At 39.4% G+C, this 72,089-nt stretch overlaps 1 long non-coding RNA gene across 2 annotated transcripts; it reads right to left on the minus strand.

Annotated features, from left to right (window-relative positions):
* Positions 1-2,903: 2,903 nt before the first annotated feature.
* On the minus strand, positions 2,904-51,538 carry LOC130146742 (uncharacterized). 2 transcript variants are annotated; one of them, XR_008820992.1, is made up of 8 exons: positions 46,836-51,538; positions 46,344-46,389; positions 23,997-24,078; positions 23,814-23,917; positions 21,386-21,571; positions 8,632-8,688; positions 6,990-7,139; positions 2,904-6,251 (listed from the first exon to the last, which is right to left on the minus strand). It is a non-coding gene; the product is annotated as an uncharacterized LOC130146742 (long non-coding RNA). The 2 variants fall into 2 exon arrangements; XR_008820991.1 differs by lacking the exons at positions 2,904-6,251; positions 6,990-7,139; positions 8,632-8,688; positions 23,814-23,917 and adding an exon at positions 19,378-19,514 and having other exon boundaries at positions 46,836-51,533.
* Positions 51,539-72,089: the final 20,551 nt, after the last annotated feature.

Genomic DNA, 72,089 nt, shown 5'->3' on the forward strand with positions numbered 1-72,089 from the left:
TGAAATTATGACTAATACAAGATACCAACTTAATAAGATGAAAAAGACATAGCAAGTCTATTTTAATTCTACAACAGTTCAGTATTTGTTACAGATAAAGCTATGTGAAGGAATAAGTAATATATTTATTTGCTAATACTGCCGGGGGAAAAGAGTGTTGACTTAAAGAATAAAGTCACTAATAATGGTCATTCCTTTTTCCTAGGCAATGCCAGAATTTCAAACCTTTAGTACTGTATGAAGCATAGGAAGCAACCCAGTTCCTAAAATCATGTATTCAAAATGGAAAAGTGTTCCAATACAGGCAAATCTCAAAAATGGAAAATTTCTCAATAAAATAATCTGACATGTTAAAAGATTCTTTTTTAATGTATTGAAATAAACATTCATTTTGTTGCAAAAATGCAAAACAAAATAAGGTCTGCTTTATATTTTCCAAGCTAGAAAATTACAAAGAAAATACAAACACATATCTGTGAAAGGTTGATGTGTTTCACATTTACTAGTTCAATTTAAGACAAACCCTTTACACAAAGCTCTGTCTCCCAGCTTATTCTTTAAGTTTTTACCCTCATATTTAAACTAATTTCCTTGGTCTTACTGGTTAAGTCCTGTCCGGTTTCCTAAGGAAGTGGGGATCTGGATCCTTACTTCTGTGTAAACTTCCTAACCAATAAATGAAGAATCAAGTTGGTAGTAACTCATTACCTGAGTTAATCCCACAGTTTACAGAAATGTAATAAAGAACTTTATAGATTATATTCCCATGTAAATTAAAGCATATCATCCTATTTTTAATGTTTCTCAGCTGACACTGAGAAACACGAGCATGAACCCTTTGGTTTGGGACCACACAGTTCCAGCGTTCATACAGGACTAAATGTTCTTCACAGCTCCCTAAAAGGATTTAATCTGAGAGGCATGCACAGCACACACTTCCCACAGATTTCTAGAATTAGGCATTTTAAAACATTACTGCCACAAATATTGCTGCTGTTCAGTTGCTGGAGTACTGCTTTTATCCAATAGCTCAGTGGCTAAATCACTTGTTTGGGAAAGCACTATGCAACGTAGCCTCTTCTGCCTGAGAAGGTTGAAATCTATATATTTTCTCGCAGAAAGAACATCCTCAGCATACACAGGCTGTCTGGTCTGAGATAATTTACCTTCCTGTTGAAGCTATGCCACTTCATACACTGTGATTCATGATTTGCTGGACCAGGAAGAGGACTGACTCACTGTGTGAGTATGACCCTCTCCTCTGGGAATAAAGATGTTTTCTTGGGAGAATACCTCAGCCCCTTCACCCAGACTATCTGCAGAATCTCAATCAATTGAAAAAACATATGATGGTCTGCTGGCAACTGATACTTGACCTTACTTTGGCCTCTATGACACCAAGAACTAGCTAAGCTTGACCTTACTAGCCAAAATATAAGCTGAGTCGGTGATGCTACAGCTAATAATACAGTTATGAGAAAGAAAAATGCAGGAAGTAATTCATAAGGTGATACTGCTCACTGAGCATTAAATGTAAAAGAATCCTCACTAGTGTCATTCTCATTCCAAAACCACAGTGCTTGTGGCAGATTCACCCCAGCTGGCAGGTAAGCCTCCACTCAGTCACTCACGCTCACATACACATACACCCAGCAGGACGAAGGAGAGAACTGGAAAGGCAAAAAATGAGTAAACTCGTGGGTCAAGATAATGACAGTTTGAGAAGTGATGAAAAAGCAAGAAAAAAAGTAATCACTCACCACCAGCAGACCAATACCCATCCAGTCCCTAAGCAACAGCTACCCAGTTTTTACTGCATTATATGCTGTGGGATATCCATTTGGCAAGTTTGGGTCAGCTGTCCTGGCTGTGCCCCCCGCCAGCCTTTTTCTTACCCCCAATCTACTCTCTGAGGGGGAAAAGAGAAGCAAAGAAAGCCTCAATGCTGTCCAAGGACTGCTCAGCAATAGCTAAAACATCAGTGTGTTAGCAGTGTTGTCTTGGTCACGAGTCTAAACCACAGCACTGTATGGGCTGTTATGAAGGAAAATTAGCCAAATTTTCCACCCGCAGCCAAACCCAGTACATGCTGAATCAGCTCAGACCACTTTCACAGTCCTCTTGATTCCCATGCCTCTACATCTGTCTTCTTTCACAGAACCAGACGCATAAACACTCAGAACCTTCAAGCTTAGGAACTTCAGCTCATGAACTTGAGATCTTAGTAACCAGAGCTCTACTGCTGCAAAACACTACACAATCATTATTTGATTACAAAATGACTGACAGCAGTTGCAGCCTAAGAATGGCGGCACAAAGCAATCAGTGCAGGCTCCAGACAAAATTCTCGCCCCAGTCCAGTTCCTTTAGTGGCATTTGCTTGTTGGCCCTGGGCAAGCTACATCTGGATTAGGCCTACAAGTGTTCTCTGACTTCATAAATAATAAGCTCACTTTCAGCTCTTGCCAAACAAAAGAACCAGGAAGACTGAAGTTAACATTAATTCTGGCATGGATCTGCAGAAGGAACTTGACCTTTCAACTTAGCAAACTTGCCTGCATTCCAGTACCTTTTTATAGATGTAACACAGCCTGAATCCCATCTGATGCTACTCTCCTGTTCAAGCCAATTTGAATTTTTCAAGTAGGATTTCCTGCTACATGCTGCCATATATTTCAAGATATATTGAGGATGTTCTCATCATTCATTGTGCACTGTCATCAGTAAAACCAAATCTTTCTAGGCAAACAATTGTTGTCTATATTATAGTACATATTGATGAAATACATTATTTAGAAAATTAAATGGGCAATGAAACAATAAATAGATCTTTTCCAGAATGAGATATTTTCTATAGGCAAGATTATTCTATCTTTATTTAACTCAGCAACAAATCTCCAAGACAAAAATTTGCAATTTTATTTGATTACTATATCTTATAATACCTCAGTGAAGACTTTTTTCTGCATTACTTATAGGATGTGGCTATAGACATAAGGTATGATGCAAAAAACACCCTCTGTGAGATGATATGCTCCTAGCCAGGTGAAGTTTAGTTGAAGTATATTGCTTTTTTCTGACTACAGAAGCAAGCTTAAACAAGCTTTCCTGAGCATGGCTACATACTAAGCCTTGACCCACTCCCCTGCCCCTCTGGTTGCATTTCCATACCAGGTGGCCAGTTCTCTCCTGTGTTGTACCCTTTTCAAAGTGAATACCAGATGAGATACATCCAGTCATGACAGCGCCCAGCTTGCAGAGGTGTTCATGAGAAGAGCATATAGTTCCTTCTACACTTCTCATCCTGAAGCATGACACAGAGCTGACCATGCAGCCACCCTGCCTAGGGCCCAATTCTCCACTCCATGTGTCATGGTTGTGCAATGGGAATCAATGAAGTCACACAGCCAGAAAATTGGTGAAACAGACTGATCCTCCCTTCCTGAGGGGCTTCAGTTCACTGGTGGGAGAAACAATCCTTTGTCAATGTGGCTCCACTTATGCCAATTAAAAGTATTGCTTTTGACTTCGAGGGAGTCTAGTCATGTTTGTGTACTGTTCGGAACATGCTCTGAAGACTCTTCAAAAGAAAGGCAGAGGTAGAGGTAAAAAACCTGTACACACTAATGATGTAAGGTATTTAAACAAAGTTAGTAATATTCTTTCAATTTTATGACAAAAGGTATTCAAACGTTCTAATGCAAAGCAGCAAGTTTATGATCAATAAAAATTTGTAAATGGCTATAGTTAATCCTCTACACCTGACAGAAATAAGAAGATCCTTCATGGATGTAAATTTAATCTAGGGTTGACAATTTACACAAGGTAAACTAAGTTGTGTGCAAATTTACACACTTTTTTAGAAAACTCCATTTTTTAAATTTTAGAAAAATTCACCTGAAACAGAAGATGACGTGCAGTGAACTGCAGTTTACCAGCAGATAGTGGGTCACAGTGAGATGATGGCTAGTGATTTACACAGGAAACTTCACTTACAGTCTCACCGAACAGTCATTATTGATGTCTGCTAAATAAAGGACAGGTTAATAACATGATACACTCTAGGCAAGATGGTAACCTCTCCCTCCAGTCAAAGTTGTTTTCAAGGTTTTCACACTGATGTAATCAAAAAGTTAATAAACTGTGGGCTAATATTTTCATGTAAAATAGGAAATGCCATAATAACATGAATAAAGAAATGGATTATAAATATTGCTTTTTGCCCTCTTGCCTTAAAATAGAGAAGATATGTGACATTATCAGGCATGTAAATCTAAACTAGGGGCTCAGTTAACTGAGGAACACAGCATAGGAGTAACATTAAAAATACACAGCGTGTTTCACCCTTAAAAAAAGAAAAGTGAATTCCAATATTTTGCAACAAAAATAAAAACGAGAAGAGAGGTGGATGTAGAATGAGATTAAGCTTTGGATTATGAAAGTGTGTAAGAAACTAGACAATAGATAAGGCACATACTGCTTTTTTATAGCGAATAAAGGAGAGAATTAAGGGGGAAAAAAAGCAGTGTTTTTCATTATGTCATTATTTCAGATTCTGAAATAGTCCTGCTAAAAGAAAGATAGTGGGTTGTTGGGGGTTTTTTTCTTCTAAAAAAAAAAAAAAACGTTACAGTAATATTGTAACCCTTTCAAGCATGGAAATGCGCTAATAAGTATGTGTGCTAACTCTGCCAAGAAAACTTTCTGTGATTTCCAAGAACAATTTCACTAGCAGTTTTTAAATGAACCTGGGTGCTACAGCATTCTTGTTCTGAAGAGGAATCCTTCTTCATTAGGCTCCACTCTAACTTTACAAAGTATTAGTGTATACTTTTGTACTTTTTCTGTGTATTAAACAAGATTTTAAAGTTTTAAGAGTATAAAGAACACTGTGTGTGTTTTTTTACAGACACCTCATTCAAAAAATGTTATCTAAAAAGATCTCTCCTGGCTGAAATCATCAGACTATCATTTTTCAAAGGTACCTAAGGTTGGGAAGATTACTTCAATAGAAACTGATTGTTCAGATGCTTGCCTGCCTAAGTTTTATCCCCTATGAGCCGTGTCCAGCCTGAAGCAAAGTTAAGCCTAAGATAAAAATTTTGACAAATTAAAATTGCTTTTGAACAGGAGGTGATTTTTTTTTTAAGTGTATATATATTTTGCAAGCACTCAACATATTGCAGAAATGATCAGAAACAAACATTTAGCAGCTATAATCATTAACCACAGCAATTTGTTCACACTTTTCAGGAGAACAGAGCACAGAGTATCTGCTGAGCAATACAAGTAGTTTACAACAAGCATGCTGAAAATACACTAGAGAGCAATACTCGTGGAGAGCAGCCACATCCACTTACGCAAACCAGCATGTACTACTGCTAGATTATATTTTTTTCTTTGTAGGACACTGGTGTGCATGGCAGCATATATTCATTGGGGTACCAAATGCCCTCTGCCTCCCCTGACCTGAACACCAGTGGCACCCAGTCCCCATCCTGGAGGAGAGTTCAGTGCCAGTCTGAGTGCCTAGTGAATTACTGGCTTCATCTAACGAAGCACAGCCGCCTCACATTCTGTTTATAGATGCATCATGGTGATGCATACACCTTGCCAAAGGGAGAATTATACAGTAACACTCTTTACGGTTAAAGAAACTTAGCAGAATATATAGGTCTTACAGCAAGTTGGGCTGCTATTTCCTTGTGATTCTTCCACTAACTGATTTAACTAAAAATAATGGGGTTTTACTAAAAATAAGGTGTTATTAAATCAGATATAGTGTGGCTCTTTAAATACTTCTTTATGCATCTCTCTCTATTCAGCTCCAAAAATGAAAGAATAGATTTTGAATAATTTTAAGAAATACAGTTACATAAGAGAGCTTTTCAAGTCTGTCACGCAGGAAGGATTACAAACAGGCTGTGGATGAGCTTGCTCGGTAACCTCTCACCCTTGTGCACCACCCCAGGGAGCCAGTCATCATTATAACTGCTGTCCTCCTTTGAGCATGCAGGCAGATCAGGGCTAGCACACCACAGGGAGTATTCTGTGACCGTTGAACTCAAAATGTTTTGGTCAGACATGAAAGAGGTGAAATGGATGAAAACCAGTCTGATCTCCTCAGCATCCACAGGGAGACCAAGGAGCTGCATACTGTCGATGAACAGGCAATACAGATGCTGTCGTGAAACTGCACAGGTGTCAGCACAATCTCAACTTGATTTTTTTTATGCGTCCATCAACCGTATCTGGAAAAGAAAAAGCAGAGATGCGATGAGCTAATTAAGTCATATTTGCCTTCACATTTTGTCAGAGCAAAGAGGACAGTCCACTTTCACTCTTGATCCTACCCAATTAACTGAGAGGGTGACAGGCTGCGTAGGATTCAGTGTCAGTTTTGACAAGGCCAAAAGGATTCAAATTTCTCTTCATTGGCACTGAGCACAAGTTGGCTCAGTGGTTGTCATTCCTAACAAGTTGTTAGGAATGCTGAAAAAGTACCAAAAACCTGATGAAGCCCATTGTTCCTGCACAGAAATGGACCCTTGTCAAAGCTGGAGCTTTTTCACGAGTGCAGATTCCAACCAAGTTCATGGGAAGAGAATCACCGTGCACTGACTCTTAAACACATTAAAATCTAAACTTTCCAATACAATCCACAGAACTCCTGAAAGCCCTTTCTAACTCCACTGTGGAACAAAAACAGATTTAAAACCTATGGAAGCGTTCAGAGCATGAACTGTTGCAAATCTGCCCAACACTTTAAACTCCGTGCAGTGGTTCCAGCTTTTGGAAAAGTATATTCATCCCAACTTCCTTCCACTACAGTAACTTTTATTTCAAAGATTTTCACAGAACATCCCTCTTTATTTCCCTTTACACAAAGCATTTCTATTCAAAACACTGATTAACACTGTCCTTTTAAACAATAAAGCACCACTCTACCTTGAAGCAGTTGCGCTTTATCTTGTAGACCAGTCACCCACCTCGTTCTTTGAGTTTCTTTGCTCTGAGGCAGTTTCAGGCTGAAGTACTTGGATAAAAGACTGCCCGAGTATAATGATGCTACCGCAATAAATGGTAGGCAGGCATTATCATCACCTGAGCACTAGCACTGCAGCAAGCACCATGCAACACTGTAAGGGGGAGACCAGGGTGCAGGAGACTATTGCATGAACTGAAGTTTTGAATGTTTACTATGGCATTCCTATGTATGTGTTTCCACATGGCAACACGTGGCAGTGTTTCCAAGAGTAGACACACTTTATTAATGTGCTGTTACATGCATTTTTTTACTCTCTTTCTCCCCAAGCATCCTCACAATCAGTTATCACTTGCACCATCCTAGGGGCATAGCCTAGTGCTGACTCAGCAGGAATTAGTCTTGATTGCCCCACTGTACATCACCTAGGTTAGTTTTCCCTTAAAAGGCTCCCACTTAGATCCTGCTGTTTTCTAGTTCAGCTTAGATCCTGCTGGTTTATAACTCAAATGCAGCACACAGAAGGGTCTGGTTTTACTTCAGGATGTGTTTTACAGAACCGTACTTAAAACCAGCATTCACTTTTATTGAAGTCATTCACGCTGTAAGTTACAGTCTGCCTGAGTGAAAAAGAGCACATCTTTACAGTGCTGAAATACAAAATCTTTTTCAATGCAGTAACAAAAAGAAGTGTTGTTCCACAATAAAGACTTAGTATTTAAATGTTTGGGGGGTTGGAGGGTTGTTTATATTTACATTGAGAGGGAAAAAAAGAGAGTACATCACTTTTCTAAGGTTCAGTACACATGGGGTATTTCGTACAACTTACGTATTACTCCAGCATTCTGCACACAAAAGAATGTTAACCAACAGTACACATGAGGAAGAATCCTTCACTTGGAGAGCGGAAGATTTGCTTTGCTCAAATTCTTTTTACAGGCACTAGGCACTGGTATCTAGTTTCAAGGATTGCCTTCACTAAAGGGAGTTAGAAGCTGTGAAAAAATCCAGTGGGCTATTATCACATTTCATCTTGTGCTCTTCACATTTAGCGTTTTAGCCAACCTGTTCAAGATCTTAGACATGCAGGTCAGCTCAACGTTTACCAAGGCCTGCAAAAGCAAGGTACTGGCTCTGCCTTGCTGGTCATCCAGGCATGGCTGGTCCACAAAGCTGAGTTACAGCTGGCCCTGGGAAACCCACTGCATCTTGCTGTGCTTCTAATGCCATCTAATTCTCTGCCAAGAAAAAGCCAGCTGAGGGAAATCTAAATGCCTTCTGCTATTTCTGGCACAGGGAAGGACTGCAAGGCATTGTTGCACCCATCTGCATTTTCAGTATTGAACAGCGTGTTATTTATTCTGTGTCAAGCATCAGATTTCCCCATGTGAAAGGCAGAAATATGTGCATAGCCACAGAGGCCGTTTTAGATTAAGGAAGGTAAAACAAAATCACAGTAAGAACTCCGAGAGGAATCATTGTAGGTCACATCTCTTACAGTTGTCTACAATGAGCTGATCACAGAGTGGCTGCCTGTCTGCTGACAGCACGATAGTTACCATGGAAAATTTTATAAAAATGAAGACACAAAACAGTTACAGTAACACTGATAAACCATCAGTCCCTTACCTATACATTATACCTACCTATGGCACACTGAAGTACTTGATAAAGGCACTGCCACAGCCAGAAAGATTTTCTACCTGAAATAAAGTATGAATTAATAGAATTCATGAGATGTGATGCAAGCATCAAGGTGCATCTAGCATTGACATTGCTTTTGCTAACTCATATCAATTCATCAAATTCTTGACTGTATTTCAGCTCCCAGTAATTTCTGAGTGACTGGGTGGGTATAAGCTTCTCAGTTTTATAACCTTAACATATTTTGCAAAACTTTTTTTTCCAAAATCCTAAACCTCTATCCGAAGCATTGATACAGGGGCACTTACATTAAATTAGTCTTCCTAGTCTCCAGTTAGTAGATCATACTCTGTGGGTTTCAAATTAAACATGCAATATCTATTCTACATTCCTGTCTAGGAAACTAGAAAGAAATCCTTGGAGACTTTAAATACCCAATATCCTACTTGAATCCAAAGGAGCTGATACTTGACACCTCTACATGTCTAGAGATCATATACGTGCAATGCATGTTTTATGCATATGCATGTGTGCACATACTGAACAAATGTATGCAGTAAATAAGTCAGCTAAATGCACAACCTATATAAAGAAGTATATTTTGTTGCTCCTTTCCACTTATTAAGCCATATTCATGAAACTCCAGAGCCTAAAAAGAGCTAGTCTGGCCCTCATGCAGAGACGGATGAGCCAAAATCCATTCAACCACTTCAACCTTCTGTCACTTCTCCCTTCATTGGCACTGACACATAAACAGGGAGGATGCATCCAAGAAAAAGTGGCTTATTACTAATTGCACCATCTTCATTAATACTGAATTATCAAGAACCAACAATGCAAAAGACATCAAGAGCTCATCAGAATGTGCATATAAGTATTTGGTCCAATATTCAACTTGACTATACTAGCAGACTCTGCTTCAACAGCACAAACTGAAGAAAGAGTCGTTTATCAGCTGTTAACCAGGAACAAAAGGGAAATAGCCTTAATTTCCCAAACACTCAGAGCTAGTTACATCACTCCTGTGCCCTTCAGTTATTTAGGCATCACTCCAGAATGAGAAATCCTCACCACGGTACAAAGATATCTGGCTGTAAACAGAATCATCTATGGCACTTACGTTTGTAGAAAGGTCCTAACAACAAAAAGACAGATAAGGAGAGGTTTTTATCAGAGGCATCCAGGACTTAGGGGAAATCTCTCTGTAAGGACCACAGGTACTTCAAACTCAGGAGAAAGAAATCTAGACACGAAATACCAAAACAAATTGGAAGGCACCTTTTTGCTCAAGCTTCATTTGTAACTATTTATAAATGTCTAAATAGAAATTTGACCTCAGTTAGAGTTACATAGTGAAGTTACATTAAAGAGCCCACAACCCAACATGGATTTAAGCAAAACCAACAGTTGTGGATTGTTTTCACAGGGGCAACAGATCAGGATAAAACAAGGTGGTATTCCAGCGACTGCCATGGCCTACCACCTCTGAGGTGGGTTCCCATGCAGCAACTGATGTGCACAGAGAGCGCTTCAGAGTCTGCAAAGGATCACTTTTTCTGTGAGGCAGGGCTTGCTTCAGGAAGGGCAAACTGCCAAGCTCCTCACCCATGTACTGATTGGGAAGACAAATGCCATAACAAACATCCCTGTGTTCTGCCCATTTCTCTGAGCTTTTATTTCTGAGCATAGCATTTCTGAGTGGCTAACACTCTCCATCTCTGAGCAAAGCTTTATGTTTTTAGCAATGCATTTCTGCAAACAGAACAAATTTGTTGAGAACATCCTGAATCTCTTTTGTACTTTCCACCTTTTCCAGCTTCTCCAGGAGACCAGGGAAGTCAGCGCTGGAGCTCTGGCAGAACATACATTATTAGAAGTAGCATGTACAACTGTGACCAGTCACAATGAACCAGATGAGTAAACATCCAATTAAACACACTATTCTTCATCCAAGTTTAATTCTACAACTGTATCAAAACAGAATCAGCTGCTCCTGAAACAGAAATTAAAAGCTTTCCCAGAGTCATGAACAGATTTTTGGCTTTCAGACCTTTTGACCTTTCTTCCACATTTACTGAACAATATATTTTAATGCCACTGAGTGAGAAGCCTCACTGAGCACTTCTTGCATGGAAATGAGATCCCAGATGGTATCCTGCTGTTCTTTGGGTAATACTTTTGTCTGAGCTACCATCAGTAATAATTAGAAATTAATAGGCAAAGGCACATATTGTCCTGAGAAACCTATCACCCTATTTTTAATCTTGTAATTAAAGGTCGAACACTTTCCATCATGAAAAAGCATATGCTTTCTAGGAAATATTCCAGTCATTAATGTATCTTTTCATTCATTTATGGCCAGCAGTATACTAATTAAAGTCAGCATGGAATTGGGAGATGACCTAGTAGATTTCTTTCTTCTTTTCACTTACTTAATCTCTGATGGTGATATTTTGTACTGTTAAGATGTAAATACAGATACATTAATAAAACCATTTCCTAAAATCTCTTTTTACTGGGTCTGCCTGGGATGGAGTTAACCTTCTTCACAGCAGTCTGCAGAGTGCTCTGCTTTACCTTTGTGGCTAAAGCAGTGTTGGTAACAGACCAGTTTTCACTGTTGCTGAGCAGTTCTCACACAGCACCGAGGCTTTCCCTCCAACCTCACACACACGGAGGCTGGCTGGCTGGGGGTGGGCAAGAGGCTTGGGGGGGACGCAGCTGGGATGGCTGACTCCAGCTGACCAAAGGGATATTCCATACCATAAGACACTATGCTCAGAAATAAAAGCTCAGAGAAATGGGCAGAACACAGGGATGTTTGTTATGGCATTTGTCTTCCCAAGAAATCATTACGCATATTTGAGAGGGGAATGAGGGAGAGGTAGGGCAGGTGTTTTGGTGCTGTCTGGGGTCAACCCACCACACTGCTCTTTGTAAGTATTTTCTGTAGTCGACTATCTCCCTTGCTTCCTGTGCATTTCATTCACTGATCTAGCAAGAACAATTCCCTGCATAGCTTCTCCAGTTGAAAACAGGCCACCTCCAATTCCAAGCTGATCTTGGTAACAAAGGTAACTTACCAAAACCTCAGAACAAAACCCAAGCAAATAATCTGAAACAAGGAGTTAATTTGATTTGATACATACATATAGATAAAATGCTTTCCAAATATTGAGCTTTGAGGGTTTATTTTACAACAAATAATAATGAGAAAAATAATTTATTTCTATTGAGGGCACCAATATCACCCTCCAGTTTTGGTGCAAGCTGATCAACTTCTCTTACTGATTATAAACTGATCAATATTTAGAATAGTATAAAGAACTACTGTACAGTTTCAGGAAACTGTTCTTTTATATAGACAAGGCTTTTGCAGTACAACTGCTTAATATTCCAGAAGACCCATGCAGCAATAATTCTGTTTAAACAATTACATAAATGAGGCCCCAGCTCCAACAGACCCCACTACACTGGGAAACAAAGCTTCTCTGGTGATAAGTCTGCTTCTGCCCTACATCCCCATGGCCAGGGACACCACCCTTCTTTACTGATAAGGCACCAAGGTAACTAGGTGAGATCTTGAGTCCCAGTGGCCACCTTACTCTTCTGACCCTGCAAATTTGATAGGCAGAGTGTAAGGAAGGAGTCACCGATTTCCATGCATATACAAGCAAACACAGAGGGAAGAGAACACTCTGCCCATACCTAAGCAGAATGCACCAACTATTGAGTTAACACTAATTGAAGGCAAGTCTTAAAATGCTTTGAAATCCCAGGCCTTCCACCTTTATACCTGCAAGTAACCTGTTATCTCCCAGTTCCACACACCAACCTTAAAACCAGTTAAAAACTAATACCTGTATTTCAATAGCTAAAGATCCTTACAGGAAGAGATAGGCATTATTGCAAAGTGCTCATGGAAAAGAAATAAGTGGGTTTGAAACTATTTAAACAGCAAACATGCAACTATTGTTGAGAAAAACTGATGACATGAGCAATGTTAATTTGAAAGTGATGTTCCTTTAAAGTGAGGTATCAGAAAAGGAGTTGCGGGGAAAAAAATAAAATAAAAAATAATAAAAAAAAAAAGGCAAGATCATTCTCATTTGGTCAGTCTCTGCCATCATGTCTCAGTTTTCCTGCTTTATACCTCAAGTCTCAAGGCCTAAACCAAAATTAACAAAACCTATTTAATGTGTCCCTATCAAAGACTGTAGAACAGCTACAGAAATACTTGTGAATAGCATTGCACTTTATTGTTGACTATTGGTATGTAGCATGCCATGCTAAATCCAACACGTATGAACAATAAAGTGAATTCAATTTCCATGCAAAAAAGCTATTAATTATGCTGACTACAAACTGGGGGGGGGGGGGGGGGGGGGGGGGCGTAGCAAGGAATGAGAATCAATTAAAAGCATGGTTACTTGATTATATGCACAGGTTTAACTGCAGACACAAACAAAAGTACTCTTCAAAGTCAGGAGTACAAAAGGCTTCCATGAATACTTTGGACCCTTTCTTTTAGTGGCCAGTAACAATGAAAAGCAACACTAACTGCCTGGGTACATATACAATATAAAGTAACAACTATGGACATTAATATTTCAAGAGCAAAGAAAAAGTTTCCACTATCTCTTTACAAGCAAAGAACGCAGAAAATTAAAGTGACAAAGATCTTCACATAACTGGACTGTATTGCATTTGATGGCAACAACTTCCACCTTTACTATATCGTCACCACTTCTCAGAAGCAAAGAGAACAGTGGCACCCTAACACGCTATATATGGGACATAGACAAATAACATACACTTGTCTTTTACATCCATTTATTGCTGCAGTAATGTGAGGGAGGACACCACAAAAAATAATGCTGCAAGATCTCCAGGAAAAAATGAATAATGGCATAAGAAAGGTCATTCACAGCGTATCATTTATATAACAGCATATAATAAAAAACAGAGGTATTCCTAGAGCCTCCAAACACCACCAGTTCAGGCATTGCAGAAGTGCATAGCTAGACTGGTTCAGCTGGTAAATGGTGGAAAGGGAATATTAGCACCTATATGGCCTCTTCCCAATCAAAGAGCTTCTCCATCCTAAAAAAAAATATTGGAAAAATAGTCCCTCTTTTCCAGCATATCTACTCCTGCTTAGATAGAGAAAAGAGTTTCAAACAGAAATGTCTGCAGTCTAAATGGCATCTCTTGCCTTCAGTCTTAGTCTTACAAGGGCAACCTCAGCAGAGAGGTGAAGACAACAAACCAGGAGAATGCAGACAAAAAAACCCCAAACTGTGCTTTTATCAAGTATCACCCATGCTTTTCCTATTTCTTTCAAATGTAGAATACTTGAAAGCTCACACTAATAAAAGAGTAAATATTTGATTAAAGGTAAGGGGCTGAGGGGACAAATACAGCCTCACCTTACTCCTAACATCTGCCTCCCAAACAGTAACAGAAACTCCTTACTAAAGAAGCAGTCATTGTTTTGCAGACAGAGACAAAGACATTGAAAAGGTTATTTTTGAGGCTGGTGCCTCTTGGAAGAACAAAGCCATTATCTGACAAGAAAACTCACCATTTCATTTTTATTTTGTAATGCTTTGTATCTAATACTGCAATAGCTTCCATCCCATTGAAACCTGAATAAAACCACATTAAGCAAACCAGCTGTGGAAATATTTTCACACTGGCTTCAGGTCAGCAGAAACATTTAGAAAGTGAAAAGTCATGCAGAATAGTATAAATGGAAAAGTATCCAGTTATTAATATCTCAGTGGTTTTAGTTTGGGGGTGTTCCTAGACAAGCAACTGAGAAGAACTGACAAATGCCTTGGTCAAACCAACAGGACTTCTAGTCTAAGCTGGTTCTGGTCTTAAAGCCCTGATTACAGCCTTGCTCCTTAGCAACCTTGGGTCTAATACTTTGCACACTGTGTCTTTATTGGCTCAGATTTGCTAGCAGTTTGCTGCTTTGTTCTCGTTTTAAAAGACTCTGAGGCTGGAATGAGAGCTAATTACGTTTCCAGTGAAACAGGTCAAAGTTTTCACCAGGAAGATATCCAAGATGCAGTGGGATCAGTTTCCAGCTAAAGTAGCTGAAATTAAAATCTTGGCCTTTCTGAACTGAAAATGCACAACTTCTGTGCAATTTTGTTGTGCAGTATCATCAAAACAGTCCAGTTTTGTTCTAAGGTGGAAAAAAAGCCAAAGCCTGAAACCTCCAAACACCAATGAGACACAGAACTATTTTCTCTGGTCACCTTATAAAATACTCCAGATACTCAGCACCCTGTAGTGTATGAAATTGAGCTGCTTGTTATCATGATTCGTGGGGAGTAAAATGAAGGAACCTACTAAATTATTACCTTGCCACTTATTTTTCACTACAAGTATAGAAATTGAAAGTTGCTTTCAATAGCTCTTAAATTCTAAAACCTTAGATAACATTTTGAAGTAGAACCTCCAGGCCTACATTACATGATCTCATCTGAAAGTATGACACCAGCATGTTCCAAAGATGTAGAAGTAGATGGGCTCACACTGGCACACAGATGCTCTTATGCCAGAGGCATCACCAGATTCATGTGCTGTGACAAAACAAGGATGAAAGGAAGTATTAATTTCTTCCTGCTTTACCAAGATATCCTCCTTTATAATTTGCATAAAACTCATTATGGGCTTTTTGAAATAAAAGGTTTTGAATCTGTTTTTTTGGGCTTTGCCATGTATCTATTTCACCAGACTAAGCCTAGCTCCACATTAGTTCAGTCACCACTTAAACATCATTACCTAATGATCTACAAGAGTATCAGCTATATGCAATAAATGCACAACCATTAGAAATATTATGTAATTCTAAACAAAAATCAAATGCCAGCAATAAGTCCCCATAGTACTGAAAGTGTATGTGTAAGAAAAGAATGACACATTCCTTTAAAATTACTGTCTTCATTTATTAAATCCTCCAGACCTATTTCACAGACCTTGTCTATCTCTAATCACCTCCTTTTATGTTCCTCAATGTATCATTGTCAGATAGTCAAAGCTTCCTCCACAGCTTACAGTAGGGACACTTGAGTGCCTTTGTACCTAACGTACCAAACCACGTTCCCATCAGAGATTCCCAAATCCTATGGAGGCACTTACATTTGAAAACCAAACTCAGAGTCTCGAGATCAAAATAAGCAATGAGCACATATGACAGTGTCTTTGCCACATTCAGTGATTTTATCACGTTCTGTGATTTTAAAAAAAGGACTATGTACACTGACACTGCAGGTATTTTACAACACATGACAAGCAGTAAATGGTCTACAGAGCTGCGCTTGGAAAAACCCCACAGATTTCACAACTTTTTTTAACTGATGCTGCTTCTGGAATTTCTTTATTTTAGGCTGAATCTGTACATATAGCTAATACCATATACACGGATGGGAACGGGTTATGACATCGAACCACTTTATTCAGATAATAGGGTGCAACAGCCACACAGTCCGGCAGGTTGCTTGCCTACACTACGCAGCCTTGCACAGAACAGCCACAAAGAATTTGCTCAAACCTTGCAATGTACTTGAAACTTGCAATACAAGGGCCAAAGACACAACCGCAATTTGACACAGCAAGAAGAAGAAAAATCCTTAGCATTGCCAATACCTAAGCCCCACGGGACTGCAAAGGACTCATTACTTGGGCTCCCCAGGTGCTCCCAAGCAGCTAACCATGCTGTACATTACAACACAAACCAAACTTCCCCATGGACTCTGCCAGACTTGGCAAATAGAACAGGTAAGGAAAAAGGACCTTCCCTTCTGATCCCCAGATCTGGTACAACAGGTTAACACACCAACACACGCGAGTCAGCCTCCCAAGCAAACCCATCTCTACTAAGAAGCCTGAAGCTTCACAAAAAGATTAACACTATCTTCACTACCATCGCTATGCCTGAAGGCAAGGGACCCTCACTCTGGCTGGATACAGCATTAGGACCCATACCATGACACCTTTATTCCATGATGAACACGTAGACACATCGGAGTTAAGGTGGGATTTCACACTGCTTCTGACCTCTCATTTCCCTTGCTTGCCTCACCTTCTCAGAATATTGTCACTGCTGGCAAGACCCTCTTGTTTTGCAGTTTCTACTACACATACTTCATTAAATGTTTGTATATCCTCAGACCTTTATTCTCCTTTTTGCACTTACTGATTTCAATCCCACTCCATTATTATTGTCTTTCCACAACCGAGTTATTGGTGGGAAGTATTTTAAACTCGTGTGTGTGAAAGACAGCCACAGACAAAGAAAACTGCATTGCTTTAAAGGTTTCTTTTAACAGTTCAAATATAGTCACAAATTAATTTTCTGCAAAATAAAATACGAAAACCTCCACTATAAATTAAGTTTCTGTGAAAAGTTGTCTTATTCCACTGAAAATCCCATATTCAAAAGTTAAAAATAAAGAGTCAAGAAAAATAGTATAAGTGGGTATAAAACTTCCCCCGCTCCTTCGTATTCACAAAGTTTAAACTTTTCTCTGTAGGTTTAAATCTCTTCCCACCTCCTCTTTTCTTCTTCAGCCAGAAAACCAACAGCACTGAGGTCCCAGTGATGAGGCATGACTCACCCACAAGTGCTGAGTCACAATCACACCGAATACACTCTTACATCTTGATGGAGCATCAAATTCAATAGCTTTGCTTAGTCATTTGAGCTTACCATAATTCCTATGATTCACTCAATTCCAAAACTTTGATTTCTGATTTCTTATTTTTGCTTACAATATATATTCAGTTGTATAACTCTTATACAACTCTCTAGGCTGAATTTTTGCAAGACACCACTAATCCTAAGTCAGAACCCAAACTTCAGACACAAGGCATGTCATTTGCCAAACCCAAGAGGCCAATATGCCACAGTGCGCGTCGGTCTGATTTGGAACTGCTGATCTCCCACTCCTTGAACATCTACAGAGAATGCCAGCTGACACTGAAGGTACAGGCATTAGGACTTCATCCCACCCTGACTCATGCCAGCAACAACCTACCATTGCCTCAAAAGCCTGACCTTTCTCTAGGAGGGCTGCTCAGCCTGACAAGGTCAGGCACAAGAAGCAAGTGTTCAGCAGTTTATGCAGAGCATGAGGTATTTGACCATGGTAAAAAAAAGTAAATGCTGGAGCAACAGTTTTCCAATTCCTTAGCCATTTCAGCTTGTTACCTTTTGTCCTATCTGGAGAAAGGTAAAGGGAAATTACCCAACTGTTTATCTGTTCATCCAGTTATTTACATACAGAAGAAGATATATTTGGCCAGAACTCAACTAAGCTAATTAATAAATGTATTTCTTTCCACAGGAATTTACAGCAATGTTTTATCAAATTACTCTTAACATTTCAGCTACAATCCTCAGAACTTCTCTAAAAGGTTGCAGGCAGTATGGAGGCATGAAGGAAACTCATCACTGACAGAGGGAAAGACAGACAGAGCAAATAAGTTTCTGATGACTACCACAATGCAAGACCTACAGGAGGTAATTACCACCATATTGTTATTTATTCTTCTGTCTTCAGGCACAGTTTTCGTGTTTCCTCACTGTCCATTTCTGCAGCAGCTGCACTTACAATTTTTATGCTGGCTTAGTGGTTAATAAGTCTGTTGTGTTGAAGGCACCCAGTCAGCTGAGTACATCTGAAAAAATTTCCCTTACAAAAAGATACTGCGAGGAAGGCAGGGGTCAGCTCTATGGATTTCTAGGCATAAAACAAACTGCACATACTCAGATATAGTTCACATAAATCCTACAATAATGGCTGAATGTCTTCACCCTTGATAAGGGATAACTACAGCTTTGAAGCTGCTTTGGCCAGCTAATCTGTCCTTAGCAATATTCAATAAAAGCATGAAAAAACAAAAGGCCAACTGAAAAAGTAAATATTTGGCCTTTGGTCATGAGAAATTCAGCTGCAAGCCATACATTCTCCATAGGCTGCAGTCCCTTCCAGGCATTCACACAATGATTTTTATTTTTTTTTTAATCCTAGCCAATTTTAGTTATAAGCCATTTCCTATAGAGCTTTGTCCTTCTCTGTTACACATATGTAGTGTAAGTAAATTAAAGACATATCCTGATCCCAGTGAAAAGCCTAAAGCACTCTGCAAGAATTGCTTTTCCTACAGGCTTGAGATTCAGCAAGCGATCCTGACACTACTGTTCTAGACATCCAAGACCTACTCCTAAAACATGAAACAAAACCAGCCACGAGGCAACTAATTCTACTTCTTCATTCCTGCCTCCACCCAGGCTCAGTTACTGAATGTGCATATCACTGTGAGCATGAAGTAAAATGCTTCGAGAGAACAAAGAGATCTACCTTCAAACATTTCTTATATTAGTGTCCTAACACTCACCTTGTTCAGGTGACTGATCTGATGCAGGTAGAAGATTAACTTAAGTCCAAGCCTAACACTATGGTGGAGGGAATACTGCACTGCAGCGGGCATAGTAAAAGCCACTTTGGCACCTGAACCTCCTTTTTAACCCAGAAATTCCAGTTTACTCAAGAGCTGAAAAAGCTCAGCACAACACACAGCTATCACAAAGCTTTAGACAGAGAGGAGTCCATTTTTTACATACTGATTTTGTTTCTGGTAAGAATAACACTTCACCAGGAAAGTAACAACCACCTTTATCCAAAACTACCACCTCCTTTGAATAAAAAGACAAAACACCAGCCCGCCCAAAAGATAGACACTTGTATTTTTAATTATCAGTGCCAAAAACTGTGGGGCAACTGCCGTCTTCCTTCTCTTCAGAGCTTTTATGTGACAAATGTCGGAAGGCTGCTACTGATATCAAAAGTGATCAGCAGGACCACAGCTGGAGAGGAAAAAAACAGGTAGATCAGGACACAAGTAGCAAATACTATACCTACAGCATATTTTTATAAGGCTTCTGGCTTATTTATTCAAACTGTAAAAAGACACCTTTTAAAATACTCAAATCCTGTTTTTAACAGGGCTGTGTGCTCATGCAGCTCAGTGACCTTGGTACACAGTAAAAGCCAATACAGTTACTGAAGACTGATTTCAATAACTTTCTGGAAAGGGTCCAAAGCAGCTTTTCATTCTGCAGTGTCTGCATCAAAGACAACATCCTAATAGAAAAAAAGAGGACAAACTGTAGCTGCTCTTGAACCTGGTGTAAGAGATGTGTGGTTTTCTGCTATTACCACAAACTTCATTACAACATATTTTCTATGGGCAGCATCAAATGACAACACCCTACCTACTACTAATCACAGCTACACACCAGGGCTAGCAATGAACTACCACATTTCTATTCCTGAATCAAATATTGCAATGCTTGCTTAAATACAACTTTTATTTCTATCACTGGACCCATCAAAACAAAACAACAACAACAACAACAAAAAAAAAAAACCAAAACAAACAACCCAACCAACACTGATAATCTCTGCAGTAGCCAAGTGTACCGTGATATTAGTCTATACATACAAATGAGGATCTCCTTATTCAGAATACAAATCTCTGCAATCCTTAAGTGCTCCATCAGGAGTCTTGGACTGCACCTCTCTGCACACGATTTAAGCTGCTTTCTACAGGATGGCAAGCAAATACATTCACAGGGACAGAACATTACTGAAACAAATATCAGGACATGAACAAAAACAATCTTTAACCAATAATTGAACAGAGCCGGTTCAGTCTCTCTTCAGTGATAGCACTGCTCATGATTTCTTTTCACATCTCATTGGAAACTATTTAAACAATGGTTTAATCTTTATATCTTTTCATATCTTTATTCACACAGATCTTTCTGTGAAATATTTATTCATGGCCAAGTGGACTATATTGTTTATTCGTGACTGGTCAAGTAGCACTTTTTTGTTCATTGGATGTGCAGTTGCAATGAAGCTTGAAGTAAGGAAGCCTGCCAAAACTCTAGAGAATAAAGCTTGGAAAGATCAAGGTTCACCAGCCTGTTAGCAGATGGAGGCGGGGGTGGGGGGGTGGAAATACCAAACAAAAAAACCCCACACATATTCTTTTAAGTTTTTAGCTCTGGTTTCAGAGCAAACTCCTTCAGGAAGATACCTAAGTGCACCCTCAGGTCCCTTAAATGACCCTGCAAGATTTAAGAACAGGTCTAATAGAAGTGACGAATCAAGAGCTTGTTATGATGCTGCTCGCAGGCCCCTCATCAGATGTGTCCATCTGAGGAGAAAAGCCACCTACATAGTCACAGGTAAGGTCTAAATTCTACACTGAACTCTCTTAAAAACTGCCAGAACTGGAAGTACTCATCATTAATCCCAAGACTTTTTGTACTGCATTTATTTTTAAAAAAAGCAAAAGCAAACAGCAAAAACAAAACCCCAAAAAAACCCAAAAACAAACAAACAAGTTTAAGCAGTAACTTTTTTTCCGAAACAAAGCACAAGTTTAAAGGCTGTATAAAGGCACCCATTTCTATCTGCATGGCCTCTTTATGAGTTATCAAGTTCAGACTTTTTGTCATTGCGTTTCCTTTTCAAGCTCTCATAGGGCACAGAGAAAAAAAGACATTTCTCAAGCAGAGACAGAACAACGTCTGTGTCAACTGACTGGCAGAATTCTGACAGGTGTCTCATACAGATTAGCACATACATCAAAATTAGGAGCGGGGGGGGGGGGGGAGTCAAGATGTTCTTATTCAAGCACACTGCAGCCAAAACTAACATTCATTACCTGTCAGTGTATCACCTCCATTAAGTTTCCTGTCAAGAGAGACTTTGCTGCACATAGTTTGGCCTTCTTTAAGTTATGTGGGGAGTAAGTGCCACAGTCGAGGGACATCATGGAAAAACAGTTAGACAAGATGTCTCGACTCTCTTATTCCTGAAGCTGTATCTTGACTATCTCCTTTCTCTTGACCTGTTAGTATGAGAAAGAGAAGAGTAATCTGCGAAGTAGGTAAACTTTGCTGCAAAAATCAGGTCTTCTCAGAAAAGTTAGTGTAACTGCATTGCTGATTAGACAAGTGCTTTATCAATTCCAAGTCCATAGCTTCTCTTCTCACCCATTCCCCACCCCCCAGTGCTTTTCAAATAATAATGAATACTACTTAACTATAAATTGCTACAAATCTTGCTCAACCACTGAAGCAGACAAAGTATGTAAGTCTTAAAGATACACTTAATGGCATGCTGTAAGCACAAAGTAGTCAAGGCAAATACCTTCTTCATCATGCTATTATGCAAGTATAATATCAGGTATATCCTTCATCATGTTTGCTTATGCATGCTCATCTCTCCCAACACAAGCATCTTTGAGATCAGCATTTAGCTCCTCAGACATTACTACATCTTCCATCAAGGACTGCATTGTTTCAGCTTCCAATAACATCAAAACAACATCCTGCCATCCTTCTTTAGGATCAAAAATAAGGCAGTAGCGCTCCTATTTTTTGCTACAATTGTCAAACCTTACTTTGATTCTGTGCTTGTTCCTTTTTACGCTCCAGATAACTCATTAAAACTTAACACGTTCTAAACCCCATTATAAACCTAATAGTCCAACTTTTCTTCTTTTCCTGCCTTCAGTACAGATTAAAATATTATGCAGTTAAACTCCTGAATACACTCTAGGCACCACCTAACTCATTTTTACAACAGTGCCAATGAATACTCCAAGTGCAACGAGACTCAGAATCCTTCTAATCCAGCAAATAAAAAGGTGATTTTCCTCAAACAGCTCTAGACGGGAGGCAAAGGACCCCAAAACTTGTGTCTCTACCATCATGAAATTATTTATTTTCAGCACCAGCTTAAGATGCTCAAGAAATATCTAGTGGGGATTGTAGATTAAAAATATTAAAATTGCTTATAAATAATTAAAATTATTTGCTGAGAGGGAAAGAAAGAAAATCAAGTCCTCTATTACTAAGAAAAAAAAAAAAAACACAAAACCAAAAAAACAGCAAAAGTGAGTATCTTTTGTAATGGAAAAAAGTCCCAGATATATCTGAGCAGTACTCCAGTACTTTTTCCAGTGCCAAAGACTCAACAACAACAACAAAAAAAACCAAACAAAAAAATCCCACTAAAAAAAATACAACAAAAACAGAAACTCACTATTTTACAGGCCTTGAGGTAGTTTGTTTGCATGAAACATCCACCACATGCACATCTTTGTGCATCTTAAAGAACTAGATATTTAAATAAATCATAAAAACATAGAATGGTTTGGGTTGGAAGAGACCTTAAAGATCACCTAGTTCTAGTGGGACACCTTCCACTAGACCCACTTTGCTCAAAGACCCATCCAGCCTGGCCCTGAATACTTCCAGGGATGGGGCATCCACAGCTTCTCTGGGCAACCTGTTCCAGTGTCTCACCAACCTCACAGTAAAGAATTTCTTCCTCATAGCTCATCTAAATCTACCCTCTTTCAGTTTGAAGCCATTGCTCCTTGTCCTATCACTACATGCCCTTGTAAATACTACCTCTCCAGCCTTCTTGCAAGGCCCCCTTTAGGTACAGGGAGGCAGCTATAAGATCTCCCCAGAGCCTTCACTTCTCCAGGCTGAAGAACCCCAACTCTCTCAGGCTGTCTTCACAGCAGAGGTGCTCCAGCCCTCTGATCATCTTTGTGGCCCTCCTCTGGACTCTCTCCTGTAACAGGTCCAGGCCCTTCCTATTTTGGGGCCCCCAGAGCTGAATGCAGTGCTCCAGGTGGGGTCTCACGAGAGCAGAGTAGAGGGGCAGAATCACCCTCCTTGACCTGCTTGTCACATACATTGTTGGGCCATTTTGATCTTCTTGTCCACCAACACCCTCAAGTCTTTCTCCTCAGGGCTGCTCTCAATACCAAATTATGTGATAAATTCTAAGCATAGTCAATTATGCTCTCAGTAATGAAATATAATGAAAATAATGAAAATAAATCTGATAAAACTGTTTATGGTCTAATCTCAAGTTTTCCTAACATCCTAGAAGGAGCCATTGCTGTATATGTCACCGCATTACTGTTCACAGCGCAAACAACAAGAACCCTTCCAGCCACCACCTAGAGCTGTGGTGGACACCATTTATAAGTAAGCAGGACAAAAGCTGCTGTACAGTTTAAAAGTGCTAACATGTCACAAAACATATTTGCACAATCTTATTTTCAGAACCATCACAATATGCAGAGCCTTTACCGCTGGAAAACTTCAGTTGAGCAGTATTGTACCACCATGACAATGGGTCCAACCATCTATTCTCACAGCTGCTTTGCAACCTGGAAGAAGAGGATTAATGTTGACAATTCTGCTGACAAGGAGACACTGCTGGCAGGAAGAAATGTGCCATCATGTTACCTTCCAGCTGGGCTCCACAGACAGTGATGCTCCTGTACTTTGTCATGTGTACAACGTGCCATTAACTTCTTTGATCCAACTGCTCAACTTGAATAAAAAATTGATGGAGGATTTCAGCTTTTCTGTTATCCAGTTTGTTATTGAAGCATCTTTTGTGCTATCACTGTTTCTTTCCTCCTAGATATAACTGTTAGTTTGATAAATCTGTGCTGTAATTACTAACAAGTGGCTTAGTTACAAAAGCTCCTACCTTATTGTAGTCAGATGGGGGCAGAAAATGGCATCTTTATATAGATATCACTGTAAACACACCAGTACCGCATATAAGAAAAATATATTTAAGACCTTTTTAGATAAAGATATACATTGCCCTTACAGTATTTTCACCTCCATCTTTCCCACTGAATTCTTATTTTTTTCTGCAAATCATCCCTCAGCCAGTTACAGCACACAGCAAAAGTCTTTCATCTTCCATGGACAAGGTAACATAGCAGGAGCAAGGAAGTTTAGGGCAGAAGTAACTGTTGTCAAAAACAAGCTTTCATTTTTTTCAAAGGGAAAACTTGTCAGCCACATTGGGTAAACAAAAACTTGTCACTGTCTCATCATGCCCATAACAGAATCAAAGTGCCAGAAATGTTTCCAGAGATCATCTATTCTGTCCCAAAGCCAGATTATTTATACCTAAAGCTGTATGTATGGCTAATTCAACCTACTTATTATGAGTAATCATTTCACACAATTCAGAATTTAGTCATACCATGTAAGTAATACCAAGAGGAGGCAGGAAAGCCCCAACAGAAACAGGGGCTTGATATTGTAATTCTGGGACAAGACTGATGCTTGCATTTCTGAAGGCTGAACAAGAGAGCTTCTAGAGATGAGAGGTATTTTTCATTCCAAAATAGCCCCCAATTTTTTCCCCCTCCAGTGCTGGTTTGTTTTGTGTTTTGTTTTTTTTTTCTCTACCTAGTCCTTGAAAAACAGAATTTGCCTTTATGAGATGATTAAGAGGTGCGGTCTGACCACTAAGGACACTTCAGTCACTCCAGTCTCCTCTTAGCTTTTATCTAGAGTGGGAGGAGCAGCTTGGGATGGTAATAAGGCAACCAGGGTAGCTATCTGGGTATAAAAATATTAAAAGTTCTGTTAAAACACAGACATCTATGCACAAACCTTGCTTTATTTTTGTAGAAATGAAAATTCTCAAGGAAAACCAGAAAATCTATTTACACTAGACCCCAAAGTCTTTTCATTTTTCATTTATAATAAACAGTCTACTATATATATAATGCAAAGATTTTTGTAACATATACAGGGCTGAAAGCTAAAAGTTTTCTCTCATAAAGCTGGTAGGGAAAGGCACCAAGTAAAAGAGGCAGAAGGAAAAGGTTTCCTCTCCTTACAAGATTTCCCTTAATTTTTTCTCATCCCAGTTAAAAACTCTACAGCCAGCAAAGCCACCTGGATTCAGATCAGTTCTAACACTGCTACATGCAACCACGTAAGAGGCTTGGTTCACATGAGCTTAGAGTACACATTAAGCCACCACAGCTTTCTTCAGTAGCATATAGCTATCACACCGTTCATCGCAGCATAAATGGAAAGCGGGACTGGTTTTGGAGAAGAATCAAACCATCGGGAACATTCCTACAGAGATGGGGTCCTGCACATGAACCCAATTTTGTCAGCACCGTGAAAGAGGCATTCTCTTGACTGCTAAAGAGGATGGATCCCTCCTCATTTTGTGTTACAGAAGAACCACCTGCTGAAACTCAGCCTATGCCAGTCCAGCCTGTCTGTTCAACACTCACTGCAGAAATATGGAGAGGTAAAATCAGGGGATCCATGCAGGTCATCCCTGAAGAACAGAGGGTAAGATAAAGACTTTTGTATGTCTTTAAGCCATAAAGCAAGTCAGAATTCACTTTAATCCTTTACTTATCACTACTGTCATACAGGTCATTATGTTCTTTGAGAGATTTTGCTGTCCACACATCCCCAGACAGAGCAAATCCTCAACAAATGGCACTTGTTATCCGAGGTCCCGACAGCATCTAAGCTTGGAATAGAACACAGCAAGTGCAAACAGCTTTGTCTGCATTTGCTTTCCCAAGACTATACGTACCTCTCACTAGGATCAGCAGGGTCCTTCATTCACTTTAAGTACTATCTGTGGAAATCCACTCAGAGCTCTGGGACCCGAGTGGCCTTAAACCTTGGTTCCTCCTTCGGGCTCCGGCCACCATTCAGCAAGTCCCCTGAGGTATCCAGTGAACATCCCCACAGAGGTGACCCCATTCTCAGAGAACTCTGAGGAGCCAGCTGGGTCCGCAGGACGACAGTCCAACCTTTCCTCTAGAAAGGTGACATTGAGTATGCTTCCCCAGTAAGACAAACCCCAACGGCTTTCCTGGGAAATGATGTTCCTGAAGACGCTACTTCACACAACAGTGAATGAATTTGCACAAGGTGTCATGCAGGGGGTCCAGAAGTTTAGTTTGCAGATGAATGCACTGCTATAAAAGCATAACCAGGTCTCCTGTAAACACACATTGAATTAACTTTCCCATTGCCAGGCAGCTCAGTCTAATAGCTCCTAAAGAAATAGGAATTAATTCCACCTTTTGGTTTAGCTTGTCTTTGAAGCTACAAACTAGCCAAGCTACTTTAGACGTTTGTGGAAACAACACATTGCTCCTGTAACTGAGCACTTTTAAAGTTCATTTGAAATTAGTCTGAGTCTTTGCAAAACTGCACAGTACCAGTACCAGAGCTTCCTTTCTTTTTCTCTCATGCCTCTCTTCTCTCAGAAATGTTGGGAGGTTTTTTTTAAAATGTTACTTCTAAAACATAAAAAACATTTTGTAAGCCAAAACCAATATCTTTTCCTCTCCTCACCCCCAGTGAATTTAGCCTCTATCAGATAAAGAAGGCTCTCTGAAGAATCCTATCTTCTAGCCTGAGCAATTAATCATCTTAGTAACAGCAGACTGTGGAAAAAGTCAAAGAATGCACTTCATAAAAGCAAATCCTATATTTTACTGTTTCTCTCCTTAGGAAAAAAAAAAAAGCTTAAAAAACAAAAAAAAACAAAAAAGAAACACCAAACTGGAACTCTGAAACAATGCATCTTCAAAGCCTTTCCCAACTGGCAAAACACACTGGATGATCAATAAATGTGTTTGGTAAATAGAAGGATTAACTGCTAATGGCAAGTCACAGTTTGTGCACAAATTCCTTTAAAAGCCACGTTGAGTAAAGACATTTTTTTGACCCAATACACTTGCATAGATACCACTATTTCTTGAACTGATACTGAATACTGAAAAGCATTTTTTTGAAAGTAAAAATAATCAAGAACTCCAACCAGCAACCAAAAACCCCCTCACCCTATGACATTACAGTTGCACTATGCAAGCTAACTGAAATAAGCTGTTTGCTAAAAGGCTGTTCAGAGAAAACCATCATCAGTACTTAACAGCTGACAACGGACCATTGAGTAGGCAAAGCATCTATGTTCTGCAGAGTGAAAACTACTTACCTGGGACAGATCTATTAGGCTGTGCAGCTTCATTGATAGGAATAGAATTATAGACATGACAATACCACTGAGGATTTTAGATCATAAAGGAATGAGACAAAGATTACTGTAGTAACTGATGGACTGTTAAGGCCTGGCAAGTCTATTATTTTTTTCCACTCCTGATTTCTTAGCATTGTCATTCCACTGCTAATTATCTAATTAAAGGAGCTGTGTGATATTAACAGCACATCTACTTCTTGTGGAGAGCTGAGAAGACTGAAGATTAAGAATGTATGGTCTCTTGCCACCTTTGGAATAATGACAGAAGCAACATTAGCAAAAGAAGTAACATGTTTTTGTTTAAAAGTCCCAAGTTCTCCAACAACATCAAGTTCCTAACCTGCTGACAAAAAGAGCACCCATGAATTACCTGCAGCCTCAGAACATCAAGCAAATGCCACCTACAGTGAAAGGCAAAGTTTACAATCCCAGAGTAAGATGAGAGGAGCTAACATTTCATGGGGAAACAGGCAATTCATCTGTCATTTTAGATATTGCATGCCATGATTCAGAGTGTCAGCATACAGATGCAAGCTTTACTTAGCAGCTTGTAAACTACTGTCAGGGAAGTCTTGGGAAATCTTAATTTGCTGATAGGCTTGGGGTGCAGGCAGTGCTTTCAACAGGCAGCAGAGGCCAAGAAACCTAGCAGCAAGATTAGTTCGCAAATAGAAAATGACAGCAGAACTTGGTGCACTGCTTCGACTTTAAACACAGCATTTATTAACTGGAGAGCTGTGTACGAAAATGCCATGCAGAGGAAGTGTGAAAAGTTTTCTGGTTTGAACTTCTAGCAGTGTAAGTGGATCAAAAAGTGGGATGACTCTTCTAAAGTAGCTCAACTTTCTAAAAAATAAGACAGGGATCAGCAGTTTTATAAGTACTATACTCCTATCCACTTTGTGACAAAATTATGAATACCAGTTTACTTCTCAAACTTGGCCTAATTCACCATATTCTACTAGTGATATTGAATGGCTTAATTTTTGGATGTTCAGTTAGCAGCATCTTAAAAGAACAGATTGCTTTTGAAAGGCAAAGCAGTAACTGAGCATTTCTAGAGAGCAGAGTGCAATAGAGGTGCCTTGGTGCACAAAACTTACACGTGCACCTGGTCTAATTGCTTTTGAAAGTTCTGGCCTCAGTGTTGAGCAAAATAAGCAACCGATCAGGACAATTGCACATGTTCTTTTAGCCAAACTTAAAAAAATTCCCCTCATTTTACCTCCTACTATTCCCAATTTCTTCTCATCTGGTCTGCAGCCCTTCCAAAATATATAGTCAACACTACCCACAGAGAATTCAAACAAACAAAACCACAGTAGTGGGACAGCTATCGATCCCATCTCTATAATTTTTAGATTGTGCTCAAGAACCGAAAAATAGATTTTACTTTGATTGCTCCATGGCCAATAGCACGCTTCACAAGCTAAAGAACTGATGCAGGTCATGATAAAACATTTCTTTGAATTTCTGAAATACTGTGACTTTTTTTAAATTGTGTTATCACAAAGTCATTAATCTAAGTACATACCTGTTTGAATAAACGATCAATTCATACCCAGGAACTACACTGTCGGTTTTATACAGACTCAGAGGTATACATTCTTCCTTTACTTCTTTCAACTTAAAACTTTAAAAAGAATCCTTCCAACTTCAATTTAATAATGTTCATTACCATTAATGACAAGCTCAGATTCTGGAATACTGAAAGAGTTTTAGCTCTTCATAGTGCCCCCTAATATTTTTGAAATACATTGCAGAAACTGATCCTTCACACCAAGCATTTCCAAGCATAGCCTCTAGAAGCTGCATTTAAAATTTGTAGCTTATCAATTTGGCCATGCTGAAGAATGTTTTTATAACAATTTTTCCTAGTATCTCCAAGGAACATAAAATTTGTCAGAAAACATTCAAATTAACCATAGTCTATTAAATCTTTACAATACGGGAACCTCCAATTTAAGAGACAACCAAGCTGCAGCATATTGCTGTCTCAAAAAGGTCCAGCTGCAGGCGACCTTAGAAAGCTCAAAAATGTTTTGTCCAAGCATGAAAGACGAGGTCTGTCATAGTATTAGTCTGCACTACATAGGGTAGAGAAGATTTTGCCTAACAGCATATTCAACTATTGAGCAGAATAACTGCAAAATTACTTCCAAACTCACCACTTTGAGTACTGTAGCTGTTATAGTTTCCTCTAAAATCTATATTGAAATTACTAGGTTGCAACATTTGCTGTAACAGAAGAAAATACTAAATCAAACCAACTAGTTAATGTGCCTCATAAGCCAAAGACCTTGTTAGAAGTCACAAATCCCAAAATGTGTTCATGCGTGCTAAGGTCTCCACAGTATATTTTTACTAACTGCACCATCTACTGACAGAATCTTAGAACTGCTTTCAGACGATTCCCTCTGCACACAAATTTTGATATTTCAGGGATTCTCAATCATCTAACAACCCCTGAAATTTCACAGGCAATTTCTGTGAAGCTTATAAAAGGCAAAAATAAATGCAAATTCACTTTAAGACTTACATTAACTTTTAGTGTGCTTTCATCTCAACTGGATAAAGGGTACCTAAATCAAAGAAAACTGAAATCACTCTTAGTTCAAATATTAAAACAGTAGCACTTCTTATCCCTAGCCACACGTCAACTTCCCCCAAAAAAGAAAGCAGAACAAATTAAAAAAAAAAAAAAGGATCCATTAGACACCTAAATATCTCCACAGATATCTCTATAGATGTGGTTAGTGTACTATGTCGGGTGGACACATGGCACAGACCCCCCCCCCCAAAAAAAAAAGAAAAAAAAAGGAGCAGAGTAACTAAACACTGAAAGAGAACTGTATGAAAAAACACATCTAGATGGTGTGCATGGTAACTGGGATAGCCAAGAAAAGTATTAGCATTCTTGTTTTTACTTTTTCATGTATTAAAAGCTTACGACTCATGCCAAAGCAGGCAAACTGAAAATAAGCAAGTCATCCGTGTACCATCTAGCCTATAAACATCAACCAGTATATATATTACATCACTAACACCAGTATCATAGCAGTAACATCACTGGTAGGCTTTCCCCAAACAAAATGTTATTTATTTCCCATTACTTTGCAACTTTTTTTAAAAGTTCTGTAAAGCAGACTGGATCTGTCTTAAATTACAGCAACAGGAACAGCAAAAAATATACAGTTCATCTTCAGAAACAGTCACTGAACACAGTAAGCCTCTCCTTCCATTTTTATCAGGTCATTTACACCCACTTCTGTCCTTGGCTATATTTTACTGAGCTCAAAGTCTTGCCCTACTCTTGCCTACAGTGCCCCTGCCATTCTTCACTAGAAAGAAAACAGAACGCTGGACCAGTTCTCTGCCTGTTCCTCTCTGACACATCTCAAGATGTGATCACTTCTACTTGGAAGGGACGTTTATCCAAAAGGGACTCCTTTGAAAACATAAGGTAAAGCTTCTCAAAATAAAAACAACTCAGCATACAATTTAAGATACATTATTAGAAAGCCCTCAAGTGTCTCTTGCACATATGTAAGGGTTTGTTTTCTAATTTCAAGAAAGCAAAAGTAGTGGTTCAACTGAATAATGTCATGAGATGTTAATTCTTCTGGTATTAGAAGAACCATAAAGATTTGTTGATTCAGTGAAACGGATGGTTATATTCAACATCTTGGGTAGTCTTCACTAACTCCCTAACAAGAAGCAACTTTGGCCAGTATAAATTCATACAAAATGGCTCTTTCAAGTACATAAAGCCACTTTCCCGTATCTAAAGTGAGGGACCTAGAAACACGTCTGAGCTTCCACTAAAAATCCATACCATAACTGCCTAAGTCTGGAACAGAACAAGACCTGGGGGGTTCATTGAGCTTCATTTTTCTTAACACAAGAAGCAGGAATAAGAGCTACCACATGCTCTGGCCAACCCCTTGATCTGGAGGAGTCTGGACCAGAGATGACAGAGCAGACCGCAGCGACAAGGGTGTCGTGCAGCTACACTGTAGCATGGGGATGTGCAGGGAGGAGAACAGAGAACTTAAATCACCCACCCAGAAAAATTACCCAGCCATTCGCCGACATAAAAGCAATGCTGGCTTCTGAAGGTCAGTGTGCTGCATCACATCCTTGCTAGGTACTGTGAATACTTTCCTCACTCTCCCACAAAGTGTCCATACCAGCAGTTGATCACAGGGACCATACCTTTGCTCATGTTAAAGGGCCAAAACATAACCATCATATGCAGAAGTAAAGAGAAGCTAGTCCAGGCTATCCGTAAGAGCTCAAATTAAAAAATGGTTGCATCTTCCTCTGAAGTTTTGGCCACTGTTTAAGCAAAATATAAGGTTTGATAAATTACTGGCCCTATTCAGAAAGGCAACATCTATGTTCCTCAAGATCTACATTACCAAGGGACTGTTTTTACCTCAGAACAAGGGACTAAAAAGTCTTCCTACACACACCAGTTGCCACTAAATTACCATGAGATCTACTCCAGCCCACAGAATCTATTTGTATCCTCACTGCAGTTTTGGCAGTACATCAATTATTTTGATAATCCTTACAACTGTAAGAATACGTATAAACCTTGATCCAAAGATGAAATATTGCTTTCATATTTCATTAGCTTAAAATATTATTAGATAAGCAAACCTGTCAGCCATATTAGAACACTTTGCTGTTCTATTATGTTCTAGGAGAACCATCTCCTCCCTTTTACCCGTCTTTCTGGTAGTTTGCAACAATACACCAGAGAATAGAAAATGTTCAAAACCCGCAGCAGACTCACCACATCAGCCATGCTAACTATTTACTCCAAATGACTTTTATTCAAATTCAGCAGCTTGCAAACACTCACTGTCCATTTGTTAGTTGAAAGTAAAGTGATGACCTTTTGGTCAAGACAGTTTCAAAATGCAGATAATTACAGACATAAGCATGGGTATAGCCTGTAGCCTCCCATCACTTCAGAAGAACACCCTGCTGACCCGCAGAGAGGCAGGAATCATTGTCAAAAAGATGCTGTCTTATGAATTTAGAAGGCTGCAGAGAAGGAAAAGAAGTGCCACATACCCCTCCATTTTTAATTCTTGCTGTTAGAGATTATTTCTGATGCTCCTTTGGTTTGAAAGACTCAGTGGCTGAACAGTATTTGTGCTACGTACCGATTTTTTTATGTGTTTCTGTGCCTCCCTCCGATCTGTACAGCTCAGTAATTTGTCCCCCACAAAATGTAATGCTGTCTTTAAGGATTCTTGAAATTATGTGACCAAGCACACATCCATTAGATGACTCCAGGTGCCCCAGCAGCGCAGCTCAAAATTTGGCTTTGTAACTTCTGCCCACCTTTCCCAGACTTTCCAAAGTTATTCATACTAGGAGCAAAGAGGCTGCTCCACCCTGGTCACAGCCTTGCAGCTCTTACTACCCTGCAAAGGCTCTTCTTAAGGAGTAGCAAACCTTCAGAGCGAAGAGACACTCAGCTCTTCAGCAGTACTGACTTGGGAACTATTATCTTAAAGGCTCCAGTACCAGTCTCTTTCTGGTGTCAGTTCTACAGCTGCACCAACAGCAACTGGTCTTTCTTTCACCTGGGGTCTTCAACTGCCTTCCTGCATCTCCAGCCTTTCATACTGCCAGAGCTCTTCACGCCCCTACAAAGCACACCTGCCTAGAGCATATCAAAGCTAACTTGAATGTGAAAAATTCAGATGATCAACCAGAAGTCAAGGATTACGGAAAGTGGAAATTTTCTCTGTCTGGCATATGCAAACGTTCAAATATTCTCATTTGGAAAGCAGGGGATTATAGTACCTGCAAAACGACATTACAAAAATAATTCACCTCTTTGCTTCTCAAGCAATTGCACAGAATTTTGAAAACAAACAAATGCAAATTAAAAAGGTTTTCATCCTTCTTTCTATTGGTACTACACCTTGAATACTGTAGAAAAGTTAATCATATTACTGATACTGCAGTAAGATTGTTAAACAAAATATACCACCCAGCAAACATTGTGCAGCTAGCAAATAATCAAAGATTATCTAAGAATAAAAGATAAATAGAATAAAAGATAGAATGGGAGAAGAGAAGGAAAAAATATTTATGGCAATTCCTGTGATGTAGGAGTATCTCACTACAATGTTAAAATAAAATAGCTTTTTCACAATGCAGTTATGCCACAGGTTAGGACTGATTTCACTAGAAATTCAGAGGCTTGCCTTGCTAGGCTTGAGCAGAAAGAAAGAGCTTTTATCTCAATGGTCCCTGACACAATATTGTTATACAAAGATAACACCCTCTAACTTTTTAAATTAGTTCCACATGCAACTCTGTACATGTTTGGAAATTAAGAACTGGAAGAATGTGTTTTTTCCTGGTCTTGAAAGAAGATAACAATTTGTAAAGTTCATTGCCAAGTACAAGAGACACTTAATATGTGCATGGTCTCATCTAAACTCCACTGGTCTCAGGAAGCAGGTAGTCAATCTGCCTCCATTTAAAAATCCAGAAATATGGAAAGTTATAGACAAAAATAAATAGTAGGCCTGTCTGGACTTAAGTTACACTAATACATTAGCAGCCACTTGTTATTCATAGAATGGTTTGGATTGGAAAGGACCTTAAAGATCACCTAGTTCCAACCACCTGCCATGGGCAGGGACACCTTCCACTAGACCCACTTTGCTCAAAGACCCATCCAGCCTGGCCCTGAATACTTCCAGGGATGGGGCATCCACAGCTTCTCTGGGCAACCTGTTCCAGTGTCTCACCAACCTCACAGTAAAAAATTTCTTTCTCATAGCTCATCTAAATCTACCCTCTTTCAGTTTGAAGCCATTGCCCCTTGTCCTATCACTACATGCCCTTGTAAATACTACCTCTCCAGCCTTCTTGCAAGGCCCCCTTTAGGTACAGGGAGGCAGCTATAAGATCTCCCCAGAGCCTTCTCTTCTCCAGGCTGAAGAACCCCAACTCTCTCAGGCTGTCTTCACAGCAGAGGTGCTCCAGCCCTCTGATCATCTTTGTGGCCCTCCTCTGGACTCTCTCCTGTAACAGGTCCAGGCCCTTCCTATGTTGGGGCCCCCAGAGCTGAATGCAGTGCTCCAGGTGGGGTCTCATGAGAGCAGAGTAGAGGGGCAGAATCACCTCTACCAGCCTGCTGGCCACACTTCTTTTGATGCAGCCCAGGATACAGTTGGCTTTCTGGGCTGCAAGCGCATATTGCCAGGTCATGTTGAGCTTCTTGTCCACTAACACCCCCAAGTCTTTCTCCTCAGGCTTAGAAAGCTCTTGTTAGCTCAGCAGCCAGAGCAAGGACTGAACATAGCTGTCAGGGAGCAGTGGCTGCTCCACAAGGGAAGCCAGGCTACGGCCATGAGCTAGGCAGGACATCATCCCACCAAACAGAAGCAGCCCCACAGAATCTGAGCAGAGCCAGGGTGGGGACAGTGCTAGGGGCTGGGGACCATCACACAACGTGAGGCAGGGTCAGCTCCAGGGGCACTCTGGAATGATGCTCAAACTGCAAGTCAGGACTGCTGGAGACTGGGCTGCCTGTCTGGCCTGAGCTCTGGCTATTGCTCCTTGCCATGGATGGAGGTTCCAGGATGGAGGCTGGGCAGGGCAGTTAAGGCCATCAACCAATTAAGGCTCCTAGTGCTCTCTGGGCCATGATAATAGGTACTCACTGCATTGGCATGATGCCATGACCACAACCAAAGCTTATAGCTTTTGTTGGTTTGTTTTCTGAGGTTCTACTTTCCCTTTCTCAGTACAAGTGCCTTAGTTAGCCTTGTCTCTTTACTCAGATATACGTGCCAGCTGTTGTTTACTCAAACTCTTTTCAATTCTCCTACAAGAAAGGAACATCTGTCACACAACTATCTGTTTGCCTCTTCTGGAATGAATAGCTTGTGCTCATCACTGGAATATGTGGAAAAATAAGGACACCTTATTTCAACCTCAGTTGCAGGTCTCTCTTTTCTTCCTTAGCTATCAAAATAATCAAGGCATAACAATTAGTGATGGTCTGTTGTGATTAGTCACCAGTTTCTTCTCTATCCTATGATCTTACTGATACCTTCTGCTCTGACCAAGCTGCAAAGCTATAGGACAGCAGCCAGACAGCTATTTTTGTAGAGCTAGCTGCCTTCGCAAATTCTGGAAAGACATCCCCAAAACTGCCTTGACCCTCACCAACATCAAGCAGAGTGATGCAATCTCCATTCTACAGTACAGGAAGAGCATAAGGAAGGTATCTTTTTTCTTAAAATTCACATTTACACATATATAGAGCAAGAAATATTGTATGTTCCAGAATACTTAACATCAATTTGTATTTAAATAATACCATCTATACTGAATCCAGAAACACAAAGGACAAGTGAAAGACACTTCAAAGGGAAACACTTCTTCTAGTGGGCTTATAAAAAATTCCTTGACATTAGTCATTTTTACTGTTGGTTGTTTTTTTTAAATACTTCACCTATCTGTCATAATAGCAGTATCAAAAAATACTTTGTGGAAGCAAAGTGATGTACTTCTAGTCTATTAGGCACAACTATTTTCTATTTGTTAAAATGGGATTTATAGTTGATGAAGGTGAGCAGAGGTATTTGCAGCTGCTTCAGATACTTCCCAGCTCAACTAAGGAGTTTCCAAATGAGAGGACCCAGGAGGCAAGCACTGTGCAATCGAACAAACTCGTGAATGCATGTACTTTGTATACAATGCCAGCACAGTCTGACAAATACATCAAAACATTTTAAACATATCAAGAGGGGGAATAAAGGAGTTCTTTGGGTTTTGAACTGATATTTGACTTCCTGATGTCCAAGAAATTTGAACAAAAGCCTGTTTAAACAACACCTACCCAATATTTATCTCATGACAAGTGGAGGATCACATGGTATAAGGATCTAAAAGCAAAAGTTAGCTGCAAATTCAAGGGCATAAAGAGCAACTTCTTCACCCACCAATTTAGTTTTCTGAATTCAAACTCACGGCTATCATTTAGATCAAGCACGTTCTAACAAGTATATGGAAACGAGACTGCCCAGAACTGTTATTTCACAATACTAAAAAGCATTTTAAGAACTCTTATTTCATGGTGCAGAATAATTATTTGGTGTGTATCAAAATGAGCTGATGTTCAGGGAGATTAACACAGCCCTGCCAACTGTATGATTCCCATACACTTCTTTGTCCTATTCAGCATCTGTACTTTATTTTGACCCCAACCCTAACTGCAACAGCCATGTAAATCTGGAATAAATCCAGTAAAGTTAATGAACATGATACAGATTTTTACTAGTTTGAAAGTAGTTTGGGCCTTCAGTAGTCAAATGGACCACAGGCTGTGAAACAAGCATACTGAGAATTAGAAAGTCCATTTGTTTAAGGACAAGGATGAAAATAAACATGAACAGCTGCCTCCATCACTCGCCAGTCCATCTAACCAAGGCAAAGTTCCAACTGGAAAGAGTTGCACAAACAGAGCATATGAAAGCACTAAAGGCTGCAGAGACAGCTTTACTTTAGATGTTTCCTAAACTGTAGGGCCTACTTCACAAAACTGGAGCCTGTTCACAAAATAAAATCCTTAACTTTATAGTTATTTAAGCTAGTACTTAAGTTTTGAAAACTTCACACCTGACTGTCTTTCCTCTCCCTACTGAAGTAAAACAACAGAAATTAACTTAAACAACACATACCAATGGGGGTTGGGGTGTGGAACTCTACTCGATTGCCATTTGTATTCAGCTTCAATTTTGTTTGAATACATATCTCTGTGTGTGTTTGTATTATCCTGTATAGGTGTAAGGATCCATTTATTGTGAGCACTTCAAAGAAGACTCAATGTTATTTACCACCTACAGATATCCTAGTAGCCAGCTAGTTTTTTAAAAAAGTGGATAGTAAAATTATAAAAAAACTTCTATACAAGTTTTGAAGTCAGCAATCTAATTTAACATTGCTCCTATCATATGCAGAGCTGTCCATATATTTCTACCATACTCTTCAATTAGTAAACACACTAGCAGAGAAGCACTTTCCAGTGGGACTATTCTAAAAACAGCTCCTTCAATTTTTAGTTCGTACAGAAATTTCAAACAGCCATAACTGATACATGTTTTCAGTGATAACCAGCTCAACCTTGAGTTCAAATATCTCCAAAGAAAAAGAGTCTCCTGTGCCCTGTTAAGTGATTTTACAGCAGAAACAGAATTAAAAACGTGAACTGCAAGCACTGACACTTCTAACATGTAGTCTCATGTCCTCATGCTCCCATCCCTAAGCCTGCTTGCTCTCTGCCATCTTAGCCTATTTTAAATCCAGAGGAATAAAGCAGTAACTCGTTTTACTTATGATCCACAAATGTTGCAACACAAGTGATCCCTATCCAGCCTGTAAAACGAGGCTGGAGCAGCGGTTAGTAGTAATTTTAAGTCTCTCAAGAATTCACATTACAGGCTGAGAAGCTTATTTAGCACAGTGGTTTTCCTTTGAGGTTGAAGTATTCTGTCTGCAAGAAGTAACTGTCCTGTCTCTGCCATAATGGTGGATGCTCGCCCCAGACTTAAAGCCAGTGTTTCTACAGAGAAAGCCCCTGTGATGTCTGATGCCTCCACCCAGACGGAATGGGTAAAGGAGACTTTGGTACAGGCAGTAGTGGCCACAAGTGCCCAGACTCTTCTCCTGGATAAAAGTACCCACTTATGGTACATGCTGGTTGATGATCCGTTACAACAGGTTACAGAATTGCAGGAAACTTAAAAGGCTGCATAGTATTAGAGGGTCTTGAGACAGAGGTAGATAGGTGTTTTCTGACTCATGCTCCTGTAGCGGACACCACAGAGAACGATGCACCCTGGACCCTAGTGACAAAAGTGGGACTCTGCTTTACAAACAGAAACAGATATGAAGCTTTCACAGCTCTAGACATCCACAAACAAGGACTGCGTGGAGAAACTGTACCTAAGCAGCACACCATGGTTACTGCAGACAGAAATGTTGGGTGCTTGTAGTGGGTGACTCCCTGTTAAGAGGCACTGAGGTGTCTACCTGCCAGCCTGACAGGGAAGCACATGAGGTATGCTGCCTTCCTGGAGCAAAGATCAAAGATATTTCTGAGAGGGTGCCACAATTTGTCAAGTGCATGGACTACAATCCTCTGCTACTCTTTCACATGGGCACAAATGGCACCACAAGCCAGAATCTGGGCAGAATCAAGGAAGCCTAAAATGCCCTGGGAGCACAAGTGAAAAAATTTGGTGCCCTAGTTATTTTTCTTCCATGTTACCAGTAAGAGGAAAGGGTGCAGACAGAAATAGATGTATAATGCACATCAACTTCTCACTTCACAGCTGGTGCTGTTGTGAGGGATTTGGCTTCTATGACAATGGGACATTCTTTGATTATAGCCTGTTAGGGAGGGGTGGGACCCATCTGTCTGGAAGAGGCAAGGGAATCTTTGGCTGAAGCAGTCACCAGTGCAGCAAGTGCTTAATAGCACACTTTTCCTGCATAGTGAATGCAAAGGGTCTCTTAAACAGCTGCCAGATTCACCCCACGTTCACTCAGCAGGATGTGAACCTTGCTGTTTAAATGGGTTTAAGTGAGTCAGAAAGGAATCTGTCCAGTTCTGCTTCAAGAAATAGCACCAGGCTCATTCCCAAATTTCAGCAAGAGATGGGCCAGGCATCTCCCAAGTCTTAGCCAACAAATTATCTGCATCAAGAAGCCATACTAATTGGTATTTACCATATTCAATTCATTCCATCTGTGGGGAGATACAGAACAAACCAAGAAGAGATAGGTCCACTGAGTAGCACCATCCTCTCTGACACTGGGAGAGCCCTGCTATCTCTAATACTCACATGTAGCTATGAAAGTGAGCAAAGTAAGGCATGTGCTTACTGTACTAGCTGCCCTCTAAAGCTCTAATTTAACCTTACCTGTCTAGAACATGGCTACATTCAAGTCTTCTCAGTTCTTTGCTCTAAATTAGATACAGTTCCTTTCTTTCCCCATAGAAGTATCACAAATGCAGTGGTTTAACACTTCAAAAGTCTCCCATATGGCTTTGAGCAAGTCAGATAAGGTCAAGTTTCAGCGCATCTGTGTATAATTCAAAGCTTGTGAGTATATTTAGATATTTAGTCAAGAACTTCTGACATTTGAAAACTGGACCTACCAGAAGAAACAATGAAAAAGAACTCAGTGAACATGACACTGTAAAAAAAAAAATATATATATCAAAAACAGATTACTACAAGTCAGGATTAATAGATGAAATAATCTACAAATGTTAATAAAAGACTAAGCTCTCCCCTGAAGCATGTCCTCTTCAAGACATCAAGAGGTGCGACTGCATACTAGGGGGAAGAAAGTTCTGCAAGAGATCTTACCATTCCAGGGCTGATAAAATTTTCTGTAATGGAAATAGACGTATTGGAAACATTTATCAAGTGTAGGACACCTAATCAAAGATGTGTTGTCAGATCTCTGCTCTCTGAGCAGTCAGAATAAACCAAAAGTAGCAACCGAAATGTTCTCCTGAACTCAGTTAATTCCAGTTATGTTGTTCTCTTTCTTTCATGAGAGGCTAACACTGCATAAAACTTCTATTATCTTTTTTTTAAGAAAAATCTTAAGAAAGGACTAGCTGGCAAAAATAAATACCTTCCTTGCTGCAAATTAATACATAAAATTTATTGAAATCCAGGCTAAAGGTGTACAGAAGTCTCAATTTATGCTCGTAAAAGGACTGAAAATACACAAGAGTAGATAAGGCATAAACTTAGGCGCAAAAGCAGATAGTTTTACATTCAAATAAACAAAACCACTGTAATATAGTAAGGTCAGATACAAGTCAATAAAAAAGTAGATTTTTGAGCTTTACAAAGAAAAATAATAATCAAAGATGTTCTCGGCATACAAATAAGATACTCTTTCCTAAACAGCCGAATATCTTTATTATGCACTAGACAAAAGGGGGTAATGTTAAGTCACTCTAACTATGCATTTACTCATGGTAGAGACTGGATGACACAACATATGACAGCATGCCCCAGTGTGCTGTAGGTCAACCCTCTTGCTTCCTCTGTAACGTTCATTCACTATTATGCATCAAAAACACACCTGACAAAAAACCTCACTGAAGAGGAGGGCTGATTCCATTAAATATATATATCCTGAATGAGAAAGCTGAGCTGTAGAGACAATCTGTAGTTGAGCTGAGCTGTATTCAAGAATAATTCTGTTGCAGTCAAGTGACAGGTTATTCTTCCTTAAAGTAAGAATTAAGTGACAAATGTATTCAGCAAAACAGATTCTAGGGTCATAAAATGGATGACAGATGCAACCGACACTTGGGAAACCCCAAGGTCAAAGGCTGTACACCACCTAACTGTTCTTTAAAGTAAATGTCATATTCTTCCAATGGCCTCCAGTCGATTCATCAACATAGCTAATATGAAGCACACCTCCCTTGCTTGCCAGGAAATAAAGAGCACATGTATCCCATAGGTACGTCAGGTGGAATCACAGGTATTCCAGACAAAAAAGGTGACAGCATACCAGCTCTGCCAGAAAAGCAGTTTCTTGTAGGAGACGCATCAGTCTTACAATTGAGATACAGCAAAAACAAATTCCCCTGCCCAAAAGCATAAAAACCAGCCTTCCCAACCTTTCTTTTTTTTTTTTTTTTTTAAACCACAGATCCACTTTCAGAAAACAACCTCATTTTTGCTTTAGTGTTTTGAAGTGAAGTTCAAGGTAAGGCAGCGCAGTATATCTTGGTCCGGTATAAGTCTGAACACAACATGGCATTCACAGGTTTGTCAAAATTCAGCACTGCTCAGGAGCATTTCAATTTAGCACCTACTACTGATTTTGAAAGACTGGTGGGATTGCATGATCCTACTCACTGCTCAAAGAAACACACCTTGGAATCACCACATTTGTCCAAGACTGTATGACCTCTCCTGCTTTAGCCTGCTTTCAAGGTACTTCTGTATCTAGACAGTGATAGGTGGCACCATTCCTTTGTGTAAAGGCTATTTTGCCCAAAACACCCACCACTGAACACTGGGAGGGTTGCTACACCACATTCTGAACTCCACCAGAATGCTAGGACTAGAAATCAGAATTTCAATTGTAAAAGTGTCAACACTGCTTTCAATAGCAAACCATCTGAGCTCTTCACAGGCCTTTCAGCTTTCTTTTTTCAATGCCCTTCAAACAGCAGGGGTAGAGAGGAAAGACCAATTTAATAAGAAATCTCTCAGAGAAAGATGCTGAATGAATCTCAGTCTCCAAGACTCACGCCACCACTCTAGCCACTGAGGCATCTTCCCTCTCTATATTCCTCTCTGCTGAAAACTTTAGCCCTAGAAGAAAGTCTTTCATTAGCAGTTAATTTACTTGCCTTAGATCACGCTGTTTCAAAGTGTTATGTTCAAAAGGAAAACATCATGACACCACTCATTTAAAAAAAAAGGGGGGGGGGGGGGGGGGAGAAAAAAAGATATTTGCTTCTGCACTTCTCACTCTGAAACTGTCTGCCTCATTGGGATACTGCCATAGGGGCAGGCTATGATATAACATTGAAGCCAAGGCTGAATATCACTTACCTCCTTGGCAATGACAACTGAAATGCAAAAAAGGCCAACTGTGTATTGACATTTTGTGTCCAATTCACACATTTATACAACTCATTTGCTGGACTTCATTTGTATTCTTTCAAAATGAGAATGAAAAAGGGTTGTTTCATTTAGGGAAAATGGAATTAAAACAAAAATTATTTTGACTGACTGAAGAAAAAAAAGATGGAAAAGGAGCTGATTCTCAAAATGTCAAGACTATTTCTCTGCTTTTAAACTTCTTGGGTTATGATTTTCACATATGATTTTGATAAGTCAAACCTCATATCAACATTCCTGTCAGTCACGCATTTCATGGAAGTAAGTAGTTATTAATATCATGCTTACTACCATTGCTCATGAAAACTGATTAAAAGTCATTTGGTGTCATGGCAGTCCTTAAAGTCGGGTTTTGTCCTATACTGGCACTGGAGAGATTTTTGTAAACTTGCATGAGTGCTGAAATCCTGCCCTGGTCTATGAGAAACTCAAGTTCAAACAACATCTCTTTGCCAGAGGCAGAAAAATCTACACTAAAACCCCATGACTCAACCTGAGGAAGAGCCTGAGCCTGTGTATCACAAATCACAATATCCAACCACCAGACTTCTGTTTCCATCTCTATTTATCAAGATGTCTACTCTTCATGTCTTCCCAATAGTAACTACTATAATTCTACTCAGATCAAGCCTAACTTCAAGATCTCAAGGTAAATATAATTTCTTAGCATCTGTTTTACACAACACTCCTTTAACAGAACTGTGCATAAAAGTAACTGTATATAAGCACGTGGGAGTATGCTAGACACAGAAGGAAAATCCCAAAACATGACACTAAATGTCATGAGCAGGGACCTAAACTGAGAACTAGAACATCAAATCCTGATGCAAACAAAACAAATACTGCTGAAGAGCCTTTCTGAGAGCATAGCACTTAATTTCTGTCTGATCAGCAGCCACCCATAACTGTGAAACCCCATGTTCTTTCATCAGGCCCTAACTACAGTCAGCCCACAAAGCACACAAAAATTTTTCAGCATGATTCTCCCTGGTATCAGCCTGCTGAGGATAATGGTCATATAGTTCTGACACATCACTATAGTTCCAATTGCATAGTATTTTTCCAATCTGTTAACACAGTGGTCTTTGGGAAACAGAAGCACTACCTAAAATTCAAGATGTAGTGAAAACTCTTTGTTGGAAACAAATTGTATTTTAAATGTGTTTCGGTTTTTAAAATACAGGATATCTACTTTGGAGGTGAAGTTTTGAAAGGGATAAACTCATACAGAAAGAAGAAAATTTTATGTAAGCTTTCAATCTTTCCTACAGTTAATCCAACACTTAAACATTTCCCCCACCAACTCCTACAGTTTCCTAAACTTGGTTTCCTGTGCTTTAGGAAACTATGGTTTCCCACCGTAGGAAAACTATGAGAATTTCTTCTAATGCAACACTGATTTGTGCCAAGAAGCAACTTAGTATGGAGTTGCAATAAAATCTATTAAGTAGTTAAGGAACAAAGTATCTTTATTTCCTCTAATCAGTGTATGTCTGCATTTGTTAGAATATCAACTTTTATTGAAGATGGACTATGCTGTCTGTTTCTTAATGAAGACACTGCATATCAGATAAACATTTTAAAGAAACCTCAAGACATACTCTCTTTTCCAACACAGTTAAAAGCATTTTTCTATTGCCTTCAGTGAAAACAATGAGGTTTACACCTCTGATGTTTTTAGCTATTTTAGCCATTCTTTATTTCTTCTGAACATCTGCAAACTGTTATACTGAAAAGCAAAATACATTCAGATGTTCATACTGCTCACAGCTGAACTCATGACCATCAACACCATCTCACTGGTTTCAAAAGAAAGTGGTGACTGACAGAAATAAAAAGAATGAAGAATGAAAGAAATGGATGCAGGTTGAGAAGCACTGCAAACCTTGCACTTTGATGAAGTGGCTTATTGAAAACTGAGAACACAGCTGAGCACCAGCCACCTGCATATTAAACTGGTATTAGTCAAGATGAACTTGGTATCAAGGAGAGAAGTAAGGTTTGTTTATCCTCCATCTCCAATTAAACAGTAACTGAAGCATATGCATGAAAAAATAGCATCTTTTTAATTGTATTAGCATCTTATTTATTATATCTTAGTAAATGAAAGAACAAACGTGAGAGCTAAATCTCAGCCCAAGGCAGGCTCTTCACAGCTGGTCATAGGGAATTGTCACCAATAGCTCCCTCATTAATGATGAGGGAATGAACGAGCAAAGACTTAGAAGAAAAATCCCAAGCATCTGAGAACCACATTAATGGTATCTGAAGCAGGAGGAAAAGAAAAATCTGTTTATATTTCTTATTGCAGAAAAGGACCAGCAGACCAGCTGAACACAAGGCCATGCATGACAAGGGCTAACAGTGACCCACCTAACAGTGGGTTAGTAGTGAGCGACTACTTTCCTCTGTGCAGCACCTAAAACACTCGCCTGGAACAGTGTCAACTTTGGGGCTTCTCATTGTAAGACAGACACTGACAAACTGGAGGTGGTTAGTGGAGGGACAGTACCACGGCTGGGGAATGGAGCACAGGCATGTACAAGGAGAGGCTGAGGGAAATGGGTGTCTTTAGCCTGAAGACAAGGCGGCTAATGGGAGCAAATTACTGTCTTCTACCTCACGGTGATTACAAAGGAGATGGAGCCACAATTTTCTGAGATGACCACAGTGAAAGGACAAGAGCAACAGTCGCTAGCTGAAAAATCTCAAATTACTGGTAGATGTAAAAGGGAAAAAAGGTTCACGGATAAGCACTGGAACAGATTGCCCGGAGAGGTCTGGGGTTCTACCTTCTTGAAGCTACTTAAAATTCAGCAGGACAAGGCCATAATTACCCTGGCTTAACTTTGAAGCTAGTTCAGTCTGTCTTTCAGCTAGGGCTAGATGATCTTCATTGGTTCCTTCCAACCTGATAAGGTTGTATAATTCCAGGATTTCCAGCCTTCGTTTTTAAATATGGTTGCCCAGTATTATACTCTAGACAAAACTAGCCAAGTTACTCTTTCATGTTGTCAGGTGCTAAGAATGATTCTACACAAGTCAAGCATCCAGCAGGTATGAAGGACATTAAGGTACTTCCCACCCAAGGACTCACACTCTGGTGTGCTCATGAACTAGAGTGATATAGATGATAGTAATGATAACTGTCACACAAAAAAGGAAGAAACAGAGCGATGTCTCATGCCAGGCAAAAAAAGCTTTACGTAAACAGTTATTGGAAAACACATTCAGTCATTGTAGCCACAGCTTTGTAGCCGAATTAAAAAGAATATTTTTGTTTGTTTGTTTCAGATTTGTTATCTACAGCCAGACTGTGTCCTCCAGTGTCAGCCGTGCATTAGTAGTACACATTGCCATCATGACTTATCACACAGAAACAGACTGCACCATCAACTTGGCCATCCTGTATTTTTCAATTACCTGCACATTCCAAAGTCTTTTAACAGAGAAGTTGATCTTCCCCGTGCCCCTTGATTTCTGTGACATAACTTCAAACAGTAACTTTTGTTGGAAAGCCAATTAGAGAATATGGTGGTTCCTATTTCGGCAAAACAAGAATTTAATTATTTCAAGAGCCAAGAAAATGGAGGACATAGAAGAACTTGGGGGAACTGCCTTTTGCAGCAAAGATCTTCCATACCTTCTAAATTCAGTCTATCTGTTCTACCCTGCCTTGTACGATATAAATACTTCACATCCCCAAGGAACATCATCTGATTCTTTCAAACAAAAGCCTCCCTTTTCATTAATTAAAACCAAAGAAGCCAAACTAAACTTACTGTCTAGTGACAGGGGTACCATATCTTAAAAATCGCTATTGGGATACTGTGTCATCAACTAATTAAAGCAATACTCAGGCAAGTGGAAATCATGCCCCGAGGGAGTAACAAAATTGCCTGAAAGACTCATTTATCTAAGATAGTAATAAATATATGTATTAACGGATTTAGTCATCAGGATTAAACATTAATCCGGTGTTTCTATGGAGTATTAAAAAAAGAACCCACCAACTTAAGTTTGTGTTTGCACCCAGCTAACATTCACCCTGTTTAACATGGCACTGGCTCATACTTCCTCTTCACTCCTATGAAGAAAAACACATTTACTGTTAGAAAATTATTTATGAAAATATAACTGCCTCTCTTCCTGCCCACTAGATCAATTTACTTCTTGTGAAAACCTACACTTTTCAGTGTTATTTCTTGTCTCATTAGGAGGTAATGCATACCCAGCAGTCACAGCAACTTCTCCCCCAAGAACCCCTGGGGTTGCCTCACAGATTTCTTCCTGTCCTTCACCTGATTAAGGAAATGTTCTGACAGAACTCTACCGGGAGAAAAACAAAACACCAGCCCTCGGTACACAAATCATCTGGAAATAATGAACTAGCAGACCAGTTCTGCAGTCTCAAGATCAAGTGACCTCTAAAAGGGAAGCCAGAGCCCCAGTCTGTGCTCTCCAGATGTCCTTGTTTCGGTTGTTACACACCACCCCCACTCCCTGCCCCTTGCTGCATGTCCAACAGCTCACCAAAAATCAGCTGACATTCATCTTGCTCTGCGCCCACAATCACAGCAACATGCTAAAGGTCCAAATGAAGAAGAAAATATTGTCCCTCAACTCTATGCAATAATTCATTATTTATTCATCTAGAGAGATGAAGACTGTTCAACACCCTCTGCAGCTGACAGGAAGCATGCCTTCTCCTGTGTGAGGTAAACAAAAAATGGTATTACAAACCATATTTTTCCAAATATTTTTGACATACAAATCCAAATCTGTCCAGGTACAACAGGTATAAGACCGAACTTTTGTAGAAATAACCTGCTATGCACAGGACCTACTGTTGAGCTCCCAGAGGAACCAGAGGGAGGCAAGATCTTCACCTTAGGGCAGATGCTGCCACGGAGAGCTATAAAACAAAAGTAAATTTACGGAGTTCAGGTCACAGAAAGTCAAGATGCAGAGAAAAGCAACTGGCTCAGAATGGTTTGGGTTGAATACTGGAGAGATGGGAAAGGAAAGGATTGTCTTGTTCTTATTTAAGTATCAAAAAGCCATGTAATTTGGATGCCTGATCTCTTTTTCATATATAGCTGCAGAACCAATAATATTACAGACCAATCTGACCATTTCACAGCAGCCAAAGACTCCTCAAGAGAAAGTTTACTGCAGTAGGACCAATGTTCCTTGTCCAGTCAGGATTAAGAGAGTTCATCATTCAGGTTTGCAATGTTTCTCCACAGAGAGGAAAAACACCCCCAAAACCCAACTGCCAGAGCACTGCTTCCCACACCCAGAGGCTGTCAGTCTTGGGAAGGCTCATCCAAGAGCATCTCATCAGGCTCCAGACAGACTCGAGAATGTCTGTGTCAGTGCTTCCACTACCAACTCACATTAGCCAAAGGGATAAGCAGCACCATATGATTCCCCAAGGCAGAAGGAAAATGAAATCAATACTTACTTTTGTGAAAGTGTCATCATCTTCATGGAAAATCAGCTGCTGGTGGCCATCCGGTGCTCACTGCTGTCGTTCAGCAAACACTTCATTACCCAGTAACAGGGCAGCGAACAGACAGAGGCATTCTTCCTAATGACTTCTAATCCTCATTTCCAAACACACACATATATACCAAATGCTGCACTTGCAGGTTTCTCTACAATTCATTAACGTTCATCCTCTTAATCAAGCAAAGCATTCTTCAATCAAACAACAAACACTGAAATAGAGAGCTTGCCCAGTTTGCCTTAGAAGAGACATGCATATCTCTCTTTTTTTGGTTTTGTTTGTTTGTTTGATTGATTGATTGATTTTTGGATTTGAGGGGGGGTGTGTGTAAGATCTAAGAAGTAATTAGTTGTTATTCCCAATACTTTTCCCTTAGCAGCAAGGCAAGGCAAGTGTTATTTCCTATATAGCTGTATTATGGCTGCGCTCAGGGGTACTCTTTGGTATACTACAGAATCTTGTTTATTGTTCTCACTTCCTCTGCAGGCTCTTCCCTGCCACATCTGCTTAAAGAGAGAGGAACTGAAGTCATATCCTCACTAATCAGACACCATGCAATACCAGCTGTTACAGTCATAAGCAAAATTCATCCTATTTTCATAGGAATCAAACAGCTGCAAAAAAATGAATATCTAAGCCTTCTCCTATCATAATTTGGTAACAAATATGTTGTGTGTACATAAATATAATTGTTAAAAGGTTGCATATCATGAAGTACAAGGGTGCTTGGATATCTTTCCTCATACAGGAGCCATTTTCAAAAGAACCCTCAACCATATGCTGCAATTTGGAATAGGAACTTCACAGAAGTGCCGATGCAAAAGGGCCAAGCACAGCTTCATCAGATTCATGGATTTAATTAAATACTTGTGGCTAATTGTAAGTTTTTCTACCCATATGTATTTTTATACTGGAAGAATTCTACTTTTCAGATGCATAATATTCTTTGTTGTGTCCTTTGGATGCAATGCTTCAAATGTGATTTTGCCTATTTTATAGAATCTACTTTTCTATTTCAAAAAAATCCCCTTTAATGTGGTTTTTAAATGGTGATTAAAATTAAAAAGAGATGAGTACAAAGGAGTACCACATGTAGCCACATATCCTCACATTCAGAATTACCAAGTAAATGCAGTGATTATTCTGATATTGTAATTCAGCTTAGCAAGGATGCTACAGCAAGTAAGTCTAGACAAGTTTTTCTTCTACATAATTTGATATTTTGAATTAAATAATTATTTGGTGTTCCTTTACATCTTCTGTAGTCACATACAGTAGACAGAACTACACCAGTTTTAGTTCTTACAGCTTTTTTTCACAACTGTTGACTGAACCAAGTGATGGTGATACCATGCAAAACAGCACAGTACTGACATCTTCTGCCACAGTTTTATTGAAGACCATGAACCACACAGTCTGACCATTTAGTCAGTGGGCCAAACTCAGTATTGCAGGCACTGATCAAATCTAGTCCAAAAATATGTATGCCTTCATCTTACTCCACAAAGGGACACAGACACAATGTAAAGCAAATAGAAATTTACTATGACCTCCCAAGCATTGTATCACACCATGGTTATCCAGCATATTTAAAGCAGTCACATTGCAGAGTCTGTGTTCAGCGTCATCATCTATAGAATCCCCTACATTTGATATGATATAATTTCCCAAGACAGACTTGCTAGTGTCTCCACACCAATGAACAATGAGATCTCAGAATAAAACATTCAGGGGATCTTTCCTTTTGGGGAAAGAGTAGTACATATTCAATAGCTGTCACTTATTTTTTGCAGAGGTTCCACGCTTCTATACATGATAACAAAAACTTTTTTGTGCTTAACATTAATAACATGCACAGGTATCTGTCTGGATTAGGCCAAAAGCATGGTTGGGCCAGTGACCCTGCTACATGGTTTAACCACACACAAAAACAAAGGCCTCTGGGAAAGATGCAGGCTTCCCAAGTTCTTGTCATCAGAGACTTCATCAAGTTTTTGATTTTACAAAAGATACACTAACTTCAGTGATATTATTCAGTCAATGAATATGATCAATTTGACTTTGCACCTTTAACATCCTACTAGCACGTTCAATTGTCTAAGACAACTTTACTCCTAAAAAAACCCACAACAATGGTGTTGGTGTCCAGTTCAGCACAAACCCATCAACTTCCTCTCCAGAGGTACTTTTACATCAGTGACAAGCAATGAGTGTTTTATACCCTAGGCCGCTCATTTTGTGCTCTGGGGTAATACTTATGAGCTACTTGTAAAAGGTCCATAAAAGATAACCAAGAAAAACAATCTCACTTCTACTGGAATTTTATGTACAAACCAATAGAATAGAATTTTTAAATAAATGCAGGAACAGTACACTGCTCAAACAGACAATAGGTGGTGAAATGCTCTGCACAACACCTTGATCTAAGGTGCTATACACTGAAATGTATAGTTTCACTACTGAAGGAAGACATCTCCAGACATGGAAGACCACATTCAAATTTGCATAATTGTCCATTTGTAATAAGTCCATGTTCTGCAACTTGTACGTTTTGAACACCTTCCTGCAGCTGTAGCCTCATCAGAATCAAATATGACCTTCTAAATATGCTCTAACTCTACTAATATTATTCAGAAACAACTCCATTTAAATCAGCAGAGCTGCCTGCAGACCAGCATGCTGCTGAGCTGAATAAAACAAACAGATCTTTGCATATCTAATTGTTTAGAACCTCATATCTTAAAATGAAAACAGTATAGAGGCTCATGTATGAATTATTCCTCCCAACAGGAAAAACAATGTTGTGATTCAAACATGTTTAATTCAGTTTAAATATAACACCAAAAACACACACAGTTGGGGGTTTTTCCCCCTAAGAGCACTATGATTTCAAGGAATGTATAATTGCAGAAGATAAACATGAAGCAGTTAGAAAGATGCAGGACCGATGGGCTGAATGCCAAAAAGCTTGAGCCACTGACTTCAAGCAATCTATAAATTCTTGTGGAATTTTTAAAATTGTAAACTACTTAGAAGGTTTCCTCTTCCCTCCATCCTTTTATATTACACAATGAAAAGAATAACATGGAGCTTGACCTAATAAATGAAAAAACAATTCTAAAGAATGATGGATCAAAAGACAGCCCAAACCTCTCATTCATCTTACAGTTAACAAAATCACACAACCCCATCTTCCATATGAAGCAGGCAGGAAAGAAGTTGATTCCCACACTTCCCAGAAGTTAAGGAGGGAGAGAAGAAATCCAGAAGTGCACCTGCAGATCTTGCAAAAGCATTTGCAATGCAAGGATTTACTGATGTTATGCATTCTACCAAAGCTCACACTCTCACGTATTCAGCCAGGTCACAAATCGAACAAAAACTGAGAAACCTGCTGCTGAAGAAAAGGAAAATACAGTTTGAATATGAAATAAATTGCTATATAAATATTGTTAATAAAGTGTGAGATCTGAATGGAACAATTAAGTTAGTCGCTCTTAGACTTTACATAAGCAAAACTGAAAGGTCAGATAAGACACAGGCAGCAAGCTCTCCCACGTAAAGCAGACGCAACCCGGCACGGTGCAATGGCAGTGAGTGCTGCCAAGGGACCAGTAGTAAGTCTGCAAATTGTTTTTAATCACTGCTAAATCAGTTTTTTGGGATTTTGGAACTATTTTACCCACACACATACACACAGACACCCCTCCCCCCCCCCCCCCAAGTTCACTGATGCAGAACAGCTTCTGCAGGCTGAGCAGCCAAGATTCAAAGGAAAAGAAACAATGACCTGAAGATTTTCTTATTTTGTTTCCAAATGACACACTCAGGGTGTGGAGAGGGGTAAAAAAACCAATATCCTGAAAAGCAATAAAAACAACTAATCTGCCAACCTGATTAAAAGCATCAATTTTGGTTTTTAAAGCTTTGCAAAAGGCTATAACTTATAAAGTAAGAAAACTGATAAAAGCCAAATACATAGCAATATTTTGTAAGGTAATGCTAAATAAAATTACTGCTTCCAAGATACATACAGTATTGCAACTCCTGTGCCAGGAAGCAGCTGTTTCAGAGACTTAAACATCACTACTTGGCCAAGAAGAGTAGAGATATGGGAGGCTTCCCCAGTATATACCTTCCACTTTTTTTAAAAAAAAAAAGGCAAGGTTGTTTCTACTTAGACATACGTGCATGCAGTGGTTTCAGTTTCTGTTTGCTCTATTCTATTTTTATACTTATCTCTCCCATCTCTCAGAAACCTCTACCCAAACATCAGCATGAAGCGAGGAACTGTATAGTCAGCCAGTGTAGCCCAGGTGGTAAAGCAGAGAGAAAAACAGTTTTCCTGCTATTTGCTGTGGCTGCTCCTCTCTCCCTAGCTAAAAGCTGTTCCAAGTAGACCCATATAATCCACGACCTGCCCTCACAAAGAAAAAAATCAACATCTTTTCTCCAAATATCCCGTACAACAGGGAAATAAAGAAACATTCTTGAAAACCTCTGAAAGCACTGGTGTACAGAGCAAGACTATCTCTAAAACTACGGAGAAATAGCTAAAATTTTGGCACTTAAGAATTTGATTTCACTGCATAGGAGCGTTCTGGCTAACGATCAAACTTCAAGGTCATCGGTGTATTGGGTCATCCTCTTGGTGGTTCCTAATTCATAAACAAGCAGAATTACACAGGAAGCTTTTAATCAAGTGCATTATGTGGGATGGTGAACGTCATTTAATCCAGTACTGTACCCTTCTAAAGTGCAAGACTGAAAATAAAAAAAAAGTGCTATTTTCCTAGTTCTGTTACATCTTAAATAGGTTGTAATTACTGATTGCAAAGATGTATATTTTATGATTTTTTTTTTCTCAAAACTATTCTGAATAATCAGTAGACATTGTCAACTGCCAAATGCTCTTTGAAGGCATAACCAAGGACAGGGAAAATGATCCTGACTCACTGCATGATTGCATCTGTATCTTCCAGACATCCAAAGCAGACAATTCTGTCATGCAATGTGATAAGCAGCATCCTGTAAAATAAAATTATTAAAAAAAAAATAATCTCCCAAACAAACCCCACAATATTAGCTAATTGGACACATGCTTTATGCTTTCATCCATCAGATGTGGAGATAGTCAGTTCAGAAATAGTCAAGACTTGCAGTTAACTTGTCAATTCCTTTTGTAGTGTGAAAGGCCATCACTAACCTTAAGCAACATCATCACAAAAGTATAAAGTTTACAAGATAACAGTGCATTCGTCTAAGATTAGCTAAAATAAATAAGCATATTAATAATTCTAGTTCCACAGTTTACCATTGCCCTTTATTTTCACTTTTGTTTTCATCACATATCTCTTCTCCAGCTCTCATGAATTTATATAAACTGTTTCATTTAGGAAACACTACACCTAAGCCTGCTCTTTTCCCAGCACCAAGCAAAACGGAAAGGAGCACAGTCACTCTATTAGTATCTGCCAATTTCCTCCAGGCTGCTTCAGGTAAAACAGATTAAAAGTAAACACTTGCACAAAGATTTCTCAGCAAGCAGTTCTTAAAGAACATCAGTTAAAATGATTGCTTGGTGGATGGGATAGCAGTTTTAAAACCAAGAAATACAGATTTGAGACATCACCCAGTTACGAAATACTTATCCTTGTTACACCTCAGTGAAGCTACACATCACCAAAAATGCTCCTAGCTATTCATCAGTCAGATTCTTGCACTTCAAAAGCAACTCTCTGATCATCAAAGACTTCTCACCTCCTGTCAGGCAAACCTTAGAACATCCAGCACAGCAGCTTTCTTCCTTTTGCAGAAGGAGTTAGGGACTTTCAAATGCAGGATTAGCAGAAACTTCTCTCTGGTCACTACCCCTTCCCAGCCACTTTTTCCCAAAAAACTGTAACCAAAACAACCAGTCAGCTATTGGACAGAATTTTCATTTTCATGCAAAGATTTTTTCAGTTATTCCTCCCACCAAGTCAGCTCTACTGTAACTTTTTTCATTCTGTAACTTTTTTCATTCTGAAGTCCGCACTTGGCTTCAATTGAAAATGACTCTACATAAAAATGCTGCAATGCAAAAACATGGATTCAAAAAACAAATGCTTTCAAGTTGTGCTGAGATTGTTCAAGTTTAAAAAAATTATTCACCAGAGCAGATCTTTCCAGACCACTCAACCTCAGAGGCTTCAGTGCTATCCCATTGCAAGAAGCCCTAAATGACCTCTGGAAACCCCTGACCATTCCATGTACACCAACCCAATTTTTAAGAAATGCTCAAATAAAAGTATAAAAATAAGGAGGGTGAGTGGGTTAAACTCATGCAACGTCACAGGAAAGACTCTGTGAAAACAAAGCACTCATAGAAATACCTGCTTGCTTTCCATCTCTCTCTCCAGACCAAGTTTTCAGACAGCAGTCTACATACATAGTGCTAGACAACACTGCACTACAGCGAGTCAATGTCGCCACTGAGTGCATACTAGAAATTCACTTTTGAACAGGGTAGCCCAGTCATGCCCACTTTCTATGCTTTGGTTCAATTCCTGAAGTGGTCATAGCGTACATGAGCTGGATTCCTTGCAGGAGAGTCAAACCAGAGGTGCAACAACTGCTTACGGATGCTCAGTCCACAGGGTAAGACTACAGTAGTCTCAGATAAACTCAGTACACGTGCAGCATGGGTAGTAGATCCTCCGCATGAAATGTTTAGCCTTCAAGATCTGCTGAAAATGAGCTCCACTACTTCCCAACATATACACAGGCAGTAAGGGTTCCCCCAGAGGCAAGTTATGTGTGTGTGTGTGTGTGTGCTCAACCACCAACATAAATGAAATTTTTGAAATGGTCTCACTGGAAAATTTCATTCTTCCTAGTTCTATAAATCAATAAGGTCAGAACCAACTGCCCTGGATAGTTATTATTACAAAGAATAGCTATATATGTTTTATTTTCAGTAGTAGAGATCTGCATCATTCCTCTTGCCTCTCTGCCAGAGGCAAAAAAAAGGTTAACCACCCAGTCCTGCTCTAAAAGCCAAGCTGAATCCTTCATGAGCTCTGCATCCCTCACCAACGATCAGCAGCTCTATAGCTTGTGCCTGTTGTTTCAAGCCACTGGAAAATCCAGTGCGGCAAAGGGGAACATAGTTAACTGACAGCAGCAGAAATAGAAGGGTATCTAGAGAGAAAGTGCTGAAAGTGCAATTTGCACTTTGCCCATCCTATATTAATGATTAATTTTATGTCAACTGCAGTAATTGCTGCTCAGCAATTCACATTTTTGTCACAGCTGGAGGAGAACTAATTCAGAATTAAATATTTACATGAAACAGTCAAAACCCACTTCAGATTGCAATTGCATACCCACCAGTTACTAATTCAACTTAATTTTAGTTAGAACATGTACCTTGAACTAAACTTAGATCTTTGAACCATTCCATACTTACATATATTCTCAAAATAGGACAACATTGCATTTTTAAAATTACATTTATAATAAAAATCCTCTTTGCCTCATGTCTAGAAGTCCTACTATTTGAATCAAATATCCATCTTAAATTTCTAAAACAGGGAAAAAGCCAACCTTGTCCTTCAAAAAACACACCCATGTTTTACAAGGCCTTCATTGAACCAAAATGCCTCTAGTTCCAAACTCTATAGCTTCCTAAACACATCTTGCTTCCTTAAAAACAGGTAACTGGGTTTGTAATTTTAAAAAATGCCTTATTTTATGCCCACTTCGTGGTAACTTGAAACACACAAGGGCAATTGTTAAAACTGTAACTCAGTACAGAACCATCGAGACTCAAACAAGCTCAAGGTTAGTATTGCACCCCTAATACAGCATTTTATTTAAAAGACTTTAGTACTTTCCTGATGCAGCAGCTTTCCTATATTCAAAAGGAGAGCAACATGCCTGCGGTAACGTACTGTGATTTGTCCCCTGATCTCTCAATGTGGCATTAGCAGCTTAATAGCCTTTGGGAAAGCCAAACACAGTGATTGAGGGCAAGTTCCTTCCCGCAGAGAAAACTTTTTCAGCATTCAGAAAACTTTCAGTAAAGCCCTGGTACAGGAACCAGAAGCGCGGTGTCTCACAGCTTCTCAAAGTCAGCCTTTGAACACAATAGTACAGAACACTGAGCTATTTTTATAACAGCTAAATTATTGCAAAACATGAAAAAAGTACCAGCATAAAAAAACAAAACAACAAAAAGTTCATTAAGAGGGACCAGAAATTTAAGACAAAGTGATCTAGAAAAGCACTACAGGAAAGTTTTATCCCTGCCTTGTGGCTGAGATCCCTGTTCTCTTCCATGCCACTCACACAGACTCAGCGGGAGGCTGCCCCTTTAGCTTCCTGCTTAAAAACAAAGTATAAAAGAAGTCCTATGGGAGTAGCTGAGCAAATATAGCACAATGCTGCTTTAAGATAATACATCTGTCCTGTCTTTTGCATGCATTTTATTATCCAACCATATAGGTCAGGAAAAAAGCTGCCACACACTCCAGCCCAGCTGCAGAGGGAGCATCCCTGAAGCATCTACCCAGAGACAGGCAACCTGCAGGCAGCCCTGGGGCACGTGCTCTGCCTCCTTGTCTATCCGAAAGCATCGCACTTCACCAGATGAGGGCCAGGTGGATGGAGCAGCTGTGTAGCACACAGCTACTCTGAAGGGCAACCTTTCACTCAGAAGAAGATTCTGAAGTTTCTAAACTATTCTAAACTTTGCCAGCCAAGTGAAACTTGTGGCAACTGTGCTGCCTCCTGGTGTGCAGCTGCACAGCAAGAACCAGGCCAATGGCAAGCATCACATCAGCATTAACAGAAACTTAGAGGTAGCAACGGAAATATTTTTTCAGCCATTGCCGGCTAGGGATTTAGTTTCCATTGGAAAGGAAAAAATTAATCAGTCAGTAGCGTCGAACAGAGCTAATCAACAGGCATATAATTCTGCAATGCAAGGTGTGCTACTTGCCAACAACATATCAATACCTAAATAACTCAGTCACATATCAGTACAACTAACCCAGCTATTCTCACTTCATACATGAATATTCCAGATGACTTAAAACACAGCACTAGATTTACCTTGTCTGGCCACAGTCTGAGCAGTGCTCACACTCTCAGGGCTCCATCTGCAAATCGGAAAAGCAAAGTGTTTGGTGACTTATGCCAAAGCCATCAGGCTATTCCCATGTAAGAAATATTGCATTTTACCATCCAAAGTTGGTTATCTAGAGGTCTCTATAGGCCCCAATATGACAGATTTCATTTTCCTCACTTTCTTTAGCAGGCAAGCTGCTATAGCCTTAGAAACTGAAGATGATCTTTGCTCTGTCTAACTGTGCAGGTAAAAAAAAAAAACAATTGATCAAGGACCAAAAGTTGGTCCACATTTTGTGACAATTGCAGAAGTTATTCAAGAACGCGTTTAACCTGTCAGAAGTCCTAACAAAATGAAGACACCCATATGCCCACCCAGTTCAGCAAGGTACATACACATAATTATGTTCAGACTGAAAACATCTTCAGCCCGCTAATTAAAATACCAAGATGGCTGAACAATCAAAATGAGATGGCAAACTCCTGCAAAAGACTGATTAGATATTGATTCAAACATTTAAACTAAATATGCATCAAGCTTTACATAGAAAAAAACCCAACCAAAATCTATTACGCAAAACAGTCTTAGGCAATTGCCCATTCAAATCAGAACAGCATACATGTTTAAACACATGAAGCCAAAATATGCTCAAAGAGTTTCAAATTGTTTTGGGGAATAAAGTTTTTATAGCACTTTGATTGCAGAAAGGTTGGGTTTACTTTTCATTGAGTCTTCTAACATTCTCATTACATCACCAGCTCTTTTTGTCCTCCAAAGCCTGTAAGTTACATTTAACACATACAAGGCTGAAACATTAAAGCGAGAATTATTGAAGATCTGACAAAACTTTTTGGTTGCCAGGGGTTCTGTGCAGGGTGAAAGGAGGCCAAAACAGCTCTTCAGCATTTTGCCCAGCATGTTCACTGGAGCTTCAGCTCTTAAGCCTCCTCTGTGCTCCAGTTTTTAATTCCTTAGCCATGTGTTGCAGGTTAATGGAGAGACCATCTCACAGGTAAATCAGTGACCTTACTGCGTGTGACATTTCCTACGTTCCAGTACAGTAAAAAGCTGACTATCATAAGCTGGTAACCAGGGCCCTTTTTCCTAAACTAAGTATATATGTAAATAAACTGCCTATGCATGGACAGGCAGCTTTCATACCAAAATGAAAAATACAAACCCAGTCTAAACCCCAAATGGATTTATAAAAGAAATGATGTGTGAACCACTGTGTGAATCCTTTAAATTAAAACAGTACTCACCTATATGCAACTCTAGACAGAGTACAGCAACAGTTACCATGTATAAGATGTGACTTAAAGACAACCACAGGGGATGAAAAAAAACCACAGAACAAATTCTTCCAACAAATGGGGAAAAGCATACAGTCAAGTGCAAGCTATATAATAAGAGGGCTGAAGTATTCTGTAAGACTGCCTCAGATTTTTTTGCAGTATAAAATACTTAACTCTATTGTCAAGCAGGCAATTAGCAAGTAAATCTCTGGAAGAAGTGATCAAGGAAAAGTAACACAGGCCAAGAAAACATCCCAAGGCCAATTCAGACTAGCAAGGACTTCAAGGCATAGGTGTCTGCTCATGATGGCTGCATCCAACTCAAAGTGGATTTGGGGGAGGCAAGTAACCACACAACACGATAGCCAAGGGCTAATTTAAGCAACACATCCACCTAAACACAGAGGTGGTCAAGGTCTGTCTGACTCAAGGCATGTTTGGAAGAATAACTTAAGTATTCAGTACGCAAATATGACTATGAATTGTTTTACTCCATAAATACTGGACAGCCCATGGCCCACTGAGCTCTCCTGCACAGCAGCAGGCTGCATGCCAGGATCTCGCCTCCAGTAGGGATGCCTTTCAAGGTTACTGCTCAGCGCTGAGGGATCCCTTGCTGCAACAAATTCTTGGTAAGTGATTAATAACATGCTAAACTTTGAAACCTTAGTGAAGTAATACAAAGGATTGATTGGGCACATATAATCCTTTAGCTATAAACCACTGACCGAGTCTGAGACTATGTCTGGACCCAGCCACCTCTAAACTCTCCTCTGAGAAGGAGTTGAGAACTCAAGGGGGTCCTTTCTGAACCTCATGACTCGAACAGGAGGGTCTCCCTGACAGTTCTGTCTGACCCTGTGCTCTATGTAGTAAATAATCAAGTGTACCTTGCCATCGAGCCTTGTTAAACCACTGTCACATTTACTATCAAACTTCGTTAAATTGCTGTTTTATATCACTAAACATATTGCCACTTCTCTCCTATGAGTGAAGTGCATCACTCCATCTGTGACACTGCAACAACTGATGTTGTGCTGTAGGGAAATACATTAGACTATGCAGAAAATTATTCAACAGCAAAACAACACACCATCTTTTGGAGATGAATTGAATCAGCATTTTGTTACACTAACTTTCCCACAAAGAAACAGATGAACCTTGATTGCAACCCCTGGCTCACTGGCTGGTGTAACTCAAAACATCCCAGGTGCATCAGCACATGCACAGCAGCAGTAAATTTTATTTGTTATTTATAAGCTAGGTAGAATCTGTTTCTGAAGTCTGTATTTCTCTGAAAGGAGAAAATTAATTTGGATTTATACTTGAGAAAAGCAAAAAGTACTGTGGAAACACTGGATATGGTTAGAGCAGCCTGCAATTACCATCCTATAATCTCTTATTTTGAATGCCTTACGTAGCTTCTATAAATTGGGCTGAAACATCATAAAGCTCTTAAACTGCAGCTTTAGGCAGAGGCCTCAAGAGAGGCTGACAGGGTCTGTCTGTATTGAAGTTTTGTTCTGGTTAGAACTGTCACATCTCTAATATTAAAATGGAATTATTTAAATAATTTACAACATGGTAAATCTGTGAAGTACATGATCAAGGTACTGTTTCCAGAACAGGAATATAGGTGTCACTTACTGAAAAATCAAAATATTTTATTTTGAAAGGTAACGTCTCTGCATATGCTTTATTTCAGCTATTATTTGAGCCAAATGAATTTCTAGATTCTATGGTTTGTTACAGTTAACAAACAAGAAAGACCAGCTTTAGTAACCAAATTTTAATTGCAGTGAGCCCTATGCTGAACCAGCTTCCATGGACTTCTACTAGCCTATGGACACTTATAGTCCTCCTTCTAAAACAGAAAACTGGAATACTTCTAAAGAATTAACAGAGGCCAGCACATCCACTGGATTTGTGAATGGAAATGATGTGGCTTCAGAAAGACCAGCATTATGTTCCATGGAAATTCTGTACATGAATAAGAAAGTAAACAGCAAGCATGAAGCATTTGTGACATTATCCCTCAAAGCCTATGAGAGGACACTGCACATGAAGATAGGAGCGGCTAGGTACACTGCAGTCTTTCCTTGCTCTCCTTTAGATTGCCAAGGTAGAACTGTGATAAATCGCTGCTACTCCAATTTTTGCAGTCAAATATACCAAAGCCAGAGCAGCCTGTCCCACTGCTGGGCTGCCCTCATGGGGAAAAATTTGTTCTTCACATGCAGTCTGAACCTCTCATTTCAACTTTTGCAAGTTGCCTTTTGCCTCCTGATCACACATGGCTGGTCCTTCGCCTTGGTAATACCCCTGCAAGCATGCAGGGCTGCTCCTAGGTGCCCCTCAAGCTGTCCCTGCTCCAGGCTGAACCAGCCCTGGTCCCTCAGCAGCTTCCCACAGGACAACGGCTCCCGCCCTGCCATCCTGGGGGGCCTCTCCTGAATGTCTTTCTTGCATTGGAGAGGGGGGCTGTCCAAAGCTGCATGTACTAGTCTAGATATGGCCTAAGTGACAAGTAAAGGGGATAACTCCCCTTGTTCTGTAGTTAATGCAGCTTATCTGTAGGTCTTGTGACCACAAGCACAGCTGTCTCTCCCTGTTGTTTCTTTTTCCCCTCAAGCTGCATGCATTCATGTATATACATTTTATACAGGTGTCTTTTCCCGTTTTATTATTCCTGATGTTTCTCTTTTACCTGTCACTGCATCCTCACCTACAGTATCCTTACTTTCCATGTTGTACCTTATTTAAGCTCTCCTCATCAGGCTGGCCAGCCTGTTAGCAAAGATGCTCTCACCCCATTTAGTCAGGTAGACCCTCCTCTCTCTGGAAATCCTTGATCTTCAAAGAAGGTCCTGCAGCTGTAAAAGCCAGCTTTCTGTCTACAACACCAGTTCTAGCTGGGTGTCTACACAGACGCATCAATCTATTTTCCCCCTTTCCTAGTGCTACACAGATTTCCCCAGCCCCACCCCAAGTTCCAGGGCTCTGCTGAAGGCTCACACTCTATCGGGGAGCTGCTGGGACAGAGACCCTGCCCTGCAGGGCAGCACCACACAGTGGCAGCCACTGAGCAGACCTGCACCATCTTCAGCAGTTTGGCCAGTCTCTAACTGCTTAAAAATTTACACAGTTTCCTTAACGCAGAGTTTTCCTCCAAAAACGACCAATACCTGTCTCCTCATAGAAACAGCCCCTGGAATAGACAGGGTCCATCCTGATCCAACACAGCAATCCTCAAGTGTCATTTTGGTTATAGAAAAGCTAGTAAATAAATTAGGATGGTCCTGACCCTTTATAATGTTGCCTTTTCAAGAAACTGTCACTATCCAGTTTGTATTCTGCACCTGGCATAACACAGGCCTCTATCATTTTATAGCTTTTCAGTCTAATAATAACTAATAAAAATGGAAGCCCAAAAAACTTGCAGGAGTCTCAGAACAGCACAATGAGCAGAGACATATGAACAGGGCAGAGGCATACAACAGTTGCATTTGTCTTAGCCACTGAGAGTAACTAGTACATAAAATTATTCAAGAGTACCAAGCAAAAAATAGACTTCTTTGGGAGTGAAAAATTTCAGTTTATGTGGTAACAGTCAGTGCTGAGAGTTATAACAGCCCCCAAGAGACAGCAAATATATAAATGCACTTTTAATCACTGCAAAATGCTGACACTTGGTTCTGTCCCAAATCCTAGTGAAAGGCCTTTTTAATATATTGAATCCAACAGTCACTTTCTGGTATATGTATTTTAGACACAAACTGTTATTATACATCAATGCTAATGCAATGACTGTTAGCTACCAAAATATTTCAAGCTGAACTTGAATAAGCACTTCTCCACAGAAAAGTGTTCTGAGACATTAAAAGCACTCTGACTTCAATTTCTCTCACAACAATCCTGATGTTCTCTGCTCCCTGACTTTGCTCAGCTCACTTGTAGACATTTTGGCTACTCTTGCTCCTGCACCTTCCACAAGCCCTACCAAAGACCATTCAAAATAACAGCACTGGGCATAAAATAAAAACTGTTTGCATTTTGGAGTTGTCAATGCAAACAGAACCAAGCTCCAGCCATACTCCGAAGGAGTTTATTTGCCAGGTAAATCCTTTGGTTGATAAAACTTGTTGAAGAGTCTCTCCGTGATGCAAAGTAGAAGCTCTCTCTGAGAGGTGCCCTCTGTATTCCTGGGAAGCTGGAAAGTCAGGCTGGGGTCCAGTAAGTGTCATCACAGGGACCTGCACGCTTGAAGTCCTCCTTGAGTTTTCCTGCTCGAGAATGCCAAGGTAGTTTATATGGCTTTGATGTGAAATCAGAACCTAGAGGGGCCTTCAAGGCTAGATTGCATTAATCAAAATTATTTGTGAATCAGAGAACTTTGCTTTATGTGGCTTAAGATGAGACAGGGGCCTTCTGCAGGTAAGGGAGCAGATTATTAAAAGGCATTGGAAAAGTCCTGCCAGCAGGTCAAGGGAGGCAATCCTTCCTCTCAGCACTGGCAAGGCCACACCTAGAGTGTTGGGTCCAGTTCTGGGCTCCCCAGTACAAGAGAGACGCGGACATATTGGAGAGAGTCCAGCAAAGGGCCACGGAGATGCAGGAACAGAAGCATCTCTCCTATGAGGAAAGGCTGAGGGAGCTCGGACTGTTCAGCCTAGACAAGAGAAGGCTCTGAGGGAACCTCATGTGCAAAAGTACCTGAAGGGAGAGTACAAGGAGGATGGAGCCAAGCTCTTCTCAGTGGTGCCCAGTGACAGCACAAAAGGCAATGGGCATAAACTGAAGCACAGGTGGCTCCATCTGAAGATGAGGAAGCACTACTTTGCTGTGAGGGTGACCAAGCACTGGCAGAGGTCACCCAGAGAAATTGTGGAGTGTCCACCCTTGAAGACATTCGAAAGCTGTCTGGACACGGTTCTAGGCAACTGGCTCTAGGTGGCCCTGCTTGCACAGGAGAGACCTGGGCCAGATGACCTCCAGAGCATCTCCAGAGTGCTTTCTAGCCTCTACCATTCTGTCACTCTGCACTTGTATGATGTTAACATTTACAATTCTAGTCCAGTAGGTACAATGAAGAAGAGTCTAGGGGGTGAAAGGAGAACACACACACACTCATACACAAAAAACCCCAACAAAAAACATACCCACTTTGCACTATATATAAAGGAAGAGCAGGGTCAGTGTTTGCAAGCTAATTTTGCCATTTTGTCTAAAACATTGCATTACTTAAAACAACAGAAGCAAAACTAAGCTTTTTTTATCTCATGGTCTGCATAAGCTCTACATTCCCACCCTACCACCCCACTTTAAAAAGAGAAAAAAACATTGGCTTTTACCTCTCCAACAAGATGGCGTAACTGATCTCTCCTGTGCCGCACAATAATATTAGTTACCGATGGCACAGGAAAAATAAGAAATCTTTTACAAAGTCTCAGGGTGAAGTCTTGGGTATTTTGTATGACAATAGTATTTCAAAAAATGTAAACATGTAGTAGGAATAATGTAGGAATTCTCCCTTAAAAGTATTACTTAATTCTGTTCTTAAATCCTCAATTCTGTCTGCTCTCTAAGAGCAGAAAACAAGCTAGGAGTGGAAACCAATCTGAACAATCATGGGTGAATGCCACATACAGTCCAAACAAATCCATTTACCACTGATGAGCAATTATTAATGAGAGATTAATAATTGATTCTTCCTAGAAAGTGAAAATTTAGTATGTCCAGAAATCACATTAGATCTTTCCTTAGTCATAAATTCATATTTATACTTAATTCCACTGACAAATACTTATACAATCAAAGGAAAAGATCAATCCATTTTGTTAGGCATGAAAAGCATTTATTTAATTTTATGCTGAATGCAAGGGCAAATGTGAACATTTTGAAACAGTGGAGTTTAAAATAGTTACTCTGAATAAAGAATAGTAGCAAGCTGTGAAGACATAATTAAATCAGAGTAACAGTATGCTATTTTACTAATCTGGAAATTAGTTTCACTCCCAAACAACACCATCACTCATTTAAAACACTTCCATTACTTAGCATTTTCCTCATACCTTTTTCCTTCCTGATCCCAGTATTTTCCTACTTTAAGTCAAATTCTTTTTTGTGTGATCTTAAGAAACAAAAGAATACAAGACCAAAAAAAAAGAAAATCAAGAACACCATGAAAACCTACAAACTGTTTAGTGAGGTACCTGAAGGCTTTTAATTGAAGGATCAACAGACAAGGATGTAATTTTCTAGCTGCTAACTATCTTTTTACATTATTATTATAATTAGTCACATAGGATTTAAGAAGGCTGATACTTGATTAAAAAAAAACATTGCAAGATTTAAGGTATTTATAAAAAAATGCCAAACAAATAAAAACAATAAAATATTTGATTTTTAAATTCATTCGCTTAAGTTGGATTTGTAGCTGCAGAGAGCAGTGTACCAATACAAATCAACTTTACCTAGTTCACCTAGGTACTTGTGGAAAGGCAGTCAAGTAAGAAAATCACAGGCATATCTTCAGTCTGTACCTTTAGAGTTATGAAAACTCGATCTTACAGAAACCTGAATTTCTAAAGCATTTCCACAATTTACTAGAAGAAGGTTTTCCAATACAATCAATATTTAAAAAAAAAAAACAAAAAACAACAAAATACAAACAAGAAAAGTGGGTTTGTGTCAATACCTTTAGAACCAAGCAAGATAAGGGCACTAACTTGATCTTTGCATGCTACAGTCAAAGAAAACAAGCTCAATCTGATGGCAATAAAAATGTCAAGAGTTATCAGCTAGATTTTCAATTCATTTGTGCTAACTTGGAATCTCAGTCATATATTTGCGCAACCACTTTGTACAGGTATTCCTTTACCTGCCATGGTGCTATGTGAGAGCAATAAACACCTCTAACTTGCAACTCTTAATTATAGATTATAAACTATAAATCACTAGCTTGTTGCAGCACCAGAAGCCTCAAGATGTGATCCATCACGTCTACATCCCAAGAAATAAATGAATCCCTCTGTTCGTTTAGCAGATGGCATAGATTACATTTATTTACGACCATGATAATATTGCAAGAAACAATTAGGGACATGCTCGTCTTGAATATTGCTTTTGTCCATTCTTCTGCCATTGCTTATACCGTTTTGCACTGATACCATTTGACACCCATCCTATGCAAGTATAAAACAATGTAAAGTGCAAGGCAGTCGAGAAGCAAGTACTGTGTCTAAAAACAGAGTGAATCCATGGGATATTTGCTCACATGAAGAACAGTACTATTCATAAACTTCCATGAACTAAAAAAAACTTCACAATATAATCCAGGCACATAAGATTCACTGGAAATCATCAACTACTTATATATATGTGTGCAACTACTTAAATATATGTGTGTGTGTGTGTGTATCTGTATATATGTACAAATGCATTTTGTCCACATTGCTAACTATTGTAATCCAGGCAGAAGGGGTTATTTAGATCCTCACTCTTAGATGTTACAAACAATATTACAAACAAGCCTGAAGTACATTTGGAAATTTAACAGCCTCAAATGAACAGTGACCATCACTCTTCAGTGCCAGTAAGAAGACAATCAGAATTTGACAGGAAAAAAAAATAATATTGAAAGTTTAAACTGATTTCACAGTTTAAATCCTGGGGTACTAAGTAAGAGTTTCCCCACAATTAATATATTTCACTGTTCTCTAGGCTCGCTGATGTTGTTTTACAACATAATTGTAACAGAAATCGAATGCAGGCAGGAACTTTTCAATGGTAAGAAAAACTGGCTGGGCTGTGGGGACACTCTGCCAGGAAGAAGAGCAGGTGAACATATTAGCCATTTGTGTCGCATAGGCTACTAAATCCACAGCAGGACAAAATGACTCTTCAAAAAAACCTCCCTGACCATCATCACTGTGATCACCAACACGAAGCTATATGCTGTTACTGATCATACAAAAGTAAACCTTTATAGTCCAGCTCAGCAGAAAAAGTCCAAATTCTAGACTAAGTCTACGCATATTAAAAAGGCAACAAAAAATAATGTGTTTCCTATGAGAATGATGTTTAATACAAAGTGTTTGGGGGATGTTTTTTCTCTCCTTTTTCAGAAGGTTTTAACTGCCAGTTATGTGCACTGTCATTCCCAATAATACAGAGTTGAGGGTTCATGATAGGCCAAAAGCCCTGCAAGCAGAAGTATGGATGTATTCTGGCACGTTAGCATTTTGACCAAAAAAAATCCTGCTACTTCACACAAAAAAATCCCACACAACCCCACAATTGTGACTTATCCAAACAAAGCTGTCACAGCACAAGAACACTGAGAAAAGCAATGAACAGTAACACAACAGCAGCTAAAAACCAACCAACCAACACCCCTTCCAGTCTGTAACATCATGCATATTTTCAGAAGAAACACTATGTTGCTGTTGGTAGTAGAGGGTCTTCACTGAAAAGCATTAAGTAAGGTTATGCAATTTAGGAAATTAATCCTCCATAAGGTTCCAGGAAGGGGTTGTGGTTTCTCATACATTTTGTGAAGAAATAAACTCCTGATTTAAGTGAGTTTATAGTCACACGCTAATAAAATTATAAGGTGTAAATTAAGCCTTACTGCAATAGATCAGATATTTCTAATACAAGGCTCAGGTCACTGACGTCTTAAATCAAAGGCTGAAGAAAAAAACCAAACCCAATTACAACAGTAGTAGCACTTACCTTCCCTCCCCATCTCTCAAAGAACCAGCATCTACTGGGTAGCGCAAAGGGTATGTATTCACAGCACTGCTCTGGCTACACCCATTTGCAACAGACCTGCCAGCTAAGGCTTGCCCCATCCTGTATGAGGGCAGCAGCCCACCCACTCCCTTCATTACACACACCCTGCCAGTTTTAAGATTAGTGCTACAGAAGACACAAACATCTCTGTTGATCCTTCCAGTAATGCAAAGAAGATTTGGATGGATACAAGGCCTAATGCAATCTGCAAAAGTCATCAACAGCTTATCCACTGCATTAAACTCTGTGTAAACAGTCCAGGTACTAAAAGCTGTTTTAAGTTTCCTCAAATTTTCTCTGCACAATTGATCCATAATCACCCAGTGCTCACTGAAGCTTAGTATCCTACTTTTTTTCCATTTATTGCAAATTGCCTGTTCAGTTCCCTTACCTGTGTTTCAGCCAACACTGTGCTCAGTGGAAAAGGCTGTTTGCAGTGCCTAGCTATTCTCAAAACAGCAGTGCAACCATACGCAGTCTGCTGGTTCCATGTTTGATTCCTTTGAGAGGTACCCTTGTTGCTTTCTTTCAACCCGTGGGGGATATATAAATGGATAGTTTAAACTGAGCCCATGCCACAGGTTCCCAAGCATCTGTACGGGTCAGGTTTTCAAGCTCTCCTGCTATTTGTAACAGGATTTCTGAAATCGCTACAATTAATCCTCATGTACAAGTGCCAACATCAAAAGAATCATCACCAAGTATCATCATCAAACTTGGAAATAATTGACAAATCAGCTGATAAATTTGCTAAAGAAACCACAAATGAGAAGGCCAAAGGGACAACTACCTTCTCCTCCAAACAGTGGTAAGGCTAAAGGCAGAAGTAGGCTGTTGTAGAGAAATATACAACTGCCACGAATGTTTGTGCTTTGTTAATTAGTTTCCAGGATTAATTGGTTAATTCAGCTTCTAGGACTACCAAATACTTTTTCTTTAGAAGGCAAGAAAAATAGTAGGTGCAAGTTAGCAATCTAACTTCTGATAAAAAGCATATCCAGGTTAAAAAAAAAAAAAAAACCACACCACACAAACAGCAAAGTAGCAATCCGTTTTATTTATATTTACTCAACAGTTAATTTGCAAGGAAAACGGCTGTGTGATCCTCTTAGTGGCAATCAAGGAAAGAAACAGTTGAGGTCAATATCAGATCTTTCTGAACTAAAACGCTTGTTTGAAACATTTAAACCAACTGTGTTCTAAAGAGAAAAAATAGTCCAAAAATACTTCGGTAAACAACAACAAGAGTTTTAATAAATATTTTAATACCCATTCCATTGACATTTCTTCCCCCAAATCAATAAGCAAGTAAGCAGCTGTGTAGCCTTTGGGAAAGGGGTTTTACTTTTTTCAAACAAAAAAGATCTAGTAACCGTTAATTCCTCTCAAATAAAACGTGTCAGCACACAGGGGTGATGCTGTTTTCTTTATGGAAGGGCCTGAACAAAGACTAGCTAGAGTTCACTACAATGAATGTTTTTCTTTGAGCTATTTGAACTCAAACTACTTTAAGTTAACACACAAATGTTACTTAAATAAACACAGCATCCTAGCATGCCACTGATAAAGAGAAATTCACCAAAGCCTAGTCTAAAAAAATTGATTCAGAGGTTTTTTTGGTCAGTTAGAAAGTGCATTGGTGCCTTGTATCTTCCCTACCAATTGCAGTGATCTGAAGGATAATGAATTCGAGTGAAAGACAGTTCATTTATTTCTTGACCGGCAAAACCCACGGTTGCCTTGAGCTCACACAAAATAGTTTTTAAAGGAAACCCCGTTAACCTGGTACACGTATTAGTTGTTCTTACATTGTTTCTAGCAGAACAGCAAAATGAAATTCTGAGTTTAATTAAATTTAAAAATACAACACTGTCTTTAAAACAATGTACCGATATTTCTCATGCTTCTTTCCTCTCTCTCTCACAGCTTGATTCTTAAGGCTCGGGAAATCCGGTGCTCAGAGAAGACAGGAAAATTGTAAATTATTGCTAACTTCCAAGTGAGGTTATCTACAACTGCTTTCAAAACTTAAAAAGTACTTAGCATATTATCTCTTTTTCTACTTTAAGCTTTTTACAATAAAGATTTCCATTTTGTTGTTTAACCCTAATGATAAGGCCTGCCTATGGTGCTACGCAAAGCCAGACTGCGGCTGTCCCTCTCACCCCACCACAACACCTCCCTCGTTCCACTGAGCAGAAGGATATAGGCTACCATCCAAACATCCAGCAAAGAGCACCCATGTAACTGAAGAAAATGAGTAGCACCCTTAACTTTAACAGGCAACCTGTGTGCTTAGACATGGGTATGCACATGTTGAAAAAATCAGATCACTAGTTTACTACTATCATTTAAAAGTTTATAAGCATCCTCACAAGGGAAAGAAAAAAAAAAACCAAACAACCCAACCCACTGCATCAGTGAACATATTTGTGGCACTTATTACTTAGAAAAAATGGTAGACTTCAGGACCAAAGAAATTCATGTACCTGTTCATCTTCCTAAATTAAAGCATTTTTGTCATTCTTTTTCCTCCAGAAACAGACATAAGTTCAGTAACTCAACACAGGATTCTCCTTGCAAATGTACGCAATAAGGTATACCAGTTATTTCAACCTTGCTGTACTTGCAGATGCAGACAATTAACTACTACAATAAAAAACAACAGAACACGAGCAAGAATACTCTACCGTGCTGCACACACTGCATAATTTATTGTTTCACTGTTCATTCACCGGAAAGATGTTTTTGAGCATGTTTATTGTTATCTCTTTCTTTTCATCCATTCATTGGTGTATGTACTGATATCAGAGGACTTACAAGAGAGGCTTTAAATATCAGAGGAAATCAGTTCAGTGCCTTTTTCCTCAGGGACACCCTGAAACCAGAGGTGGTGGGAAGCACTGCTTGAGCAATTACTCTCAGGTTGTGCTGCAGCAAAAGACTCAAAGAAATCTGCAACAGAAGGCACGGTTACAGCAGTCTTCTGCTTCACAGACACTTCTCTGACAACAAGATGATCTATTAAATGAATAGAAACCAAATTCAGCTGCATAAGTACTACAGTAAAAATGGTTAGCAAGTGGGAGAATATTCTGTCAAATAATCATTACAGGCTTGCTCTAGCCTTTTGCTCTCCCCAGAGCTCACTCTTTCAGCCACTGTTGGGCAGGGAAGAGAAAAGAAAAAGACTTCTTAAAGACAGCCTGCTGAAAAAGACTTGGACTGTACTCAAACAATTCCCCCCACGACCACCACCCTAATATCTTTAAATTTCACTTTAATTATTTTCATTTTCTTAGTACCAGAAATTATGTCTTTTTCTGTAATAAATACTGTGCAGGAATAAAAATTCTGCCTTTTGCTGCCACCTTCTAAGACATTAGACTCATGCCTTAAATACCATGGCACAAGTTTATTAAAAGAGAGAATGCTAAGTTACCTCAAAGAGTTTGCTACTGCAATTTAACAGGTATCACAGAAAAGCTGAATAAACAAGTTACCCTAGCACAGGGTACACAGGTACTACAAAATACAACATTCACATCTTGTTCATGCATCACAATTGCAAGATCAGAAATTCTAGATACTGGATAAAGGATTTTTGCCTTAAACTATTTAAAAAACACAAATCTCACACATGACTCTTTAGTTCAAGTTTACACATCAACTTGTGTAAAGTTGATGGAAAAAACCCAAACTGAACAGGAATGGAATAAAATCAAGCAGCAGCAATGCAGTTTATGCAGGTCTGAGAAACCAGCAGAAAATAATTATTTATAGACTCTAAGATCAGGTCAGATGCAGACTAAAATGCAGCCCAAAGTAAGGTTTTGCAGCCAAGATCTGCACTTCCAAAGCCAGGTTTTATTGGTGAGAGCCACTGACAGAGTCTCACCTACAACTTTATAAATGGCATTTCTGCAGTCCTTTTCAACTTCTGAAGGAAGTCCTACCACACCGTCAAACAACCTTCAGAGCTATCTGTCTGTCCGCCTACATATCCCTTTCACTCTGGTGGTTCTCTTGCATTGGAACAGTGCTTGAGGACCCTAAACGCAGCAGAAATGCTGCCATCACAGTGAGTACAAGGGCTACAGGAAGTAATGATTCAGGATACACAAGACCATTAATTGATTATTTTACATTTAGCTCCAGTAGGCAATCGTAGCTACATGCTGAGCCATGGCACTTTCCAAGCAAACACTTTCTTAACTGAATGCTCCTGTACTTCCAAAACAGCCGTGCCTTTTTTTTAATAGTGTTTTAAAAGAAAAAAAAACATCCTGCAGAAAATTGTTTCTTCTTTCACAAACTACTTCCAACTGTGAGAATTTGACAGGAATTACAAACTCACTAGTACAGCTACAGCACACAAACCATCCCATATACATTCTTTCCATTCCAACTTACTGCCTACTCTCCTATTTCCTAATACTTAAATAGATTCGCAAGACAAATATTTTGTGCTATGAAAAAACTTCACCCTTTTTTGTAAGTCTAAGTCCAGTCTGCTCTTTGCAGTTCAGTAGAGGTTCATTTCAGAAGGCCAGGATTTTTTCTAAGTTCTTTTAACTTATAAAAAGTGTTATACTACATTCCTATGATTAAAACCTTAGTAGATCAATATAGACAAAAAGTTTTTTTACCAACCCACACACACACATCCTGCAGGCTATTATTTTGACTTCCATTCTTTAAATTCAGCTTTGATAATTTCGAAAATATCTCCCTAAGAGATTCCACAACTGACCTCTCATGAGAGCTCGTGACAAATTTGCATTTTGAGACTTTGGAATAAACAAAGGATATAAATAGTACATTTCCATCACCTCTACATCTCCAGCATCCTGGCAAGCCCAAGTTAATTGTCACTCAGAACACTTTCACTTGTAATTTATTTTAGTCTGGAAAAAAAAAGAAAACCAAGCAAAGCCAAGAGAAACTCAACTGGTCAAGTTCACAGAAGAAAAACACATGCATGTCTAAGCAGCCAGCATATCGCTGAGCATGTAGAATATTTCTAAGCTTTAGAAGTTTCAAATAAACTCTTCTAAAACATGTCCTCACCT

This window comes from Falco biarmicus, chromosome 3 (assembly GCF_023638135.1).
Source record: "Falco biarmicus isolate bFalBia1 chromosome 3, bFalBia1.pri, whole genome shotgun sequence".
Taxonomy (NCBI): Eukaryota; Metazoa; Chordata; class Aves; order Falconiformes; family Falconidae; genus Falco; species Falco biarmicus.